The following is a 70,562-nucleotide window of genomic DNA, read 5'->3' on the forward strand; positions in this document are numbered from 1 at the left end:
ATCAACATGGATGGGACTGGAGGAGATTATGCTGAGTGAAATAAATCCAGCACAGAAAGTCAATTATCATATGGTTTCACTTATTGTGGAACATAAGGAATAGCATGGAGGACATTAAGAGAAGGAAGGGAAAAATGAAGTGGGGGGAGGGAATCAGAGGGGGAGATGAACCATGAGAAACTGTGGACTCTGGGAAACAAACTGAGGGTTTCAGAGGGAAGGGGGATCGGTTAGCCCATTGATGGGTATTAAGGAGGGCACGCGTTGTGATGAGCACTGGGTGTTAATATGCAAACAATGAATCATGGAACAGTATACCAAAAACTAAGGATACTGTATAGTGACTAACATAACATAATTTTTAAAAAAACCCATTTATGGAAGGGTTTGATGACAGATAATCATCGCATTTGAATTTTTTTTTTAAAACTCTACTGGTAAATACATGCACAGACATATGTACCCATACAAAATGACCCAAATCATTCAATGAGAGTATTTTTTTCCCAGGCTGAGTTTTTCAAATGCAGAAAACTATTACTCTGGATTCTTGAACTGCAGTTGCTCTCTTTTCTTACACTGTACAACTATTCTTTTGTGAGAAAAGATAAGATTTTTTTGTTCATTAATTTTCAAGTCACAGTATCATGAGTATGTGATCAGGGATGACAAACGAGTGACACATTGACCGCCATGTTCCATTTTGTTTCCCTAAGACAGACATCTCTCATTGATCCCTCCTTCTTTCCCATGGAGTGCCTGTGTGGCTCAGGTTGGTACCCAGCACAGCAGTCCTTAGTACAGTAAGTCTCATCAACTGGGGACTATTGATGCCCTTTAAGTTTAGCAATCATTAAGACTGGTAGTATACTGCCTGATAGTTTCTATGGCCATCAACCATAGCAGAAGATTCCTCCTAAATTTGAAGTGTGGAATATGGCACCAAAAAATTCATTTCTTGATCTCAGCAGAACTGCAGAGGCAGGAAAAACATTAGAAGAAAATAAGAAGACATGAGGCTAACGTTGCACAATTCTCCAGGAGAGCAACGCAACTAATTTTCAGGTTGGAATCTCCATAAAAGAAGAAGTACATATCCAGAATTCCCTCTCCTCACATTCTTGGAGTTTATAATCTCAGTCATTAGTGGAAGTCTATTTTGCATGCTTAGGTATCTAAGAATGTCTGTCTATTGCCTTACTTTGAAGGCGGCACAATTACTGGGTCCCAACTCTTTCTTTCAAAGCCCTCTGAAAACTGCTCCACATAGAGGGGTGAAGAGAGTCTGAAACCAACCAATTTTTATATTCTTTATAAGAAATTGTGTTTTCCTTCCTTGTTGTTTATAACATAAAAGTAAATTATTATTAAAATTCAAATATTTTGCTAGAATGCATTTTAAGTGAAGCCCCTCTCTTAGGGGTCCCAAAGGCCATCTATCACTAGGTTTGAACATTCACCAAAATGATGCACAAAACTCTGCATGTAGTGTCCTCATGATTACGATTTATTACAGCAGAGTCATGGGAGTATGCCACTAGCTTATAAGGGAAAAAGCACAAGCGAGTCTGGAAGAATAGAGGTGCAGGCTTCTTTTTGCTCTCTCCCTCCTGTGAAGGGTCACACACAGCTCACTCTTCCCCTGACAAGGAAAACAGAAGAACATATGTGTGAGGTGTCTGCCCAGGAAAGCCTGTTAAAGACTCCATTCTCAAGATTTTTATGTCTGATCATACAGGCACTCCACTTAGTGTGGACCAAAACTCCAGACTGCCAGAAGGAGAGCAGGCATTCGGCATAAACCACAGTATTTGTGAAAAACAGTTTAGGCACTGTGAGCCACTCCTACCAGGTACACAAAGTTTTCTATCAATGTTGGGAACTACTGACCAGCCAAGTTCCCAGACGCCAGCCAGCAAGGCTCCCTAAGAGTAGCAATTTCAGGTCTGCTTTATGAACGCTATTCTGCACAGCCCTCTTTAAGTTTATTTTTCTTTCAAGTGCGATGAACCCCTTCAAGTTGCATACGAAATAAAGTTTTCTTTCATTATATCTTTAATTATCGCTTTTGTTGGAGTTCTGTGAGTTTCTTCCTTAGGATGTTCTAGAATTCTTTTTTTTTTTTTTAAGATTTATTTATGTATTTTAGAGAAGGGGAGAGAGTGTGCATGCAAGCTTGAGGCAGGGTAGAGGCAGAGGGAGAGGTCTCAAGCACACTGTGCTGAGCTTGGATCCCAACATGGGGCTCGGTCCCATGACTCTGAGGTCATGACCTGAGCCAAAAATCATGAGTCAGATGCTTAACCAGCTGAGCCAATCAGGCAGCCCATTGGTCACTCTGTAATTCTTGGGTTTGGTAAGATAGTGAAGGGGACACAAGCTCTCCTCTTCTTCCTTGTCGTTTCTGTCCAGTTGCCCTTCTCCTCTGCCTTCTCTCTGAGTTTCATGCTCGTCCTCCCTGTTACTCATTCACTTTGGTGTGGTGTCAGCCCTGCTTCTTATGCCCTGAATGAGAGTTGATTGATTGATTTTTTTTCTGCTATTATATTAGAAACATTTAAATTGCAAACCTGAGTGCTTTGTTTCAGATGTATTTTCTTCTTCTTGTGTCTCCCCCTCCGCTCCTCCTCCACAGTGACAGGTCTATCTAGATCCATTATTTCCTTGAGAGAAGATCTGGTGGCTTATGCCTATTGTTGCCTCTGTGATAACGGGGTATCTGTCAAAAGCCCTATCCAGTAGTTGAGTCATAGACTGTGGTTCCTAGTGACTAGCGGGTTTGCACTGATTGAACATCCATTAACTGAAATCCTCCTTCTCCTACCCCACTGGAGAGCTCTCTGACACCAGGAAGAAATGGGGATCGTGGAAAGAACAGTGTGCTGGTGTGCCTACCTCCAAGCTGGTGACTTTCATATCATGTCTGTGAAGACTCCCTTCCTGGCTACTTTGGAACCTCATTCCTTTCCATCCGCATTTCCGAGATCATGAGGAAAGGGTTGCCTGTAGATGCGAAGAACACTGGATCCTGTCTCAGGGTTTTGGATAGGTCAGCCCTGTGGTTCTGGTTTTAGGGACTGATTCTCTGGCTCAAGAGTGGGGGGTCCTGAAATGGCATTTTGAAAAAGAAGATTTTATTTATTTATTTGACAGAGAGCATAAGCTGGGGGAGGGGCAGAGGGAGAAGCAGGCTCACTGCTGAGCAGGAGCTGGATGTGGGTCTCCAACCCAGAACTCTGAGCTCATGACCTGAGCTGAAGGCAGATGCTTAAAGACTGAGCCACCCAAGCATCCCTGAAATGGCATTTTTTAAAAAATCCAGTTTGTTGCCTGGCATTTAGTTGAATATTGATCTTAATTCACAGAACGATGTTTTTACTGTTTCCAGTATCATCTTAGGTATTTTCATGAGTTTGGAAGGGCTCACAAGGGAGCTGTTAACCAAGCATCATTTAAAAACTCAGGTTCTAAGGAACCTTCTAATTAAGGGGCTATCCGGGCTCCCGAAGAATAAAGCACTGTAAGCAGCCATTGGATATTAGGTCTCCTTAAGGAGCTAGAACAGATACATGTGGAAAATAAGCCACAATCCCAGATGGTGTGTTTTGACGGTTGCACTGGGAACACAGGGGGCCAGGACTCCGGCACTCTGGCTTCCAGGTCCCACCTCCAGCATGGGTTTGCTCTGTGACTTCAGACAAGGCAGGGCACCCTTCTGGAGCTCTCTGGACTTGTTTACAGATGAGGGGATTGGTCTAGAACATTTCCAATATGCCTCCACCTTTAATGTTCATCATCTTTTTCAGCTGCTGTGATTCAGTGGGAATTCTGTAGAAAGGAGGGATGGGCTATCCTTGGCTGATGGATCACCTCCAAGGACCAAAGAAGAAGAAAGTACAGACCCCTTCCAGAGTCCAGCCTCCAAGCTGGGAGTGCCCTGCATCCTGCCAGGAGGGTTCAGCTCTAGCCTCTCTTGCCTGTCTCTTCGTCAGACACAAAATGGCCTGTAAATGATAGGAGTGTGCAGTTTACAAAGGTCTTGTCTGTTGGAATCATCTGCCTGTGTGCATGTGTTGTTCGGTGTAGCAGAAAAAGGATGTCAGGCCACATCTGAAAAGTGAGGAGTCTGTTCTCCCTTTTATAACTGATTCATAATATAGCCATAAAGAGTTGGGCGTTGCTTCATTCTGACAATGAGCTGTGAGCCTTTTGTCAGGCTGTGTTTAGACAAGGGATATTGGGCACGAGTGAGTAAGCTCTGATACATCAGGGTGTGCAAAGACCTCAGGACCCATCCTGGAGCCTCCTCTGCTCCAGGTAGGTTTCCTTCCTGTAGTCAGAATTCCATATTCTAGTGTCTGACAGGCAGAGGTGAGTCAGCACCCATGAGAAAGAGCAGGGAGTGGGGAGGAACTGCTATCTGAGGAGGCTGCTCTTAGGGGTGACATTCCCCCTACCCCCACCTTGGGGCAGTGGTATGAAGACCTGGGGCCTCAGGGACTGTTCTTCCCATGAGGACACTGCTGGCTGGATGTCTTCCTGAGCGGGAGGCCTGGCTTCTATCTACCCTTTCTCTTGTGAGAGCTCCCTAGCCCCAGACAGGATAGGAGGGGCAGTTAGCTAATTTAGCAGATTATAAAACACCTCCAAAACCAGATATTCAGGTTAACGTGAAATTCACTTCTAGGGCATAAATAATCTAATTGGCTGTTGACACACAAACAGAATAGATGACCAGAAGCTCTCCCTTGTATTTGGTGTACTTCTTCAAGGACTTAAAGCTCACACTGGTGCCTCTCACTCATACCCATATCTGAGGGAGAGACCAGAGTGGGGAGAATCGTTTTTACAATTCATAGCTGTGAGGTGTTGCAAGAGAGGGAAATGAACACATCCCAAAAGCTCCTTCTCTGTGGTTTTCCCTGACTTTGCTGCCTGAAGGCCTCGGGCCCAACGGAAAGATCGTGGCCTTCTCTTTGGTTCCCCAGCTGGATCACAGCATCTTTCACACTGTCTAGTGTTTGTTCATGGGTCTGTCTCTCCATCAGTCTGTGCTCCTGCAGGTTGAGAATTCTGTCCACTTCTCACCTCGGACAGAACCCACGCAGACCATGTGCTCAGCACTGAGTGGTGAAGCTCTGTAAATAAGTCAGCTCCAGACCTCGCTAAAGAACTGAGAGGACAGCATTCCCCAGAAGACAAGCTGTGTCTGTCCACCCAGACAGCCTGTGTGCATTCAGTTTCTGTAACTGATGCATATTTACTGAGCATCTACCAAGTGCCAGGTGGATCCCGGGGATATAGCTGTGAACAAGACGAATAAGATTCTTGCCCACGAGGGGTTTAACTATAATGAGGAGACAGATAATAAATAGCCAAAAACCCCCAAATAGCAGCAGTGTTAAAGGAAAGAAAATATGATGACAGGAGTGCCAGGGGTCCTTTAAAGTGAGATCTGAGGGTAAAACGAAGAGAGAGTAAAGAGCATTTCAGATGGAGGACACAGCTAGTGCAAAGGCCCTGAGGCAGAACTCAGCTTGGCATGTTAAAGTAACAGGAAGAAGTCCAGATGGTTGAGGAGCACAGCCTGGAAGAGGGGAGTGGGTGGGGTGGGATTAAAGAAGCGATGGGCTGGGCCAGATGGCCCAGATCAGTCTAAATGCATTGTGAATCCACTAGGTGCTTTGAACTGGGTGGAGGAATGTGGCACAAATCTCTTCATGGAAGCATTTTGAGAAGCTCTCGTGATAAAACCAGAGTCTCATCCTTCTGTGGGGATGACCTTTCATGCTCTTGTGCTGCTTTTAAGGAAGGGAGATGACTTTCTGCACTTTTGCTCCAACCTTGCTCGCTTGGGCCCTCTGGTGCATGTCGGGACCTATAGAAGAGAGGGACTGGCTCCCTTGAGGATGGAAAGCACTTCGGGCTTGAAGGCACTGAACAACTCCACACTGGCCAGACCTCTCAGTTGTAAGTGACAGAGACCCCATGCAAATTAGCTGAAGTCAGAAAGGGAATAATCTGATAATGACAGTGGTTGAACTCACCTGAGGGGCTCAGTGTCAGCAGGACTGTCTGTTGCTTGGCTTCTCTTGCTCTGTTTCTTTGTTTTGACTTCATTTTCCCTTAAGCTAGCAGAGCTTCCTCCCAAATGCTCTTTGTCCAAAGTGGAGTCTCTGTCCTGGGCCCTGTGCCTCAGGGGGGCCATGCTTTGGAGTAACTTCTTTGAAATTACCAGAGCTGGAGGAATCAGTCCCATCTGTATGAGCTCTGGTCCTCTTCTCTTCCCTCTAGGGCCTCTGAGCCTCCTCCACCTACATGGATTCTACCAGATGCTCTGAGGAACTTGAGGGCTCACATCCATGGAGTTATCCTGGGGCCCTGTGGACGGGCACCAGTTCCACGATGCTGGCCTGGTGAGTAGGAGCTCACTCTCCCAGAGCAGCATGGTGTTTCTCTCATGGAATCTCACAAGATGGCCCCAGAATGGCACTGACCTGCTGATTTGGGATGACTTTTACTCCTGTGTGACATAGGATGAGTTCAGAGCCCTGGGCTACCCTGGCTCTTGGGCTCCAGCCACATGTCAAGGCTGGAGCAGCAGTCTCTCCTCGTCACTTTTTGGTCGCAATGCACCTGTAGTGCATGCCCAAGGGCAGCATGTTGGCAGCAGGCTCCTTTACCCTGTCCCTGTCCCTTGCTACTGCACAAACCACACCCACAGGTCAGGAGCTCTCCCACATGGCCATGCCTGTCTCCCCAAAGGGTTCTGCGACCACTGCTCCACAACCCCAGTATGCTATCACAACTGACATGCTGACTTGGTGGCCTCCTGCGTTGGTGGTGATCCGTGCCAGACAAGGGACAGGTCTTCTTGTTGCAGATCAGGATAATAAAACATCTCTGGCTTCTGCCCTCAACCACCTGCATCTTTCTAACCCATGTTTTCCTTTAGCTCTCTTCCATTTATGACTGGATATGAAACCTTGATAGGGGGCGCCTGGGTGGCTTAGTCGTTAAGCATTTGCCTTTGGCTCAGGTCATGATTCCAGGGTCCTGGATTAGAGCCTCTCATCAGGCTCCTTGCACGGTGGGGAGTCTGCTTCTCCCTTTCCCACTCTCCTTGCTTGTGTTCCTTCTCTGGCTATGTCTTTCTCTGTCAGATAAATAAAATCTTAAAAAAAAAAAAAAAAAAAAAAAAGGAAAGAAAGAAACCTTGATAAAGCCAGGACCAATGGTCCAGTCTCAAGAAACAGATTATCTAGCCAAATGAATCTCAAAGTTGCTCAAGTTTTTTCATTTTTACTCTGAAAATCCTGAAGGAGATCTGAGTACACGCTTCACGGCAACTCTGTTCATTTACACCTGACAGATCACAGCTGCTCCAACATGAATTTCTTCAAAATTTTTACCCTTGCCAGAGTGCCTGACCTCCCCACAGCCTGTATGGACTTTTTTCTTTACTTCTACTCCGCCTCTTGATCTTTCATTACCTAGATCTCCGCTGTCCAGTGTGGTGGGCCCTGTCCACGTGTGGCTGTTATGCACGTAGAGTATGCTGGTCTGAATGGAGATGGGCACTAGGTGTAAAATACACACGGGATTTCGAAAACTGGATATGAAACTTAAAAAGGAAATTTAGGGGCACCTGGGTGGCTCAGTTGGTTCTTGGTCTCAGCTCAGGTCTTGATCTCAAGGTTGTGAGTTCAAACCCCATGTTGGGCATGGAACCTACTTAAAAAAAAGGGGGGGATTAAAAATGTCCAACTATTGGGGCGCCTGGGTGGCTCAGTGGATTAAGCCGCTGCCTTCGGCTCAGGTCATGATCTCAGTGTCCTGGGATCGAGCCCCGCATTGGGCTCTTTGCTCAGCGGGAGCCTGCTTCTCTCTCTCTCTCTGCCTGACTCTCCGCCTACTTGTGATTTCTCTCTCTGTCAAATAAATAATAAATAAAATCTTTAAAAAAAAAATGTCCAACTATTTTTTTATATTCAATACATGTTGAGATGATAATGTTTTAAATATATCAGGTTAAATAAAATGTGCACTTTTATTTGTTAATTTATTAATGTTACTTGTTTCTTTTTGCTCTTTTGATATGACTACTACGAAATTTAAAAGGACGTATGTAACTCATGTTATATTTCTGGAGCCCCGTGCTGAGTCAGATCAACTGAGACTTTGCAATTTTCTCTTTTTCCTCCTGCTGCTTCCTCATTCCTTCCTGGTTCTTTCTTCCTCGCCCTGATATCTTGATTTGAAAACACAAAATTTCTATCAAGTGGTCTGGGAGAAACGAAGCTCTCCTCAGATGGGGGTATCACAGTGCAAAAGCTCTAGTAGAAATACATCATTCATTTCTGTCTCCTCCCACATATGTTAAACCGTGTTTACATTACAATAGACGTTTCAGGAGATCAGGGACTTCCCTGTCTATTGAAATTGCCATCACAAAATGTACCACATAGAAAACAATATTGAGTATAGGAAAGACACGATTTTTTTTTTCTTTCCTGAAACCCAAGTCCACATTTCACCCTAGAGTTTAAATTATTTCATTCATGACGGAACTCCTTGCTAATGTCTGCTCTTTCCAGCCCTGCCAGGATTCCCTACTTCTTAGTGACACTCTTGTATAAGACAGTTAGCTCTTTTTATTTAAAATTGGCAGGCAACACTTTCCTATTTTGTTTTTCTTCACTTGGATGAATGTCTCATTCCGAGTCCGTCATCACCAATAAATTAAGAGCCATTTCAGTCTTCACTCCGGGCGTCTGTCCTGAGCCATGAAAGCCATGCTGCCCTGACTCATACCTCACATAAAATAGGTCTGAGCATTTAGGAAAATCAAGCCAAAAGTATTGCTTGATCGAACCTTATTATAAGAGATAGAAAGTAGTTATGAACACAATAAGAGGATTTGTCCGAAGCTTTGAAATATTTTTTATTTGATAATCTTTTAAATCCTTTTTTTTTTTAATAGAAGGGCAGTGCTCAACGACAGCTCACGGGAAATGTCTCCAAAGTCTAAGTGTTCACATATGTGAGAACATTGAATGTGGGTTGAACACATGCACTTGAAACAAGTCATGGTTCAAGAACAAGAGAGGATCTTTTACTTGATGATGATTCTCCCTAGGTGAATAAGGGACTCATTTACCCTGTGTGGTTGCAGCCAAAGATTTAAAAGCTAGCTATTTATTGTTATCGGCTTTTGGTTTTATAACTCAGAAACAAACTTGGAAGATGGTTTCCTGGAGTCTCCTCCAAGGACCTGGGAGGGATGCAGGGAGCGGGGGACGGGCAGGAATCCCGCCATATGCTTGTCTTTGCCCGTGAAGAGCACCCACATATAATTTTAGGATTTATTAGTTAGTGTTCACTGTGGTTTTGTCTATTTAATATTTCAGACAACTGCTTGTTCATGTTCACTGAGGAAGAGGAAGTAGCGTGTTGCGTAATAAAACAGAATCTGGAGAATTAACGCTGATATTTGGTAAGCCATTTCCTCTTCTTACTACAAGTGTCTAATTCATGCTTTCCCCAGTAAGTAGCAAAATTGCAGTTCTCATCAGAAATTCTGAAGTCGAAATAGAAGTCTCTGAGGGCCTGGTTGACTCTGAGGTGGCGTTTTTCTCAAGAGTTTTTGGAAGTGAGGGGCTGTTCAGAATTTTGACATTTGTGCTGTTACCTATGATGAGATGAAGGTACAGGCAGGTGCAAACAAAAGCTTCTCAGCGTTTGGCTCAGAGGGCTCAAGGGTTTCACACCCTGAGCTGCAGTTCCCATGTGAGAGTGAAACCTTGTGAGAGTGAGGCCTTGCGGTGGGGCAGAAGTTGTACAGTGTGCTGGAAACATCCGTGGAGATAACAGACACTTAAGCAAAAGTTGGAGAAGGATGAGCCCTTTCTCCTAACTCAGAATGAGGCAGGCTGAACTCCTCAAAGGTCCCTTCCTCCTACCCTAGCCCCTCTGCAGTCTTTTCCTCAGCTAGATGTGATCCAAGGGTGTGTGTCCCCAAGGATCTCAGGACACCTCCCAACAGCTTCTGCAACCTGGTCCAGGCCTAACACTGGAGCAAATCCTTTACATATGTAAGGTAAATTTGCCTTGCTCTCATCTGGGGCCCTGTGGGGTACTGCCTTCCCGTCCTGTACCCAGGTGAGACATGGAGAGATGGACTCACTTTTAACTCTGTTAAATATTCTCCGGTCTTAAGTAGTGTGTACTAAGGAAGGAACACCTCAAATTTCTCTTGAGATCTATGGTTTGGTGCTAAGAAGATAAGAAGGCAGACATTTCTGGCTCTTCAGTAAATTCTGCCAGGTGCCTGCAACCTTGTCAGTACAAATACTGATCTTAGAGGAAAAATGAACTTCGAATGTGACCCACACTGATGCTTATCAGAACCCAGTTAAAAAAAAAAAAAAAAAAAAGGCTTGCAGAGCCCTAGAGAAAGTAGGTACCAAATCATGACCTTGAAAAGACACCTACACCCCCGTGTTCATTACAGCACTATTTATAATAGCCCAGATATGGAAGCAGCCTGATGTGCCTTTGATGGATGAGTGGATAAAGGAAAAGGGGAGGTACACACACACACACACACACACACACACACACAATGGAATATTAGAAAAAGTTATCAGGAAAAAAAAAAAAGGAATTCCTGTCATTTGCCAGAACATGGATGGACCTTGAAGGCGTTATGCAAAGTGAAGTAAGTCAGACAGAGAAAGACAAATACTGTATGATTCATTTATATGTAGAATCCTACAAAGAACAGATTGGTGGTTGCCAGACTTGGGGGTAGGGTAGAGGATATAGGATAGAGGACAAAATGGGTGAAGGGGGTAGAGAGTTACAAATCTCCCATTATAAAGTCCTGAGTGTGTGGACTGAGTGTGACGTACAACATTGTGACAATAGTTAATAATACTGGATTGCAAATTGGAAGGTTGCTAAGAGAGTAGACCTTAAAAGTTCCCATCAGAAGAGAAAAATAAGTGTAACTATGTATGGTGATGGATGTTGACTAGACTTACCAGGGTAATCATTTTGGGAGATGTATCAAATCATTATGTTGTACAAATAAAACTAATGCAAGGTTACATGTCAATTATACCTCCATTAAAAAAAAAAAAAAAGGTGTGTGGGTGCATGGCAAGGGCAGAAGGTGAAAGTGATCCAACACTAAAGGAGCAGCTGCTGGGGCCCCAGTTCCCTGGGGAGGAAGACACAGGTCAGCCCCACTTAAAGGCACATGGAGGCGGTGATGATAGGGGGAGCTCTTTTCCCTGCATCCTGTTTCTGGTTAAATATCTGGTTCATTGCCTGAGCAAATCACTGAATGATTTTCATAGCATGAAGGGAAAACAGAGGAGGAGTCCAAGCCTAAATGCTAATGCAGTCTCTGCATTAAAAAAACATTTATTATGGGTTTGAACTGAGGCCAGGCTCAGGCTGCCAGAGGGAGCTGGAAGGAGAGATTGGAGAGTGCCTCCTTTGAAGTTGGTGGTCAGGTTTCTGCTGGCTGTGGTAGTGAACCTCGCTTATCCCACCAAAGAGTAAGGCTATTATTTAGAAGGGAGGGGGCCCACATTTGAAGTTCTGTATTAACATTACTACAAATGATAGAAAACTGTGGATTTCCAGACAGCTTTTATGTTGCAGAGACCAAAGCAAGTTGCCTAATGTGGGTTTTGCCCACTCCCCTTAGAGGAGTAATTTTAAAGAGCTTTAATTTAATGAAACAAATTTCCACGCCAAGAGTCCCCAGGGTGGGTGGAGACAGTTTGCAGGACTGAAGGGCTCTCAGGCCCTGCCTGAATTTTCCAGGCTGTGGAGTTCTCCTGGGCCTGCCTCTGCCTGAGGGCGCAGCTGTATGTGAGTAGCCCTGGGTGCTGAGCCACAAGCCAGGATGAACAAGAGTAAACAGGCCCCACTTCACCCTCACGGCAGCTCCCAGCCTAAGGGGGTGAGGAAGAACGGGGAACGAGGACATCCAGTGTGAAAATAGGAAGGGCCATGTGAAAGTCAGACCATGATGGGGAGATCACCACCGGGCAGAGGGTTCGGATGAAGAAGGCATAGTTATGATGCACTTCCAAAGAGGGGCAGGATTTGGACAAGAAATAAGTGGAAGACAGCTAGAAACGGAGCACGTGGGAAACTTGGAAGCATGCTTGGGGAAGGAAGAGCGTTTAGAGAGAAGGCTGAGAAGACTTGTCAGGGTCAGGTGGGGAAGGGTCTGGCCTCCGGAGGGAAAGAGCCAGGGGCAGCTACAGTGGCCCAGGTGAGAGGAGCCCAGCCTGGCTGTGCCATGTGGACAGGACTGAGACAGTGGCTCTCAGCAGTGGCTGCACCCGGGAATGGCTCTGGGAGCTTAAAAAGTGTGGCTGGGACGACAGAGCCAGAGTTCTGGCTTAACTGGTCTGAGGTGTGGTGGGTGGCATTGGGTTTTGCGCAAATCTCCCCATTCTAAGATGCTGCCAAGGTAAAGATTGGCTCATTTGCAGCAGATTTGGATTCAGTGGGGCTTGTTCTAGAAGTTTGAGGTGATGCCAGTAATTCTGGTCCATAGACCACTCTTGGAGTAGCAAGAGGGTCTACAGGACTTAGCCATGCAGAGCACCTGTCTGCTGTTTAACCTGGGGAGGAAAAGCAGAGAACATTTGACCTCTTCCCTCTGGTATGTTCTGGGATGCTGGCCCTTGATGAGAGAAGGCAATCTTGTTCACTTGTGGTCACAGCCCTTCAGGGACATGTGGGGACTTTAAAAAATGAATCACAGGGGGATGCCTGGGTGGCTCAGTGAGTTAGGTGTCTGACCCTTGATTTCAGCTCAGATCATGATCTTAGGATGGTGATATTAAGCCCAGTGTCCAGCTTGGCACTGAGCGTGGGGCCTGCTTGGGGTTCTCTCCTTCTCCCTTGTCCCTCCCTGCTCATTCTCTCTCTCTCTCAAAATAAATAAATGAATAAAATAAATAAATAAATAAATAAATAAATGTATATCTAGATAAAACAAAGCACACATAACCTCAGGGCTAGAGGAAGACCTCCCAGGGGTTGTGTGGACAAGCACAGCTTGTACCAGATTCCGTTTGTTCAGCTTCCATAAGTGTGCTCTCCCACAGCAGATCTGCCTGGGATCACCTCCTCCATGCTGACCTGCCTAGGTCCCTCCTCCCTCTCCCTCCTTGTCTCTTCTCTCACATTTGGTAAAGGCAAGATTTCCCTCTCATCGGGCTTGCAGTGGGTGGGGCATTGCAGCCACATACAAAGATCCCCAAGATACCCACCGAAGGGGCCATAGAAAATGCAGGCTCTCAAGATCAAAGCAAGAAGTAGTGACGATATTGCACCTGGCTTCATGGGCATAAAGACTTCTCTGTCTCTGCTAGAGTCAGAACCCATAAGGGAGATGGTTCTCAGGAGGGCCCACAGCAATGTGTTTATTCAGGGGAGCCTAAGTATTTCAGTAAATTAAGCTTCTGACTTTAGGACAGGTCATGGTCTCAGGGTCCTGGATCAAACCCCATGTTGGGCTCCCTGCTCAATAGGGAGTCTGCTTCTCCCTCTCTCTCTGCTCCTTCTTCCCTGCTCATTCCCTCTCTCTCTCAAATAGATAAAATCTTTAAAGAAAATGAAATGATACTTTTCCAACCATAATTAAGTCAGCTTTGGTTAATATTGACAATGAGAAATGACTTTGCAATTAGATCATGTAAAAAATCTAAATAATAGTAATAATAATAGCACACACTTGTTTAGCAGTATGGACCAATCCTTATTCTAAACACCTCATATGCGTCAGCTTATTATAATTCTCCCAACAGCCCTATAATTCAGTACCACTATTATTCCCAATTTATAGAGAGCCCTGACTTAGATGAGGTTAAATAACTACCGCAAGGTCACATGGCTGGTAAGGGGTAGAGTGATAGAAAGCAGGCATTTTCCATAAATTGCATGAACTAAATCTATATTTCCAAACTGGACAAAAATATAATGGGATGTCCATATTCAAAATACAATACTCTAGCATCTTTGGCAGTTATTTAAATGTACAATTAAAATCTTTAAATATCACCTTTAACGTTTGACTCAGTGGCCATGCACATTGGCCCCATCCCACCTTTGTGAGGTTCAGTCCCTCATCTGCAAAAACAGAACAGCCATCTCTGCTCAGCAGGGTTGTTGAGAGAGCCCAAGAAGTGGCCTGGCCTGAAGCCAGTTCTGGATGAATGGCAGATATTATTAACATGGTTGGCATCTGGAAAACCATCTTGGCCTGTGGTGGGAGCTCCCTGAATAGAAGCACCCTTCCGCCTCATTAATGATTCGCAGATTGTATTCCCATGGAATAGAACACCCTGATTGGGGTGGGGGGTAGCCTGATGCAACTAGGTTCCATGCCTCCTCTTATCTTCCCTGCCCCAGCTTCCTCGAAGAAGACATCACAGTGCACCCCCTCCGGCATGCCAGTTCTGAAGGATAAAGCTGCACAATGACATCTCTTTCCTATGATCATTTGACTGGTTTACATACCAGGTCACCACGAAGAGATCCGTGAATCAGTGATCGAAAGCTGGGAATAGGGACATGAGTGAGGCAGGCACTTCCTTGTCTTCACCAAACTTGCAGTCTACGTATCACCAGATAATTGCAACACTGACAAGTGCCATAGTATAGAAGAAATCAGGGTGAATGCCAGCCCAGAAAAGGGTTATCGAAGAAGGGAAGGTTTCCTGGAGGAGATGTCATCCAAACTAAAATCAAATGGACAAGTAGAAGCCAGACGGCAGGAGCAACGTGTCCATCATCGTGGAGGTAAGACAGAGTGTGCTGAGCTTTGAGAACAGGAAAGCTTAGTAAACTTGACCACAGAGCTGAAGATTTCCCAGTCCAAAGCATGATTTCTTGCCTTTTTTGGCCCTCCCAGTTGATGGTATGCTTCTGGAAAACACAAAGAATTCTCTACATCTTTTGTATTTATCCCCAAATTTGCTCATTTCTTGCCTCCTAGGGCTCATCTCATGCATCCCTGGGTCTGGGCAGCACTGCATGGAACCCAGTCTAGCCAGGGCCAGGAAAGGGGCTAACAGAACCCTGTCTGCTGGCCCCTAAGATATGAGTCCCCAGGAATCCATGCTCTAAAATATCTTTTCATGCATTGTTCCAAATCCAAATTATGTAAGCAGCATTTCGCCTGCAAGTGGCATACACACCCAGTAGCCCTGGGGCTGGGGTTTTGGGCCTGTAGAATGGAGGATATGTGTGGCTTGTCTCAGCCTGCCTTTCCATTCCAAGACCTGAGAAGGGCACAGAGTCAGCAGCCAGGACGGGAGAACAGGATTGTCCATTTACGCTCTCGCTCTGTGACCAAAAAGATCCCATCCCCAGCAGACAGACGCAGCCTCTTTTGTGACCCTGGCCACTCTCTCACCCTCGCACTTTCTGGGGCTTTCTGTTCCAGTCTGCAAAATTAACTCCTGCAAGTGACACAAGAAACAAGCTCTGCTCTCTGCAAGGCCAAACCAGCTGAGGTCAGATGTCCTTTGAGGCATGAAAGCCAAGATTTTCTGCGACTTTTCAGAGCATTCCCAGTTGCAAGATTTTCTTGGAAATCCACAAGTAAAGAGCTACTTGTGTTCTAGAATGAATGAAGTGCATTCTTATGGTTGGCTCTGGAGTGCTCACTGATACCATCACACAGGCAAACAGACTCCCTATTTGTGTGCTAGAGAAGGCCACGTTGATGTCCGACTAATTTATATGTTTCCAGTTTGAGCAATTCAGTTTATTTTCCTTGTGATTGTGATGAGCAGGTTGGCTAGCAAATAAAAAATCAATAGAAGGAGACTTCCCCAAAAGTCAGAAGAAGACTGAAGCAGAAGGCCAGAGCCCTCAGCTCTACTGGCCTGGCCTCCAGGCCTGGGACCCCTGGCAGCCTGACTGCTCCATGGACCAAGGTCTGAGGTTGAGGGAGAAGTTCCTCCACACACAGGAACTGGCCACTTGAACCATGCTGGAGCCTGCCACTTCTAGGAGCTCTTCTTTTTGCTCCCGAAAGTAGTCCTGACTGTCCTCTACGAGACCCCGAACGTGTGAGTTTTCCAGGCTGTCTCTCCTGACAATTCTCTTTTGGCCTGGGTTACTCCTTTGGCTGGGTGGGCGTGTGCCCCATCTCAGCCGGTGAGCTCCCTGAAGCTGGGAGCACAGCAGCTCCTGTCTCCTCAGCAGCTCTGGAGGAAGCATTTCATCGATGGTAAACCCAGGGTCCCCTGCTATGGATCGAATGTATGCCATTTCTTTACTGCCAGGATGTGGGACCCAAAATCCAGGTCCTGTCTCTCCCTATGGTCCAGGACTGTTCTTCTAAGTGTGCAGTTTTCCCCGCCACCTTTTTCAGGAGACGCCTTGCACCGAGGTGCTCGTGTTTAGCCTCAGGCAACCCCACTCAACAAGGGCCATGCTTCTAGCCAAGGGAGTCCCTCTGAAACGCAAACACAAACAGGCCATCCTGCCGGGACCAGTAGCCGCCTGCTGTTAGCTGGGGAGGAAGGACTTTCATTCATTCTTGTCACCGAGCTGGCATGGCGCCAAGCCCCACATCTGGAAACAGTTATGAAGAAAGAAAAGGCATGAAAGCCTGGACTTCGTGACCCTGCCGTCTTCCTTTCTGCTGCTTTATTTATTAATTTACTGGTGTGGGGTGATCCACTCAGGTCCCCAGCAGAAAGTTACAGGCACCAAAGTTACAAAGAGGCCACGACAGTCACAATACGCTCTGAAAACGGGCCAAGATCTTATTTATGGGGTCTTGGAAAGACTTTACATCTAAATAAACATGTTTTGAAGTTGCAGAGTGTATTGGACTTTAATCAGCAAGCCAAGCCTTTCTAAGCTCTGCCTCGAGCTTCGTGCTTCTCTCTGACTTGGCCAGACCCAGCCACATCTGTCTCCAGGGCTCACTAGGATTTGTGCTCATAGGATTTGGACACAGAGATAGAGTCTGCTGTTTACACATCACACAGACACACACACTCACACTCATGCTTGTTGCTTCCCCCCACGTACCTCCTTTAAACTGCAAAGGTGGCTGACCTGTCTTTGCATGGCCCTGGCGTACTATGCCCTTAGTGGTGGATGGGACCCTGAAGACAAAATGTTCCCCAGGCTGAGGGGCACATTCCAGAGTGCTGATCGGTTGTGAAGTTTGGAAAATGTCCACGCCGAAGATGGGTTTTTTTGTAAAAAGGACCAAATATCAAGCCTTAAGATATGTAGTAGATTTCTATACAGTGGTGGGGGGTGGTTCTAAATAGAATAATCAAGATGGCCTTTTCCTTGGCCATTAAGAATGGATACGTGAGAAAGCAATTCTTCTAGGCTCCTGTATGTCCCAGGAACTATAGAGCTCTGACGAGAACCAGAAACCTAGACTAGCAATATGTATGTCGCTGGTACTAACCCTGCCTCTGGTTTTTGGTTTGATGAGTTGCAGTCTACCTTTGCTGACTTGGCTTCCCTCCCAACCAAATGATGAATCACCTCTTCTGGGAAGTATCCCAACCGCCCCCCCACCCCCGCCACTGCCCTGCCGTACTCCCTCACCATTGACTAGCCACCACCACCCCCTCACACCCTGTGTGGTTGGGTACTTTCCTTTGGAAATCCTGTCCACGGATCCATGTATTAAGCTGTTATTTCATTGTATATGAGCCTAGCTCCCCCACCAGACTGAGTGCCTCACGAACAGAGAATGACTGAGTCATTTCTGGAACTGCCACATGCAACCTGTTGCTGAACTTGTAGCCTGAGTTCTGTGAGTGGAGAATCAGTCCCAGACCATTTTCTGGAGCAACACCATTGTCCATACACCGGCAGTAGCGTTTTTTGGTAAATGAGGTAGAACAACAGGACTTACTCAAACTGTGGCTCAACTGTGACTTCAGAAATGTGCTCATTAATCTAGACAAATCTTTTGTACAGATGCTGGGGTCATTTTAATTCTTCTGTTGTCCTGGGATTTTGTTGTATTAAATGTTAATTCAAGGGACTGTGCCATTCATCTGAAGAATTCTCAGGCACGGATAATTGGTTGGAGCACTAATTTAAAAAGGTATCAAAGGGAAGTTTGGGGTGTTTTGTTTTGTTTTGTTTTTTTCAGTGAGTCTGGATGAAGTGTTGTCACATGGCGGGTTGTGCCAAGAACCCAAAAAATTACCTCTCACTTCTTATTTTACCCACTTTTACCATACTTTAAGAGAAACAATGACTGCTCAGTATACACAGTCCATCCCCAGTGTGAAATATATTAGGAAAGAAAATGATCCGTCTTGCCAACCAGAGTCAGGCAGAGGTCATTGCCGAAGCACAGAAGGCAGCAAAGAGGAGTCTGGATAAGTAAAGTGCTTGCTGCAGTACGTTTAAGAGTCCACGTGAGCTGAGACCCTAAGTTAGCAGTGGGAACCTAGAGAATACCCCAGGGTAAATTGGGGTGCGGCTGGAGAAGGTCCCATCTGGGTTGCTCCAGGCCATTGGGAGCCCAAAGTCAGTGCTGCAGACAGGTCTAGACCCTGGGGGAAAAGACCGGGATGTGCTTCACCCAAATTCAAGAAAGCAGCCCCCCTCCTGCCCATGCCGGCAGAGTACCATTTTTATTGGTTTAACTCCCTCCCTTCTGGAGACTTCCTCAGAGGAGGACTGTGCCACTGGGTGATTTGGAGGAGCCGAAAGTTGCCACGGCAGAAGCCGGCTGAGAATCCCCCCGCCTGTATCTCGGAAACACTGGCTCACTTAGATTCACCCAGCGGTAAATACAGATGGTCCCTTTTGCAGGTGGGGAGGGGCCTAACGGTAAGCTTGCGGAGGACGGCTGAAGAATTCTTGTGGATCCACTCAAAGGAACGCTGAAGTTCCCGTGAGAGTAAACAGCGGTGCAAGCTGCTCAGGCCCCTGTGTCTCCGTCCCCCGGGCAGGAGGGGAGTGGTCGAGGGTCACTAGTTTCCTCTCCCAAACAGCCTCATTCACCAGAAACCCACAGGGGTTTGCTCAATGAACGTCTGTGCAAGGGAGAGAAAAGAAGGTTCAAGGGCTCTCAAAAAGTGTGCAGCCCACCCTGCCGAACAAGGGGCAGCACACGGCGGTGTAGGCAGGGCCGGTGCCAAGAACTGGGCTGCCTCTGTTCAAAGCTTGACTAGCTCCATCGCTTCTCCCGCAAGTCCCTTCACCTCTCCCAGCCTTGCCTTCCTCGTCGGTAAAACAAGAAAAATTCCCAAACCACAGGATTATTTTAAGGACAAAATGACTTCATGGGTGGAAAGTAATTACAGCAGTACCTGCCCTCGGTGAGCTGCGTCCGTGGGCTCGTGTTCCGTGTGGTGCATGCATGCTCAGACACGCTTTCCTCCTCGGACTGCCTCCCTGCCGCCAGGAAGCTCATGGTCATTCCCAGACACAGCCTCGTCTGGAGGAACCCTGGGCTCCCCCCTACTTTTGCTGTCTTTAGAAGCAGCAATCCAAGCCTCTTTCCAGGGCTCCTCTAATTACAGCGTTTAGGCCATCCCACCCCAGGGAAAGGTCAGGGGCCCCCAGGGTGGAAGGCTGAGGAGGAGATGCTGGGGTAAGGCTGGGGGTGGCGGGGAAGCCAGCAGCAGAGAGGGGCGGCTGGGGCTGACAGGTGTGCTCTGGGCCGCGTCTTCTGGGACGGGCCCTGAGCCCGACTGCTGCGTGAGCAGAGTGGAGGGTCCAGGGAAGTCGGGGTGTGTATCACGGAGCACTCAAGTGGGGGGAAGTTTTGCCCTTTCATACCAGGGTGAAGGTGCTAATCTTGAGAAGGGGCATGTTCCAACGTGTGCAAACCAGCAGGCAGAATGTTGTGTCTCTTATCGCTCAGGCTGTCTGGCCTGTAGAATCACCCTCTGTACCATGAATTCCAATGTCCAGAGTCATTTTTGTTGAGGCAGGGTGGATCAGGGTCAGAGCATTTCTCAGGCACTTTTTTTTAAAAAAAGATTTTATTTATTTAACAGAGAGATAACAAGTAGGCAAAGAGGCAGGCAGAGAGAGAGGGGGAAGCAGGCTCCCCACCGAGCAGAGAGCCCAATGCGGGGCCCGAGCAGAGAGCCCAATGCGGGGCTCGATCCCAGGACGATCCCAGGACGATCCCAGGACGATCCCAGGATGCTGGGATCACAACCTGAGCCAAAGGCAGAGGCTTTAACCCACTGAGCCACCCAGGCGCCCCTTCTTAGGTGCTTTTAACACGCTCTCATAAAGGCCCGGGCTCTAACTTCTTCCCCTTTCTGTCTCTGAAGCTTGCACAGCATGGGGCTGAGGAAGTGGAGGCTTTCTCTGCATTTACCAAGGGTGTGTGTGGGGGGGGGGGCAGTCAGAGAATCAGGATCTGATGTTGGGAGCACCCAGCCCCAGAGAAGCGGAGTCCTTCCTGTGGGGACTGAACACCCACCCCATCTGGGGAAGACGGGGAGGGGAGCCAGGACCACTGTTCTTTTAGCCCCTTGGGTCTCTGCCTGACCCAGAGGGCCACAGAACACTGGCAAATCTTAGTTGTCGGTGGGGGGAGCAGCCACGTGGAGCGGTGTCAGTCCCCGCCTTCCCCAGACCAGTCAACTGCAATGGGTGGGAATTGCACCAGAAGGGGTTCAGGCTGGACTTTCTAAAACATAGACAGCAGTCAATTAATGAATCTGTAAATGCTGACTGTGCTGAGTTATGCTGAAGTTCTAAAAGAAGCGCACGTGTAAACACTTGGGTAACAAGTGTCACGGCAGACCCAAGGGCTAATAGCCAGTCGACATGGGAAGGAAGAGCCTCCCTCAAGTGGGAAGGCCAAGGAAGGAAGACCTGATGATTACACAACAGCTCAGAAAGGTTAAGGAACTGCTGGGGGCACACAGCTTCTCAGTAGCAATGCTGTTCTTAAAGGCAGAAGAGTATACAGGTACAGGAAAGTGGGGGCCAAGAGGAGCCCAGTGCTCTGCCTAGGGAAAGCAGAAGCGGGGCTGTGTGGGCTGCGTGTCCCACAGGAGCCAGGGCTCATGCCAGGACCGTGGGAAAGCAGGCAAAGTCCATCACAAGGAGGAATTCTACAGAGACCTGTAGAGGCCAGGCACAGTTGAAGAAGGGCAATGCATCAAAAGTACCTTTCGGTGTAGAGATGGTGGATGGATCCGTTTTATTCTATGATCTAGCCTTTTCGGTATTTTCCAAACTTTGTATCATCAGCGTGCATTCTTTTTTTAACCAGAAAAAAAAGGGGGGTCCATTAAAATGAAAGGAAAAAATGCCCATTAAAATGAAAGAAAACAGGCAGAGAAGTCTGGATTTTATCTCATAAACATTAGAAGCCATTGGGAGTGTCCTAGGAGAGCAATGTTTTGGGAGAAGGGATGTTTGGGGAAGATAAGACAGGCAGTGTTGGGAAAGACAGATGGCTGGGGTGCTGGCTAGGGGCTGCCGCTGGTGGGAGGCGAGGCAGTGGGGTATTGGAGCGCTAGATGGGAGGAATAGAGACATCTGGGAGAGGTGTGGAAGAAAGGCTTGGAGGATCTGGGGGACATTTGCACATGGAGGGGCAGGATGAGGAGAGAGGCAAAAGTGCCTGCTGGGCTTCCAGCCCCGGGCAGTGCCCTTGGCAAGAGCACAGTAGTGAAGCAGAGCCATGGGGGCTTGCTGGAGTTTGGAATGCATAGCCACTGGGTGGTGTCTGTTCCGTGAGGCCTTTGTCCTCCAAGCAGGAAAACTTGAGGGACACCGAGGAAAGGCATGGGTCTGCTTTGTCTCAAGTTCCCTACTGTGGGCAACAATCCTCGAAAGTATTTGAGGTCAGGTGATTGAAGCAACCTCAAAAGTGCCTGTGGATTATTTTTCCAGGACATTTTTATACGAGCCAAATCAGAGCAACTCTCTTGTGAAAAATCCATTTCCCTGGAAAATGAAGTTGGGTTCTAACCAACAAGTAGCGTTTGGCAAGCCCTGATTAAGAAAGCCAGTGTTTGGAGAAGTTGTGAAAACAGCAAGTCATTTAGGAAAGTAAACACTGGGGGCCTCATGCCATTTGAGGGCTGCAACAGCTCTTCTGCCCCCATCAAATGTAGAGCCTGAAGCCGCAGGTTTGTTTTCAGTGTTGGCTGTGGCAAACCCGTGGACCACCTGGGTGCCCTTTGCAGGCTCTGAAAGGCAAGAAGAATTGCAAGTGACCCTGCAGAACACAATTGTTTTTCCCTGTTCAGTGGTGGAAGACATTGACTATCCAATGGCTGGACGATGCTGGAGGTGGGGGGAGGGGGGTACACCTGCCAGTCACCCAAGCACCTTGACTTTCGTTCACAAAGTCACCTGGGCCTCGGTGCAGCACCAGGCCACATTTTCAATGGGCTCATGTCACTGGTAAACATTTTCAGGTTTCTTTCTTTTGGTCAGTGTCTGTATTTCTTGAAAAGCTTTCCATAAGTTGAACTGTAGTTGAAACTTATCTGAGCTTTACCTGTTTCACCCAAAACCCTGTAGGCCTGTGCTTTTCAGACTTGGCTGTGCACACAAATGACCTGGTGATCTTGTTAAAAGGCAGAGTCGGATGGGGGGCGGGAGAGTGGGAGTGGGAGAGGGGCTCTAAGATCCTCGTGCACCAACAAGATGCACACATTTTCAGTGACAACGTCGTGGAAAACCCTTGACAACCCAAATCTGAATTCCCTAAATGGCACTGCAGTCACCCCTTAATTTTCGAAAACAGGGCTGTTTTGTGCATTTGTTTGTTAGGGGGATGGATAATTGCTGTGTGTAAAGTACTGTTCTAAATGCTGTGTGTTGTACAAAGAATGGAAACTTTCCTCAAAATGCGATTCGCGTACTCTTTTAAGTGAGATATCTCGTGCCAAAACCCATCCTTCCTTCTCCCCAGCAAGTCCAAGGGTACTGAATTTTAAGAGCTGATTCGCTACAAGGTGGCAGGTTAGAAAGGCTGAGTGTCCTCTGGACATTATGTTGACCATCTCGTCTGTCTGCGTTGATGCACGGGCATCACCAGGGACCCTGGGGAGGATGGCAAGAGGTAGGTATGAATTTGGCCAGGGTGCCAACGCCAGCACTCCCACCGGCAGACCCCAAACCAGTTTCTGTCGGTTTTCTTTGTGGCCAACTTGTTGGAAACCACGAATTCATCCCGATGTTTAAGGCCTGTTGTCAAGCACAACAGAGTGATTTTTCAAAAACGAAACCGTTTGGGGGGAATGTTACATGAGCCACAGAATGTGAAAGTAGTCATTTTTATAAAGTGCCTGAAAAAGTCTAGTAATTATTGTTCCAAACAAGCCGCTCTTTCTCTTCGGTTTTTCTGACATGGAAAGAAAAAGAAAATCCTTTCCAAGTGAGCGGTCTCTTAGTGAGCTGTGTGAGCCCTGGCTGGCTCCAGGTCGGCGGGGATGGAGGACCCTTGCTTTTCCCGCCGGCTGCATGTTGTCCGGTAGAACAAAAACACTCCCAGAGCAGCTATCTCTGGTGGGAGAACATGTTTACATTCGCGGGGCTCTGTGTTTCATGGTTTTCTGGAGGGGACAGTGGTGGGCATGAAGGTGAATTTTTTTTCCTACATCTAAACAGTAAATGAAATACCGCTGTAATCTCTTACTGAGCTCATGGAAAAACTCAAGTCATCGAATGTTAGTTTTACAGATGAGGGAAGTTTTACAGAGATTACCTGGCTTGCTCCAAAGCCCATAAATCTTGCTACAGGGAGAGCTGGGCCGGGAAGGCGGGGTCCTGGGGCCCTTATACACAGGAGGCATCTTCCCTACAATCCACATGCTGCCAGGGCTCTGGCCCCCCGGGGGGAGTTTCAAGCCTTAGCTTGGATCTCTTTGAAGGCTTCCTCATGTCCTGGGCCAAGCAGTCTTGTTGAAACAGAGAAATGTTCTTCTTGAAATTAATTAAATGATCATTTTCACATGATTGCTCCTATTCTTGCTAATCAGTGGCTTCTATTATATAGAACTATTACCAGGGAGAACAAGCAACTCCTATTTATTGGCCGTTTTACTTGAGTTATGTAATGTAATCTACGCTGAAGTCCTGTGAGGCAGATTTTATTAGCATGTCTATGAGATAAGTAGCAACTTAAGCTCAGAGGAGTTGAATAACTTGCCCAAGGCCACACAGTTTATAAGTAGGAGGACTGGGATTTGAACTCAGGCCACCTGCCTCCAGCACCTGAACTCCACAGCTCTGCTGTCCCGATGCCATTACTCAGGCAAGGCTGGCTATCTACTCGGGGGACCTGGTGTGGGGACTCCAGTGACAAAGGTGAACCGTCAAGCAAGATCGCCAAAGGCTACTTCCCCGCTTTCCTTCCCAGAAACTTCCTATTGTTACCCCACATTTACAAAGGAATTATTTTCCAGTAGGTCAGGCTCAGATGCTTGTTAATGGAGGCTGCCATGTGTTCAGACCTCAGCCCAGCCAATGCAGCCTTCCCAGCCGGTGATCCGAGCAGCCATCCAGACTGACTCACTGAGTGGGGTCGTTGCCAAAGACACCTCTCTCTTTGTGTGACCCCTGGCTGAGCAGAGAGTCAGCACACAGGATTTCTTGATGTGGAAATCATCAAAATAGCTCTTCCTATCCTGTTCTCTGGATTTTTTCCCAGAAGTTGCAGGGGAAAAAAGGAAATGGTAATAAAACCCACGATGAGGGAAAGAATTCACAGATCAAGTGGAGCTAAACCCTGGAGACTCGAACCCAGAATCTAAGGCAGCAGGAGAGACATTCTCCTCTCTCAGAAGGTTGTTTTCGGGAAAGTTCACTTATTCCTGACTGAGGTATGTGCTTGACAGTGCTCACCAGCGAGCAGACTGAGCCTCATCTGGGTAGAAACAGGCAAAGGAATATTTTCCTCAAAGTGACAGAGCCTTCCCTCCCAGAGCTAGCCAGGACAGTGAGTGTCCCACCCCTTCATTCTGGGGAGATGGGGGTGGGGAGAAAGGCCATCAGGCCAAGACCACCCCATCTCATTCCCTAGTCTTCAATGCAGAAGATACAAACTAGGGTTCCAGGAAACTCTCTACAGCCTTCCGGTCTTTGGTTTCCCGAGTGCCAGTGATAGGCTAGAACCCACTCAGTGATAGGATCCCGCCGGAGCTCTCCGCCCCACCTGGCAATGATGGGGCTCTCTGAAACCCTCCTCTCCTTTGGTCTCCCTGCTGGGTTCCTTCTTTGCCTGCCCCTCAGCCTCTCAAATGCATCGTCCCCAGGGCTTGGACCTGCTTCCTCTTTTCCCCTCTCCTTGCTTTTCCTCCTTCTCTCTTCCAACGGAGGTTCCCCCAGATACCTCGTCTACTCCTTGGCTTTGGCCACCACCTGCTAGTGTGGTGACTCAAGGTGCATCTCCTGTCTTTGCCTCTCCCCAGCACTCCAGCCTTGTGAAGGCAGCTCCTTCCAGGACCTCTCCACCTGGAAATGCAGGTGGCTCAGGGGGCACGATGTGAACACACCCGGGGTCACGCCTCCCAGTGGGGTGCCTCCCCACTGGCACCCCAATACACCTTCCCCGTGTGCTCCTCATACATCCAGTCCTTCCAGCTACAAGCCTTGGTTGCCTCTTCACTTGCCTCACGACTACTCTCTAGTGCCCATGGGGTTTCCAAGTCTAGTCAGTGCTACCCTGAAGTCTCCCTGAAATCTGTCCTCCCACGTCAGGCCCCCAGTAGCTTCTACTGTCCTAAGTAGGAGGTGCCCCTGCCCCCATCCCCTCAACTGTTCTGCTCCATGACTCTCCCTGCACCTCCTACTCTGATTATCCCTCTTTTTCTTTTTCCTTTCCATCAGCATTCTAACATGTCTGAGCCTTTCTTGATTTTGTCTTCCCCTGACCCCGATCCTGACTCTCCCTTTCCCTTCCCAGACAAGATTCTCAAGCGAATTGTCTATGCTCTGTACTCGCATCTCCACCCCACCCGCTCACTGTCAAACCACCCCATCTGGCTTCAGCCATCCTCTTGCCCACAGCCAAGTCCCCAGTGGCTCTCTGTTTGCAACACTGCAGGCTCTTTGGGTCTGTCATGTGGGCAGCAGTACTGCGAACAGCCCCTCCTTGACGGCCCCCTCCCCAGGGACAGCCCCGCGCTCCCCATCTCCTTCCACTCCATCACCGGCTTTGTGGCTGCTCTGCGCCCTCACCGTCACGGCCATCACCCACCTCCTGCTCTCTCTGCCCTCCCCAAGAGTCCATGCTCTCCCACAGCCTCAGCTTCATGTGTGCCCAGGGTGACTCCCACATGTGACTCTCCACCCCCACCCTCCCGGAGAGCCACAGCCTACGTCCTGCTGTCCGTGGGACACTCTACCTCAATCAGTCACAAGCACGTCAGACCTCCCCTCTCCTGGCAAACCTGCAACTCCATCCCTGTCCCTTATTGTACAAACGGCGTCCCCACCCATCGAGATGTGTGTGCCAAGAGCACCTGAGACATCCTGCCTCCTCCCCTACCCCTCCTTACGTACAGCCTCCAGGTCCTGCTGGGTCGGTTACCTCCTCCACACCCCTCGAGTTGGCCCCCCTCTCTGCATACCCATCTCTACCATGGATGGTCCCGCTCTCATGTGCCCCCTTCCTAGTCACCTGACATTCCTGCCTCCAGGGTGGCCCTGCTTTATCTGAGGTTCTCTCAGCCTGTTCCTGACACTGATCATGTCACTTGCCCGTTTTCCCACCACGAGCACTTAGCTTGGGTCTGGGCCCTGCAGCACAGTCTTCCAGCTTCCTCTCTCCTTGACTCTACCTCCCCATTGTTCAGCCAACAGGACAACTTGAGTTCCCTGAACACGTGCCCCCTTTTGCTGACCAGCTCCTTCTCACCCTCAGGTCTAAGACCAGATGTCACTTCCACAGGGCCAGGTGCTTCCTTGGGGCTCCCAAGGCTCCAGCTGCCATTCTCCATGGCACATTGTTGGCTCATGGATCTCCCAACTGTGAGCTTTTTCAGAAAGAGCCCAGATGTCAATCACCAGGCCTTCATTGTCTCCCCAGGGCCAACAGCGCTGGGGGTGGGGGGAGCAACTAGTGGGTGATTAATAGGTGCTTGGGTGAATACTGACGGCCCCTCCCCTGTGACTATTTGCAGAGGTGCTCTGAGCTCCTCCAGGGCAGAAATCTAGTCCCTTCCATCTCTTTGCAAAGTCCTTCAGGCCCAGAGTACTGAAGAGAGGTTTAAGGAAAGCGAATGAGTGTGCACCAAGATGAGCGGACCCCCCAACACCCTATTCTGGGGGTTCTGAGGGTTCCGAGGGTAGCTTAGTTTTTTGGTTTCTGTCAATCCAAGTGCTACTCCTTTCCTGTCTTTCAGTTAGCTAGCCAGGGTGAGGCCAGTTCCAGAAACATTCCAGAAACACAGACAAGTGTGAAGGGAGTGCGGAGGGCATCACCAGTGCCCTGCTCCCCTAGAGTTTTGCAGCCAGAGGTCAGGGAGGGATCTCAGGGATGGGGCTCTGCGGGCCTGGAGGAGAGGGAGGTGTGAGGAGCCGGCCTGCCGCCCCTGCGCCAGCACCACCCAACCACGCCCGCCGGAGGGGCCTTGGCCCCTGGGGTGGGCGCCGCGCGGGGAGCGCGGGGGGGCCGGAACTGCGGGAGCCGCTCATGGGTGCCGCGCTGCCGGGGGCGGCGGGCGGCGGGCGGGAGGCGGGGGCGGCGGGCGCCCGGCTTCCCCGCCCCTCGTGGCCGCTCCCTCCAGCTCGCCGCCTACTTAACCTGGCCCTAGGCAGCGGCGCTCTCACTTCCCCGATGTCCGCGTCCTCCCGCTCCATGGCGCTCCTCGTGCAGCTGCTGCCCCTCGCCCTGGCGCTGGCCCTGGGCCCCGCCGCCACCCTGGCGGGCCCGGCCAAGTCGCCGTACCAGCTGGTGCTGCAGCACAGCCGGCTCCGGGGCCGCCAGCACGGGTAAGCCGGCCGCAGCGCTCGGGGTGGCCGCGGGACGGGCCGGGGGCGCGCGGGACAAAGCACAAACGGAAAGCAGGAGGCGCGCCGGCACCCGGAGGGACAGGCCCTGCACGGGGTGTACAGAGCGGGGTGGGGGACCTGGAGTGCATGCCCGCAGGAGAGGCTACTTGCAGAGGAGGGGACGGGCGAGCTGACCAGCAACACTCCCCATCGGACCGAGAGGGCTGGACAGATAGACGGCCAGGGCTTTCAGCCTCCTCTCCCCGGAAGGGGGTGGGGAGGGGGGGAGTTGGCAGTTCTGCCCAGAATAACGGTGGAAAGGTAGCCACAGGGCAGAGAGGAAGCCCACCCAGCCGGGTGCAGATTCCAGTGAGGCCAGGTCCTTCCAGAGAGCGTCTCCACACGTGGCACAGGGCCATGCAAGCTGGCAGTGTCCAAAGCCCGGAAGCTCCTGCTCACCTGGCCAGGCTCCGCGCCCACCACAAGGCACGGCAGTGGCAGTGTGGCATCTCCTCCCCTCACACACGTGGTACAGACTGGGAAACTGAGTCCGGAGAGGATGCTTCACTTTCCTGCAGTCCTGCACTAGACCCTGAAGCCAAGATTGGAATCTGCCTTGAAACAATAGCTGGGATTATAAGTGTGGGACGTTATCATTGTGGACAGTCCTTTGAGACACTGCGGATGTGTTGGCTTTAGGAGGCAAACCCAGGCAGAGGGTCCGACCTGGTAAAGATCCCGGCGCAGACCCAGACAGGGATGGCTAGTATTTCTACATCCCAAACTAAACCATTGTGCCTCACACTTAACCAGGCTTGGCTATAGCTTCCAGCCGACCTGAAAAGAGTTACAGCCAACTCTTTTTTCACAATGAGGTAAAACTCTATGTGGGTAAAGGACATGGTAGCCCACATGTCCCTGGGCCCCAGTAGGAGCTCAGGTGCCATTGGGTCTGGATTTGAACTCAGTAGGGCCCAGACTGCCACATGACCGGGCAGATGTGTACTCAAGTCAAAACTCACTGTTAAGGGTGACTAGAGTTGACTTCAGAGGCCTTACAAAGCCGTGGCTCCCCACCCTGAGGAGGACCCCAGGGGTGCGTACAGGCTGCCCCCTTCAGGGGTAGTCATCCTTGTATCCCGTGCCTGTGGCCTTATATATGGGCTTACTTGGCCCATCAGGTTCACAGGACTGTGGGGAGGGGGATTTCTGCAGGGTGAGCCGCAGCCTCAGTGCCCTCCTGGAAAGAGCAGAGCACCAGGGAGTGTCCAGGGGTCTTTAGGGCAAGGGGAGAATCACCTTGGGCTTGGGCTGTGTGTGCAGAAGGCTGAGGGTCAGTTCAGAAAGTTAAGGGGTCTCTGAGGCTTAAAATCCAAATGGGTGTCCCTGGCATTCTCACTGTCTATGCCCAACTCACCTCTGTCTTCCTGCCTTTCTTGCTAAAGAAGCGTGTTCTGATTGGGTGCCACAGTGTGCCTGGGAAGTTTCTGTTCCCTCTGTATCTTAGCCACTAAGTCAGGAGAGGATCCGGATAGCAGTCTTGCCCCCCCAGAATGGTGTCTCTGTGCACACCAACATGAAGCTTCCCCAAGGGCATTGGCATCCTTCCACCAAGAATCACTTCTGCAGAAATCTTCCTTGCCTTGGGAGCCCAGAAGAGACACTCACCACCTGGAAAATACTGCATTATTTTATTTATTTATTTATTTATTTATTTATTTATTTATTTATGCAAAGCAAGTGCTCCTTAATATGAATTTTGGATATTAGACCAGCTTCCTCTGCACCCCTCCTCCCCGTGCCTCTGCAGGCTGATCCTGTTGTTTTGGTTCTTGGGGTGTCTCGGGAAAGGCCTGCAGAGATCTGTGATTGGCAGTATGGTCTGAGAAGTCACACCTGTACCCCCTCCGCTGTAAAGTGTGGGCCTTTAGCCGATGAACTGTAACAAAATGGTTGTAAGCACAGTTGCATTTACTGTGACCATCGTGCCCCCAGAAGTACCACGGGACTGTGTGGCCTTGCACATGGGTGTGGCGCCCTGTGCAAAACGCATGACCTTGTTCAAGCCCCAACCCTCCATTTGCAGTGAGAAGTGGTGAAAAGGGAAGAAAAATCTCTGCTGTTTTAAGGCCACGCAGTGTTCTCCAAGACCTGACGCACAGCTGGCAAGTGTGCCTCACCCATGCACGGCGCTCTATCCCCCCCACCCCGCTTGCTTGCATCTTCACCACCACATGGGAGATCTGTAGTTTGTGTTCCCATTTTACAGATGGAGAAACTGCAGCTTAGTGGGAGGGAGGGACTTAGTTCCCGTGCAGAGAGCTACTGGGAGCGTAGAGACTGTGACATGGTCGCCTGACTCCCGGCTGCACCCATGTTGCTATAGAGAGGGACAAAAATACTGACAGAGAAATAAAAATGCGTTCGCACTTCTACCAGCCTCCCCAACTGGGCTGGATTTCCTGGAGCACTTGATTCTCAAATCCAACTGGAACAGCAGAGCTGTGGTGCTGAAGGCTGAAGGCCCAGAAATGGCGAGGTCATTTCGATTAGACTTCAGCCTTGATTTCCTGTGTATACAGCCCCCCCCCCCCCCCCCGCTGTGAGAGCGCGACCCCCCCCCCCCTTGCCCCCAGCCTCCGCTCCTATCTCAAAGGGCTGCAGCGGTGGAAACTCACTCCGCAGAGGAATGTTGGAACCACATCCACAAGAGACTCACTGAAGATTCGCCAACCGCCTACGGAAAGTTGCAGGGAATTCATCGACAGTAATTGTTTCCTGCTCGGTCACATAGAAGAGCTTCTGAGATTGTACAGCAATAAACAGTACCTAGGGCTGGAGTGTGGCCAGTGGGGACTCTCCCGGGGTTATGTGGGGACGGCTGTAACCTGTGAATCTCAGGCAGCAGACAGAGGGGCAAAGGGGCTTCCGGTAGAATCCTCAGGAGGGACCCAGCTAGGGCTAAGGGGACGTGGGCTTACCTCCCTGCTGGCCTGGGGTTTGCTCCCCACCCTTAACTTCCCCTGTCCTGCCCCCTACGTCGACTCACTGCTATGTAGTGGGCCTACTTGGGCCACTCACCTGTGTCCCCTGAGCCACAAACTGGACAAGAGGTGACATCCACATGGGAGAAGACAGACAGCAGAGAAGCAAAGTGTCAGTGTGCCCTCCTACACAATAACCCAACTCTGAGCATTTGAGAACTGCCCATGTTCCCGCAGCCAGCAGGCCAGGGATGGCAGGTGCAGCTCTCACTGAAGGAGCCATGTCTTCCTGGCAGCAAGTATGGTTACGGAGTGCATTTTTAAAGTAACAGAGGAACTGAGATGTAAAAGTCACACCTGAATTTCTCAGGACGCAGAGGTTTTCTGGAAGCCTCTGACTCTTTGCTTTGCTTTCCTCTGACTTGTGCTTTGGCCAATGAGCCTGACCCGAGGCAGGAAGACACCCCCCCCCCGCCCCCACAGATGTCACCACATAGCCACAACTGACTCCTTTCGCCACGGGCTCCTAATGACAATCCCGCCACCACATGCCCTGGGCATGGCCCAGATCATGACTTGGTCCATGGATTAAAAAAACATAAAAACAAACCCCCATGGCTATGGGAAGGAAGGCTTCTCAACAGAACTGTGGACATTGCCATCAGCTTCTCCAGAGTTCCCGTGGACTCCTCTAAGTGGGTGGTCCCAGGAGCAGTATTTTCAACAAGGTCCTTCTGAAGTCTCTCTTCACCCTGACGCAGGGCTAGGCCCCAACTGGGACATAAAAGAAAGAACAAGACAGGGAACCCTGTTCTTTGGAGGGCAGGGAGATACATCCTCTCTGATCAGTGTTGGATTCTGTTTGGTAGCAAGCATCAAACAAGGGCCGTATTCCAGGTCAGATGTGCACAGAAGAGTGTCCCCTGGGGCCCTGGAGGAAGGTTTTCTGGGGACAGCGGACTCAGGATGGGGCCTGAGTATGAATAACAGAGAGAGTCAAGTGGAAGAGCATCTCCTAAGAAGGTCCTGACCACAGTCAGTTTGGTTGTGTTCAGAGCTAAGCCTCTGGCCTAGGGACGCAGAGTACGTCTGTGTGGCACTGCCTGGGAGGTGCCAGGTCCAGACCTTGGCCTCCCCTCATGACCGTGAGGCTGGCCATGTCCCGGGAGGCCGGGTTAGAGCCTGTGGACATTTTGGCTCCAGGGTTGGGGGTACAGCGAAAGGTTGGGAGCTTTCTCTCAAAGCTGCTTTGCTTAGCAGACATACACCTTTGCTCGTTGTCTCCATCTGGCGCATGTGTCCTAAACATTCTGAGATGCTTTTATCTATGCATACCAAATATCTGTGTAGAAGAAGGACCCTTACATGAAACCATGTCAGCGTGTGAGATGCACTTAGACAGTATTTAATATGGTAGGAAACTTGCAGGGGGCCTAGACATTGCTAGAGAGGGTGTCTACCCCTGAGCTATCCCCCCCCCAAAAAAACACCCTAAAATGACTGTATACCTTCTTCATGTCTAGAACATTCTGATGACCCAGGAGGGCCCACACTGGGGGTGGGGGAGGACATGGTGGTAGGGGGGCATGCTGCCCAGTTTGCTAACACTGCTGCTTCCATCTCAGCCCCAACGTGTGTGCTGTGCAGAAGCTCATTGGCACCAACAAGAAGTACTTCACCAACTGCAAGCAGTGGTACCAGAGGAAAATCTGTGGCAAATCCACGTGAGTGTCTGTGGCCGCTCGAGACCGTGTAGCCGCGCTGCGAGGAGGGCAGCCAGGGGGGCCCTGGGCCTGGGCCGGCCTTCTGGAAGGTTAGGCCGCAGCAGGAGTCATGAGGGTGCCTGTGCAGACGTGTCAGGTTGCTGTGTGCTTGGGAGTGGCCTTTTCAGTAAGCTGGCCGGCGGGGGGGGGTTATATTTTTAAGGTTCCTGACAAGACTTGGATACAGTTTTCAGGACTGATGTGGGATTATAAGAAGCATGAGATACAGGGGGTTGCGCTTGTGTGAGTGTGCGTGCTTCTCCTTCCTACGTGGGACCAAGTGAGCGGAGGTGCCCCCGGCCTGAACCTCTAGAAAGGAAAGCCCGTTGGCAAACTTACACACCGCTCCCGCTCTGCAGTCCTAAGGTAAACACGCCCAAAAGACGGTGTGCCTAGAAATAGGCATGTTAGGAGACAGCAAAGCCTCAGCTCAGCCTCCTGGGTTCCAGGGCTGGCTCTGCCCCTTAGCTGGGCAGGTTGCTTCACAGCTGTAGCCTCGTGTGCCCGATGAGAAAGGACTTCCTTATGGGATCCAGGATAGCCTCAAGTCCTGAATGCAGTGACACAGCCACAAGCTGAAGGAGAGGCTTTGCATGTAGTAAGTGCTTACTTAGTAAGGGCTTCCTGCTGCTCTCATAGATCTGTGCCCTGTGGACCCAAGGGACAGTGCCTGTGGCATGGGGACCAGCGTGCCTCCCACAGGCCTTGCTGGTGCCAGCATCCGGGGAGGTGTCATTGACCCCAGGGGCCCTGCAACCTGGTGGAAAAAGAATGGCGTGCATGTTCGAACAGAATTCCTGGGTGACCTAGTTCTGTTTGGGCACCAAGAATCAACCAATCTCAAAGCTGGCTCTCAGTTGCAGACAGGAAAAGTGCTCTGCCACTTGGGAGGGCTTGACCTTCCTCTTGTCTGCAGAACAGGAGGGCTAAGAGCCTCCTAGTAACTGTCTGGAACTCCTTCCCTTGTTAGGGATTTGTAAATGTATTGCCTGGGACATGGGTTTTGAGGAGACATCTCTTCCCACTCCATAACCTGCTGAGGGAAGGGAAAATGCTCTTTCCTTAAAACGGACGTAGAAAATAAATAGTCCAACTTCTGACCCTGATTGTCTTCGGATCTGGGTACAAATCAAGAGGAACTGGGGATCATGGCAGAGCTGGAGAGAGACCAGCAACCCCCTGGAGCTCGTGTAGGGCGGGTCCATGACTGCTGGCCCACTTGACCATGCCCAACCTCAAAGGTAAGGGCTGAGTGAGCTAAGAGGACACACTTCTGGGTTCTGGGAATCAACACCCAGCAGTTATTCTTGCTGCTGTGGACAAAAAGAGATTATGCGAATTCTACACCATACATTCTTCTTTGGTGCCCCCAACTAAACACACATAAAAAGACTTTAGTGCTGCTTAATTTTTCCCCCTGTGTGTATATCATCTACTCAGTTAATTAATTACTTAACTAAACATAGAGCGAGGCTACATGTAATTGCTTCTCAGAAAGTGACCAAATACATGTACCAAGCAAACAGCTCTTCTCCATCTCAGAGTCCTAGGTTTCAAGAATTGCCCATTTTTGTTGGTCCTGATTTCCCTAGAAATGAGACCTACTTCTGACATCAAGCTGGCCCTGGGGTGGCACGGGCTGTGGTATTTTGGGTGGCCTTGTGTGGAAGCATTTGCCTGCCCTGTTAACAGTAACTTGTTAATGTTTCTCGGCACTTGTCTGGCTGACACCACTGTTGGTGATGAGCCATTTTGGCTTCTTGGCTCTTGGCATCTACATCTTTCTCCACCTGGGTGCCAGGAGGGGGCACAGGCCGCTCAGCGGTATTGACCCATTCTTCCCTCTGGGCAGGCTTGGCTTTGAGAGAGTGCTGCTGTCTCACCAGTAAGCGCAGGGGGAGCCTGGGAGAGAAAGTGAAGAGGCATTGGGCAGTGGGTGTGAAAGAGCAGGGTCAGGTAGCCTCCAGAGCCTTATCAGGGCCTCTGAGCTGGTCTGACAAAGCCACCAGGGCTTGGTGTGGCACCTTCAACTCGTCCAGGTGGCCATTGCTTTGGGCGACTTCCAAAAGAGGAAATGAGGCTAGGAAAGCATGAGTTGATGAAAACTTCATGATCCAGGACAAGAGGGTCCCTTCCTGGAACATCACACGCAGTATCGGGAAGGTGGAGCTCACTTGGAAGGGGGCCAGAGGACTCGGGGTGGGGGAAAGGGGAACTCATCCTCATTGTCGGGGAGCTGAAATGGAACAGCCTTGCCCTTCACTCATGGACGGGGCCTGAGGCCCGTGAGCGAGCTGCCATCTGTCCCCCAGAGATTCAGTGCCACAGGTGGTCAGGAAGGGAGTGGGGGGAGGGCTGGAGTTGACATCACCCTCGTGAAAATGGGTCCCAAGGTGCATTTATTGGGGTGAAGGGGTGAAGACCAGACTGGGAAACGGGGAGCATAGTTGCGGTTGGAGCAAATAGGATCGTCTCTGCATGGGGTCCACTGGGCAGTGAGAATTTTCTCAGCAAGACTCTAGGAAAGAAGCTGGAGCAGAGGTGTGTGCTGGGGTACAAGAAAGCAAAGTGTCCCAGGGCGGGAGGCAACATAGGTTGCCTAAGGGCCCAGGTCTGGAAGAAGAATTTAAATTTGAAAGAAGACAAGTGGCACCAAGCCCAGGGCCATGAGGGGAAGACTTGGCAGTGTCCAGTCCCACAGAGAATCCAGGTGCCTGGAGCTATGTCTCTGCTTCAGTGAGGCCCTGGATTCCCAACTCCATGGAGGAAGGGAGGGGGCTGGCCACAGGACCCTAGCTTGTCCTCTGACAGTGGCTTTTCTGCATTTCCAAAGAGAGAAGAACCTGAGTCTTTGGTGCTCCTTGTCAAGCCTGCCATATGGATTTTATTACAGGAAGCGGTTACCAGCGGGCCCCTATTTAGCGACTCGAGTGAATTTTATTAGTTGGAAATTCACATTGGCTTTTCTTCCAGATCCCAAAGAGCTTCAGGGTGATACGATAGCTAATCAAGCAAAAGAGGGCCTGGCCGGAGCCAGCGTCCCATTCTGTGATTCCAGGCCCCAGTCTGATCGGTAACCATAAAAACTTTCTGTGCAGCAGCTTGAGCCGAGGTGCAGGAAACTGTGGTCAGGAAGCCTTGCTGCCTCCCGACAGGCCTCCTTTGTGTGAGCCCCACGAGAGGGAGGCCTGCTTCACCGCCAAGTCGTGTTGGAGTTGACATCACAGGGAGGTAATAGTCATCGCTGGGGCTCAGACATCAGACACGTGGCAGAGGCACAGCCAGCTGGGGAACGAGCAGGTAGGGGCGGTAGCTGTCCATTCCAGAAGTCTTGAAATGGTTTCATGAGCAGCAACACATTCACGAGCTCAGTAGCCATTCTGCGAAGCTAAGATGAGCTGGCAGGAGGACGCACCCCTTCCTCTAGGAGCCGGTCTTGCTCTGCCCAAGGGCTTCGATATTCATACTTCTCCAGCTCCACATTAAAGCGTGGAGATTCAACTTCTGGCAGAGGTCACTGGGGTATGGCTGAGCCTGTCCCTCAGCCAGCCAAGCCCTTGCCAGAGGGTCTCATGCTGGCAGGGCACCCAGGGACATCTGTTCTGAAGCAGAAGAAGAGCCCTCCTTTTCCTCCCTGTCTTGTCCCCCACAGCCTTGTTCCCACGAGCATGGTGAGGAGCCAGCCGGGGATGCCAGGCTCTCCCCACACCGGGAGCAGCACTTCCTTCCTTCTTTCCTATTCCTTGTGCAGCCATCAGGGACCCTCTGGATAATGTGCTTCAGAATAACAGATTTGACATCCACCTAACACCACCTTAGTGGTGTTCTGGCGCAGGATTGCCTGAAGGTTCTGTCCCACTCTGTAACCTCCAAGGTGGCAGCTTAGCTGACATTCGTTCTGTTGTTTCCGTGCATCCATGCAGCATCTGGGGTCCTGCCCTGGGGTAGGCAGAATGACAACTCCCTGAGATGTCCACATCTCATCCCTGAACCTGGAACTAGGAAAATGAGCCTTTGCTGATATGATTAGGTTAAAGATCTTGGGAGGGGAAGATTATCCTGGGTTATCTGGTATGTGGTCGTAAGGGTCCTGTAGGAGGGAGGTGGGTAGGTCAGAGTCAGAGAAGGAGATGAAGTTAGAGTAATGTGACTGCAGGCCGGGAAGTGCACGCAGCCTCCAGAAGCTGGAAAAGACAAGGAATACATTCTCCCCTAGAGCCTTTCATGAATGAAATGAAATAAGGAATACAGCCTTTCATTTCAGCCTCATTAAGGCCGCTTTGTGATTTGTAATCTGGAATTGTAAGATGATAAATTTGTGTTGTTTTAAGCCACTAAATCTGGGATTATTTGTTACCAGAACAATGGGAAACCAATGTAGGCCCTGTCTGTTGCATTCTGTAGGTTGCATTTTATGGGGAATTTGTTTATCACACCGTCATAAACAGTGGTCTCATGCAGGATATTGATTTCAATGAAGTTATTAATCTAACTACAGTTTTTAAGTTTATACCTGCAGTGTTTTTTTTTTTAAAAAGCTCAAGAACTGAGCCCTTAGTAAATATCAAGCATCTGTGAAGTACTTTTCATATGTGAACCCATTAAATTCCCATAGTCACCCTATGAGAGCAGTATTATTATTAGCCCATTTTACAGAAGGGGAGACTGAGACTCCGAAAGGCTAAGGAATGTGCTCAAAGTCATCTGCTGGGAAGTGGGGCAGGCCTGATGTCTCCAGGGAAAGTAAACAGTAGCAGCTATTGTTAGTCTCATGGGGAGATCCACAAGCGAGCAGCCCTGTAGGGCCTGAGTGACCTGTCCCACATCGCTCTCTACAGCCCTAAAATCTCTGCCTGAAGGTCCCAGAGACAAGGTCTCCTGAGGGGCAACAGAGGCCCTTTAGCTTAGACTCACCAGCCACCTTCTGGTTGCTCACCCCCAGTCTGGTGATCGTTGTGCTCCCTGCTACAAGGGGACTCCTGGTCAGATAAAAGGGCATGGGAACTCAGGAGACACAGTAAGTGTCCAGGCGCCCCCACAATGTGTGCACCCACTCCATACACACAGATTGTCACCAAACATGTGAGTACATTTTTTAAAGTCTCTGTCTTCTCATGAACCAAGCTGGACCCTGGTTAATGATGGGGCCTTTGGTGCTGGCCATGAGGTCAAAGCAAGCACCCTCACCCACCTTTTTAAAAGATTTTATTCATTTATTTGAAAGAGAGAGAGTGAGAGAGATAGAGCACAAGAGGGGGTAGTCAGAGGGAGAAGCAGACTCCTGGCTGAACAGGGAGCCTGATGTGGCGCTCGACCCTGGGACTCTGGGATCATGACCTAAGCAGAAGGCAGCCACTTAACCGACTGAACCACCCAGGTACCCAACTGAGCCCTTTCTCATCAGAGAGGTCAAGATTTGGACTTTCTGCTGGAAGCTCAAAAAAGCTCAGCTTAGTTTCCAAGGCCAGGAGAGCAGAAAAGGAACCAGGCGAGGTCAGCAGTCCATGGGGGATGGCTTTGTGTCTAGACGATATGGAGCTGTGTTTGCTCTGCGACTCTGCTTGGAAATCATGACCCGCTGAGTGGTTTACCTTCTGTCACGAGAAACTGGCACTCAGACTGCATTCCTTGCTCCACCTACTTCCAGAGTCTGGTTCGTCCCTAGACATTTACAGCCATGACAACCGGCCGGAACTGTGAAGTGTGGTTGGAGAGAGTGATTGTTTTAATTTATTATATTAACTTCTTGGAAAATCATTTTGAGGAAAGAACTAGCAATGCTTCTGTCTGTATCTGATCGTGAGTAACGCTCTGGAGGCCATTGGCAGAGAGCCTCCTAGCCACCTCTATCTTTAGACCCTGGATTGACACTGTCTCTCCTTCCTCCTTTAAAGGCCCTTCTAGATTGGTCACCTTCCCTCACCTTCTTCCTCAAATGGTTCTTCTGATTGGGAAAACCAGAAAAAGAATAGTCATGTCTCATTGTCCTAGAGATAGTCTTTTTCTGAGGTTTTTTACTTACTGACTGTGTTGGGTCAAGAAGAAGCCCAGAGCCTCTCATCAGAGCAGCTTTCCCTGGTGGAATGCGATTCAGAGAGCAATAGATCGGTCCTCTCTGCACGGGGAGGCCAAGGAACTGGGGAGACAGAGATGAAGGCTCCTGTGTTTTCCCTTCTTCCTGCCTTCATCCTAGAGAAGGCTGTGATGGCCCCCAGCTCCATCTCTTCACAGCACCCATGTTTTCCTCAGCCAAAGCCAAGGGGAATAGCACACTGGGCTGTGAGCAGGCACCGCTCATCCAGAAAGGTTTGGTCAAGATCATCTCAATGGGCTTGTCTTCTCAGTCTGTAATTTCCAGTTGCCTCTGCCTCTCTGCCATGCAGACAGGTTCTGAGCAGGCCTGGTTTTGTGGGGACAGTAGGGAAACCACTGGCCAAGGAAGCATCTCAGCCCAGAAGGCTACCAGGCTGGGGGTGAGAGGCATGGCTGATGTCCTCGTACCTGGGGAGTGCCAAGGATGCCAGACTGTGGCAGGAGGAGGGCAGAAGAGAGAGAGAGGCAAGTGGGGTGGGGGATGAGGAGAAAGCTTCCTGGCAGAGCCACACTTCATTAACTAGGGAAAAGCCCTCGGCTGGTGGACCAACCTCTGTGGGCTGCCCTGTGCCATCCACATCCAGCCGCTGTGGGACACGGGTGCAAAGCCCACATGGAAAGGGGGCTGACGAGGTGGAGGGCTCTGTCCTCCACACCGAAGAGAGCACCTGTGTCCTCTCAGTGTCAGGTTACTCTGCTTGCCCCCTGTATGCTGCTAAGAGCAATGGAAAAGGGATGAGACCTGATGAAATTGGGGGGGGGGGGGTCCTAAGTCTGCCCCTACCCAGTTGTGATCTTAAGAAACCCTTCTGCCCCTGAGAGCCCTTGCAGTTTTCTAACCTAAGTATCTTTCTTCACGCTGAGACTTGTCTGCTTAGATCTCTTCCTCCTCCAGCCCTTCAACCCCTCTTCTCCCCACTACCCCACGACCAGTTACTCCCACCCCACGCACAGACACATGGAGCCGCAGAAATTATAAAGTTCACACTCGGTGAGTTGGCTTTCTCTGTCCTCAGTGAAATTCTGGTGAGGCCGCCTGAGCTGTGGAGCTCTCTTCAGGTTGTTTCGTTTTGTTTTGATTTGAGATAGAACTCAAAAGCTGACACCCCGGAAGAAGAAATGTTGGCGAGCCCAGCTGGGAGTTCCAAGGCATAGAGTATGCAGCACCCCTATGCACGGGAGAACCCTGAGATGAGGAGGGCTTTGAGGAGAAGACCCATCCTCCAACTGTGCTTCTCCAGTTCCATGAAGTGTCAGCCAGGCACTTTTAGAAATATGCTAAGCTTTGGCAGACTTGACCTTAATTCCACCTCTGCAGCGCCAGGCCCAGAGCCCTGGTATTTATCAGAGAAGCCCTGGGATCCCACGCATGGGTGTCCGCTGGATCTATGGGCCTGAGGCTTGGAGCTCTCCCTAGGATTAGCTGGGAGAAGCCAGCAGAAACTGTCCTTTGAAAGACAGTTTCTCTGCCCCCTAGAAAGAATCCTAGTGACTAGAATCATGAGTGTGAGTTTGGAATGAACCTTGGAGACCATCTAGTTTAACCTCACCCCCTTTCACAGATAAGGCAACAGAGACCCTGAGAGAAAAGTGTACCTTTGAGGTCACTCTACTAGTTACCAATGGGTCACAAGTCAAGTTCCCTAATTCTCATTGTTTCCATGACACTATGTTGCCTTTGAAGGTTGCCTGTCGGTCAAATCTGACTTTCATGGCAGAAGATGACTTTAGTCTCCAAAAATAAAATTGTGGGTCAGTCAAGGGAAGTCCTGAGTCTGTTTAGCCCTTCTAAGTAGAGCCCTTATGGGTATGGAGATGAAAGGTTAGAAAGGACCAGGACGGGGGAAAGCTGGAGAAAAGGAGGATGAGGTGGGCGGAGGGAAGCAAGGGGCAGGGCAGAGAGGGAGGCGCATGACTTGTCACTCCGCAGCGATTTCCTGGAGGACCCATTTCCGGCAAAATGCTTCCAATAGCTCCCCAGCAGCCTGAGACTCCTAGCCAGTCAGTGTCTGAAACTCCCCCCGGATAACAAATGAAGTCGGCTGTGTCTTCTCATGACTCGCCAGGGCTCCCCTGAGATGAGTCCAAGTCATTTAATAAGAGCAGAATGTGCTGGGTGCATTGAGAGCACCCTGCCTGGCCCCAAAGCCCTGTTTCTTCCCCCTCTGCCTGCCTGTCTTCTGGCAAGGTCATTAAACATCCTGGGAGAGCCCTGTGGTAGGCAGTTCTGTGGGCAAACCTGCTGCAGTTCAAGCCCGAGTTGTCTCCTGTCCCAAAAAGGGTGAATCCCTGTACAGGAAGGGAAGGGACAGGACGTGGCCACTTGGCCCTGGTTCAAAGGCTGTCAAAGAAGGCTGTGTTCACCCTGCCCGTGCGGGGCTAGCCTTACTCAGAACCCGGGGAGTCTATAAGAAGCAAGTCTTTCTTAGCTGTAAGCCTTTTGATCACTTACTTCCTTGCCATACGATTTGAAAGTCGGGCTTTTGGGCTTCCAGAATAGTGGGCTCACTGAAGCTGTGTGTTTCAGACCTCCAGAGGATGGCAGATGTTCCATAATGGACTGGCCTGAGTTGGGCTAAGAGAAAGTTTTAAGATTTTCTGCCGAATGATTTCAAAGTTTAACACTATAGAGTGCCAGTCTCATTTTCATCCAGATACCAAAGCATTAAGCAAAACGGGCAGTCGCAGGTGCTTCCTGGGAGGACGATGAGATGGTTGAGGGCTGCGAGGTTTAATGGGGCACACTCTGCTATGTCATCCTTTGTACATTTTCAATTTGAAACCATAGCATTGTTGTTACTAAGATTCTGTTTTCAATTTAAAGAATGAAAGAAAAAAAAAAAAAAAAACCCCAAAGGAGCTTTGTCTTAATTTTAAAAGTTTTAAGGTTTGATTGTGAAGACAGAAAAGCTTGATGATGATCTCTATGCTGTCCTTCTTGGTTATTAAATCAGAAGTCTAGATGAGCACGGGAGATTTAGTCCAATGACTTTTGCGGGATACACGCATAGGTTTTCCAGAGGGGGCACGGAGACCCAGGGAGGAGACAGGGCTGGCAGCAGAGGCCCCAGCTGGTTAGTGGCAGCGTCAGCCAGAGCAGGCCCAGGGAAGCACCCCCCTTGCTCCCCACTGCCTCTCAAGAACGCCGACCATGGGGTTCACCGTGAGTGAAGCTGGAGTCAAATTCCTGGTGGGGGTGTTTTCTAATCCCCCTACGGAACGTGCTGCCGCAGTCCCAGCAGGATTGCTGTACGGATGGCAACCTTGGGAACATTCTGCAAAGCTGAGGACGAGTGACAAGCTCCTTGCTCCTAAACACCATGATGCACCAATACAGCTGATTGAATGGTCTCCTCTGAGAGCAGGGTGTTTTACCACCCTTTCCCTTCCTCTGTCTGTGGAGGCACCACTTCCCCAGGACAGCGAAGAGGAGGGAAGCCCTGTGTCGCCCTCACGTGTGTTGTCTGTCTCACTGCAGAGTCATCAGCTATGAGTGCTGTCCTGGATACGAGAAGGTGCCAGGAGAGAAGGGCTGTCCCGCAGGTGAGTAAGCCAGGCCTGCGGCATTGGTGCTGGGAGGGGGAGGAAGCAGGGAGGAAGGAGCCCCCACATAGCAGGCAGCAGAGTCCATCCACAGGGGGGTACAGGTGACAGGGCTGCAGGGACACCCTCCCTGCATGTTCTCTGGCTCGGGGCGCCACACGAGAGCCAGAGGATGGAAGCTGGGAGCAGGGAGCTTCCTGCACTGCTCCTTTCTGTGCAAGCTGACCTTCTTACGTGGCTGGTGGCAGACTCCAATTTCAACCTGCCCATGCTCGCCTCGGAGCAGAAGCAGCTGGGCCTGGGCTCTGGCCTTGTTGTCTTGGGCTGGGAGGGATTCTAACCACACCCAGCATTTCTGATCCGCTCAGCTGGAGAGCGGGGCTGGGGCACCGAGCCACCCCCTCCTCCCTCTGTTGGAACTTGAGCCTTTGGAGTCCATTGGGAGGAGGGTGGCCAACCAGGCAGGCTTTCCCAGAACCAGCACAGAGAACCACGCCTGGCCAGAGGAGCCAAAGACCGAGGCACCTAAGAATTTTATCAGAGGATTTCCTTTAAGCATACCCCCCCCCCCGTCCCGCCCCCGCAGGGACTCTGCGGAGGAGGAGTTTAAACTTTGAAATTTGGTAATTATTCCTTGAGAATGTGGGACAGACTTGAAAGGACAGTTTGGTTGGTGCCAAGGTCATAAGGGGGTGGAAGGGCAGGTGGGAATTATGTGGTGGGGAGAGGAGAATGGCCTGTGGGAGGGGAAGGCCTTCTATGCTTCGGGCCACTTCTGGGTTTTTAGGAAATAACATTTTATTGCTTGGAAATAGACAAAGAACCTGGAAGATTTGTAATGTTCTTTCATTCCAGTAGAGGCCATTAGGAAACCAGTTTCAACTAGATAAATCTAAAAGCCCAGTTTGTAACTAGAATATCTATTTTGGGTGTATATTCCTGCTGGTATTATGTAAACATCTATGAACGGGACGCCTGGGTGGCTCAGTTGGTTAAGCAACTGACTCTTGATTTCAGCTCAGGTCATGATCTCTGGGTCCTTGAGAGCAAGCATGGGGCTCTGAGCTCAGTGGGGAGTCTGACTGGGATCCTCTGTCCCTCTGCCCCACCCCTGACTTGTGCTCTCTCTTTCAAATTTTTATATGGCTGTGAACAGGGGCTCCTGGGTGGCTCAGTGGGTTAAAGCCTCTGCTTTTGGCTCAGGTCATGATCCCAGGGTCCTGGGATTGAGCCCTGCATCGGGCTCTCTGCTCAGCGGCAGTCGTACTTCCTCCTCTCTCTCTGCCTGCCTCTCTGCCTAATTGTGATCTCTGTCTGCCAAATAAATAAATAAATAATCTTATATGTCTATGAACAGAAGCTTCATTTTCCTGTGGCTAAAATGATGAAAAATGACCAATTAGTAGAGTCTCAGCAGGGAGGCATTTGACCCCTTTAAAGAGTTGCTTTAAGGAGTATGTGACAGGGGTGCCTGGGTGGCTCAGTTGGTTGGGAGTCTGCCTTTGGCTCAGGTCATGGACTCGGGGTCCTGGGATCAAGCCCCACTTCAGGTTCCCTGCTTGGCGAGGAGCCTGTTTCTCCCTCTGCTGCTCCTACTGCTTATGTTTCTCTGTCAAATAAATAAATAAAATCTTTAAAAAAAAAAAAAAAGGCAGCTTGTCACTCATAAAGTGACAGGCTTTCAGCTGGCCCGTGGTGGCCATCCTTGGGCTTTCCCACACACCTGTCCTGCAGAGGTCTCATGCGCTCTGCACACCAGGGAAGGTGTGGTCTGGTTGGGGCAGGCTCCACAGGTCCGTCCCACCTCTGTGCTCTGCCCCTGCAGCCCTACCTCTCTCGAACCTTTATGAGACCCTGGGCGTCGTTGGATCCACCACGACTCAGCTGTACACGGACCGCACGGAGAAGCTGAGGCCCGAGATGGAAGGGCCCGGCAGTTTCACCATCTTCGCCCCCAGCAACGAGGCCTGGGCTTCCTTGCCAGCTGTGAGATGACCACCTTACTTCCCAGAGGGGTGGCTGGTGGGCCGGAAGTGAGACACTGTATAGCGGTTTTCCACTGTTGCACGAAGCTTCTTCCTTGAGGCCTCAGATGAAGTCAGGGAACTTGAGTTAAACTATACCTCACTAGATGGCTTCCTGTGCCCACCTATCCAACTGTCTAGATGTTGTGTTCACTGAGGAGGGGTCCTTGGTTTCCACAGTAACTTTCCCAGGGTAGCAGGAAGCCACCTCTTGCTCCGGTGGTCAACCACCCCCTAACTGCCGCTCTGGCCTTCCTTCCAGGAAGTACTGGACTCCCTGGTGAGCAACGTCAACATCGAGCTGCTCAATGCCCTTCGCTACCACATGGTCAACAGACGGGTCCTGACAGATGAGCTGAAACACGGCATGGCCCTCACCTCCATGTACCAGAATTCAGGCATCCAGATCCACCATTATCCCAACGGGGTAGGGAGTCCCCAGGGACCCAGCATTGCCCTGTATCCACCCTGAGCCCAGGCCCAGTCTGCACGTGGGGCTGGCTCTGGGGTGAGGTATGCTGGAGGTCATCCCCACCTCCTGCACCTACTTCTTCCTGGGCCCTCCGGTTCCATGGCTGTGGAACCCACATGCTGCCCTGTTTTCCCCTGCTGAGGCTTCGGGCCCACCCCTCAGTAGGTGAACTGGTCATCCTCATTTCTTCTCTGCACAGATCGTGACCGTGAACTGTGCTCGGCTGCTGAAAGCCGACCACCACGCCACCAACGGTGTAGTGCACCTTATCGACAAGGTCATCTCCACCGTCACCAACAACATCCAGCAGATCATCGAGATCGAAGACACCTTTGAGACCCTTCGGGTGAGGGACTGCCGTGGGAGAGGACCCCGCCTGGGGACACAGGACCTCTCAAAAGGGCCTTCTTCCACAGGAGAAGCAGAGGGTGTCTCTTCATGGGCATTTAGGAGACATACAGTCTGTTCTTCTAAGAGCCCATGAACGCAAATGGTCCACTCATTACTGAGTTTGACCACGAGGGAGCATCTTAATCCACTGCTGGGAAACTCCCTCTGCCCATCCTCTCCTCTGTAAGGCTGTCCTTTTGTGACTCCCCCCAAAAGTCCCGTAGTCTGTAGCACCGCAGGTCCCTTTGAGCCCTCTGCTACCTGGGCCTGCACTTCTGGGCTCCAGCAGTAAGAGGGCCCTCCCCCACTCCCCAGGGGCACTTTCCATATGCAGGACTAGAATAATGCTAGGCTTCATGACCTTCTGGTCCGTGTGTCTCCAGGGGACCCCTGTCCCAGCCACCCTCAGGTTTCCTTGGATCCCAGACCAGCAGAGAGGTCAAGGGAGTTTGGGTTTGACCTCTGGCCTGGCTTCTACCCACTCTGCAGCCACAGAACACCATTCCTTCAGCCCTGCCCAGCATGAGTTTGCCTTCGGACTGGAGCGGCAAGCTGGCATTGCTCTTGGCAGTGGCTGCTCAGAGGAAGTGAACACAGGCTGCCCCGTCAGGGTTTTTGCCCTGATTCAAGGAGAACTTCCTGACCACAAAGGATACCAAGGGGGGGTTGCGGAGGCTCCTCCCCTGGAGATCTCCAACACACAGAGACAAACACCCTGGGGCTGGCCCAGCAGGGATGTGGCCTCAGGAAGTGGCTCTGCAGGGAACCCTGCTATCTCAGCTCTCCTTCTGGGTCACTTCAAGGTCAGGGGTCTGCGAGGAAATGATACGTCCCCACAAAGTTGGTGGCACCTCTTGATTAACCATGTATAACCCCCCACTGAGTAACATCCTCTTACTGTAGGTTTGACAAATGTTCCCTCTCTTCTCCCTCCCCTTGGGGCCTCCCTACACCCATCTTTCCTTCCACTAACACATACTTCAATACCCGCTCTTGGCCTGGCGGTGTTCTACCTGCCGGGGGTATACAGGTGAATGAGACAGACAAATTTCTGTCCTCCGTGGCACTTTCGTTCTTCCTGAGAGACAGACCAGATGCACACGAGGTAGCCATGGACAGGGCTAGGCATTGGGGAGTCGGGGAGTGGTGAGCCGAGGGACCCCGTTGGCACTGGGTGGTCAGGGAGGGTGTCTCTGGAAGAGGTGAATTCAGATATGAGGACTGGAGGATGAGAATGGCCAGTTACGTGAAAGGCAGGGGTCGGAGCACAGCGGGCAGAGCAGAAGGCAAGGGCAAAGGCTCCGGGGCAAGCATAGTAAGAAGGAGGCGGGCAGGGCCAGAACGAAGAAATGTACACAACGAGAGTATGTGGCATGGAAGCAGCAGAGCAGCAGGGGCCAGAGCCTGCAGGGCTGCAGACGGGGCCAAGGGGTGTATCCCCAACCCCGGGGCAGCGGGAGGCCCCTTCTGCTTTTAGAAGATCCTAGGACTCCTCTGTGGAAACAGGTGATGTTATCCTTCCACTCCTGGAGCTCACAGAAGGAGCATTGCCCAGAGCTATTTAAGTATTACGCAAGGAGGACACAAGCTGAAAATTCGTACAACGGACTCTTCTTGGTCTGAGGGCAGCGGCGGGATCGGGGGGAGGATGGTCATGGGGGCAACGCCAAGTTGGCTACCTAGAAAAGCGATAACTATAATCAAGTCCCAGTGAAGGGATAGGAGTCAGAGAAGCCAAGAAAGGAGGAAGGGCAGAGGGAATGGCCAGGCCAAAGCCTGGGGTGGGAAGGCCGCAGGCAGAGGAAGTCATTGAGAAATGGCCAAAGTGGTGGGAGCTCAGTCCTGACAAGGTCCCCGGAGGACACCAAGAGAGGTGAGCTTTGGCGTCTTGTCATTTCTTCTAGGAGTCTGAAGCGCTTCACAGGAGGCCTGGTGAGGCGGCACCTGCCTCTTGTCTACAGAGCCTCCCAGAGCCTTCAGGCAACTCTCCTTCCTCTCCCTGCCCCGCAGGCTGCTGTGGCCGCATCTGGGCTCAACACCGTGCTGGAAGGGGATGGCCAGTTCACGCTCCTGGCCCCTACCAACGAGGCCTTCGAGAAGATCCCTGCTGAAACCTTGAACAGGATCCTGGGTGACCCAGAAGCCCTGAGAGGTGAGCACCCCTGAGTGCCGTTGGAACGGCCAGACTGAGCCCGAGGCCTGCTCTTGCACAAGATGTACAGTCTGCGCACCATCCTGTCCCATTGCTCCCATCGGGCCCTGTCTCTGCAGAGGCCAGAGCAGAGCCCTGGTCAGAGGGACAAGAAGAGAACCCAGCAGCCTTTGTCCGGCAGCAGTTGTGCTGAGGAACAAGGCAGGGCTGGAGGTCCAAAGCAGGCCCTGGCCAGACTCAGAAAGAGCTAAAGATGCTCAAAACCAGAGCAAGTCTGCCAAGCGGGCAGCAGCTTGGAAGTGTGGGGAGGAGATGGCCGGTCCTGGCGTCCTTAGAATGGGGCCATCGTGTTGACCCTTGAACTCTTCCTGTCTGGCCAGGGACCTCGTGGATAATCCAAAATGAAATTAATAACCAGTTAGAGTTGACTTGACTTCAGAGCTGGATCCTTCCACGCCTCCTCAGTGAGCTGCTTGGTTAGGGGTACGTTGATTTATTGCTGGAGGAGAAGGAAGGACCCAGCACATGTGAGAGGGGAGGGGAATGAAGGCCGGGCTCGGCCACTGACCCCTGCATCTCCTGCAGAGAGGAGCAGCCCCCTGGTCCTCTGTGTACCCAAACACACTTATTACTCCCAAATACAATCTAGGGATGACTTCGTTTCCTTGGAGTCTATTCAACTCACCTTCAAACTGTGCGATTTAAAATACCTACTATATTTCAGAGGCCCGATGAGTGCAAAATGTTCTCCCTTCAGCCACGCAGGGCTGGCAAGGGCACTTTTCTGAAAGCACAGATGGGGATCCGTTGTGTCCAGATGTCACAGTGCCTCCGTGCCTGGCCTGTGGCATGAACCCAGGTCCCCAAAGGAAACGTGGTACAGGCTTGTCTGCAAGGAAGTTTAAGCCTGGTTGGGATTAAAAACAGGTCGTGGGATCTGAAGCGGTGAGCGCTATGACACAGACGCCCCCGTGGTGGTGGGCATGAGGGCGGGGGTGGGGCACGTGCTGCCAGAGGGGTCCCGAGGCTTCCCAAAGGAGCTGGGACGTGGGCGCATCTCCGCATACTGAACTTTCTATTTGGAGCTGTGTTCTCCCTTAAACTGCTTTTGTACAGAACACGTTTTCATCTTTGAAGATATCAGAACTCTTGCTGTAAGAAAAGGCAGCCGTAATTTATTCCTTTTGCACACAGCCTTTTCCTGCTCAGTAACCCGTTTGCTGTGAGACCAGGCCCTCGGTATAGGGGCGTCACTGGCTGGCTCAAAGGCAGAGGGACAGGAGTCCAGCCTCACAGGCTCGGCTGTTTCTGGTGGCTTGGCAGAGAGGCAAGAAGCAGCCTTGGGCTGGCGTGCCTTGTTTGAAGACTGGCTTCCAGCCTTGGCCCTGCTCTCCCTCCCCGTGGCCCTAGCAGGTCACCCTTACCCCACCCAGCCTTTACCTTCCTTCCCTTAGAAGCTAAATCCCCGAGACCTCGTTTCCATGGCAGCCTGCCTGTCCTTTCCCTTCCCGCCAGCTGAATGGCTTTCAAGGCCCCTGACACTCCTGTGGGAGCCCCGTGCCTCGTGCCTCTGTAGGCCTTCTGAGCTTCCTCCTGTCCGTGACGGTGCGGTTTGGGTTCCCACGCTCAGCACAGATTGAAACTTGCCTCTGCGGTGAGACTGTAAGGGAAAGGGCCCTGGTGACCTGGGGGAGTGGCCGTCCGGGAATCTGCCCCGCCTGGTGGGGGTCACGTCCCCCCGCTGCTCCTTGCAGCTTCCTCAGGACCCCCAGCCTCTGCCCTGTCCCTGAGAGCCACTCGGACAAGGAAATAAACTCTACTTATGACTTCCGGGTAGAGTGAGGGGAGTGCCAAAGACCGTGTCTGACGGAGCACCATCCCTGAGCCTGAAGACAGATCCTGGCAGCTAGTGGGCCCTTGGGTAAAATGAACAAAAACAGGTAAAATGCGCAGATAATCTAGAACTCTCATTTGCTACAGTTTCCATCTTTCCCTATCAAATTTCAGGTTTTTCTAAAGGTCAGTAGATAAAAAGTCTGAGGGTAAACTCATTTTGAGGGTCAGACACTAATAGAATTCAGTCTCAAGTTCAGGTGCTAATAAGGGAGTCGCGAATGTCTGTTGGGTGTTGACTGTGTTGTCGGGCACTGGGCTGGGTGCGGTACTTTCCGGGCTTCAGGTCCTCCTTACACCATCCCCAGGAGATGAATGCTAGGCTTATCTCGACCTGAGGAGGAAGTTGAGGCTCCCAGGGGCTCCGTGACTTGCCCAGGGCCCCACAGCGGGTAAGTGGCCAAGCTGGGATTCAGACTCAGGCAGTCTGCCTGCTGACTCGGGACAGCAGCAGGAGGAGAGGAGGCCGTAGGGGGCGCAGTCCCCAGCCTCATCTCCAGGTCCGTGTCAGAGAGAACAGAATCCTCACAGTCATGGTGGCTGTGAGCTGGCCTCTGAGATTAGCCTAGAGCCAGCACGGCCCTTAATCTGTGTCTGTTTTGGTCCCCAGACCTGCTGAACAACCACATCCTGAAGTCGGCCATGTGTGCAGAAGCCATCGTTGCAGGGATGTCCATGGAGACCCTGGAGGGCACCACCCTGGAGGTGGGCTGCAGCGGGGACATGCTCACCATCAATGGGAAGGCCATCATCTCCAATAAAGACACGCTGGCCACCAATGGTGTGATCCACTATATTGATGAGCTGCTCATCCCGGACTCAGGTGAGCCAGGCCTCCAAGGCCATGATCCTGCCAGGCCTGCTGGCCCCTCTGCCATCTGCAGTTGGGGTCCTTGGGGGAATTCGGAGATCGTGGGGGTCATTTCCTTGCAAGCACCCAGCTCACAGCCCCTCAGGGGAGAGGGCCTGTGCAGCTGGCAGGTCATGGCCAGACTGTGAAGAATCTTGAGCCACGAGCCTAGGAGTCCAGGCGTCACTTTGGAGGCATCAGAGAGCTGTTGAGGGGAGCCGGGAAGGGATTGACTCAATCCCAGAAGCCGTTCAGGAGATCAGCCTGCTCTGGTTGGGCGCAGAGGGCCATTTGCTGGCCTCTGAGCACCCGCCATCTCACTGAGCCTGGGAGAAATGACAGAGTGGACTTTGGCTTGGGCTTTGTGCAGCAGGCTAGCCCCGTTCTAGAATTCCAGGGAGGTCGGTTGCCCAGAAGTGAAGCAATTTCACAGAAGAAAACCAAACCAGAAGTGAGCTTTCTGTGGGTGTGGTCACTGGCATCATGGGACCCTCAGAAGCCACCACACAGACCACGCTGTCTTGCCGCAGGCCTTAGACGGCACCCTGGCTGAAGGCAACGACAGAGACTGGCCTCTGCCTCCCGCTCCTCACCTCCCTGCCCTGCCCAGGGAGACCTAGGGGACCACGGGCCTGATGACACGAGCCCGCTGTGCCGCTGCGGGGCTGAGAGGGCTGTTGACTCACGAGGTGACATTCCTGCTGGCGTGCGTCATGCTGTGGGGTGGACGGAGGATAAATGAAAACAGCACTTGTAACTTTTGAACCTGCGTTCTCTTTCCTTGCAGCCAAGACGCTGTTTGAGTTGGCTGCGGAGTCTGATGTTTCCACAGCCGTTGACCTTTTCAGACAGGCTGGCCTTGGCACTCATCTCTCCGGAAAGGAGCAGTTGACCCTCCTGGCCCCCATGAATTCTGTATTCAAAGGTAACGTGGTGAGGGCAGTCCCAGGAGCGGGTCACCTCCACAGCACCCTCCTAGAGGGACAGCACCCCGCCAGCGTTAGTGCTTCCACTGGCTCACCCGAAACCTCAGGGGCTCTGCTGTATCATCTGGCAGAGCAGAGAATGCATTTGGGGGTCTGGTCTTCAAATCAATCCAATCCAAGAGTTTGCAGCTGGCCAGAGAGTGCCTTTTTATTCGCAGAATCAACCGCTCATGTGATCGGCAGAAGGTCAGAGCGAGGATACAGCTGAGCCTTGGCCGAGGGGAAGGCGGAAGACGGGGCCAAGGGGTGTCTGTGCCTCCCCCTCCCTCCACGGGCAAAACTCCAGACACCCTCAATTATCTAGACCCTCTTGTGTTTGGTTGATTTTCAGAAGATGCCAGATGTTAAGGAATATTGGCAGCCTCCCTGGATTTCTCAATCTCCCATTTTCAAGTGCAAGGAGGGTTGGGCTTCCCACTGCATTTGTCTCTCATTCTCTTCCTTTCTGGAGCATGCCTCTGGACCGAACCCACCTTCTCTTGCAGATGGAACCCCTAACATCGATGCACATACAAGGAATTTGCTTCTGAATCACATGGTTAAAGACCAGCTAGCTTCCAAGTATCTGTATCATGGACAGACCCTGGACACTCTGGGTGGCAAAAAACTGAGAGTTTTTGTTTATCGCAATGTAAGTTCTGGCTCCTGAATCATGCTCTTTCTTTGCCTCAGCTCTAAGAAATGGAAGCTGTATTAAAGAAAAAAAATTGTATATATGTGGGTATGTAGCATATAGCTGACTAGGTAGGCAGTGGTCCACATCGAGCTCAGTGTGATCAACAGGGGCAGAGGGATGGAGATTTTGAATCCTTAGCTTATGTGAAGAGAAGCCTTCTGAACTGAAACACAGCTCTCCCTGATCCCAAAGTTTCTCTTTTCCCTTCTCCTGTCTGTTTTCTATCTTCAAACTCAACGGTTACTGTGGACTCTCAGCCAGAAAGCACAGTACAACACAGGTGTATTCCTTGGGACCTGCCAGTACCAGTGACTAAAGACGGTTGTCATCTGTTAAAGTCAACAATTCAGTAGAGTTGATCTATTGATCTCATCATTGCCGATGGACCTCACGTGTACTGGGACAGTCTCATCGTGGGGCCTCTCTGTAACTCCAGTGGGGCCCAGTAGCCCTTTCTCCTTAAGGAACACTATTTTTATTTTTCCTTTCCTGGAGAAAACACGACATTTTATCCTCCCCGTAATGACCCGCTCTAGCACACATTCACTGCTCTGTGCGGTTGAAGACACAGCGTGTGCCTGGAGCACATCAGGAGGCCTCATTAGGGTGGATGACCTATGTCTGCCCCTCTTTGGTATACAGAGCCTGTGTATCGAGAACAGCTGCATTGCTGCCCACGACAAGAGGGGGAGATATGGGACGCTCTTCACCATGGACCGAATGCTCACCCCCCCGATGGGGACTGTCATGGACATCCTAAAGGGGGACAATCGCTTCAGGTAACCCGCCTCATGCCATGGAAGACTTCTGCCAAGGGTCAGGACGCTGGGTCTCAGCTATCTGTCAAGCTCCCTACTGCCTCGGGGGGTTCCATGAACACTGGCGGTGTCCTGGTGACCTTCCAGCCTGGGGATCTGGGAAGGGCGAGGCTCACACTGGAAGCTTATGTTGAGAAGAAGGGTTATTTCTGGGACTGTAATCCCCACATCATTGGGAACAGAGAGGGGGCTGCATTTTCATATGAAGGGCAAGAAAGATACCACACTCTCATATTGAGAGCACCCCGTTTTGAGTGTGGGATGAGTCTCAGTCGGCACAATATCTCCTTGGGACCACTGAAGACTCCTTGCTGCTCCTTCTCAAGCTCCCTGTGTCACTTCGTTCTCTTGCCCCCTTTCTCCATTTCTGACCTGCTTGCTTACCCCTGGGTGCTGTGACACCGGAGCCAGGAGGCCCCCACCCCCTGCACTCCCCTGAATCACATCCCTAGGACCTGGTGGCTTGGCCTCTTCCTTCCTGCTCCCCCCACCCCCAGCCTCTGACCTCTGACTGTTTGATGGAGCTGAACATTTATGGAGAAAATATGCAGAATGGAGTCTTCCCTCCTTGTGCATGATGAGCAAGGGGTGAAAACCAGCAAGGGGGGTGTAAATTCTAGTTCTGGGGTCTGCCTCCCAGCAGTGGGGAGATATTTGGGAAAGTGGGTATCCCCTCCCTATCACAGGCAGGTGACATTTTCTCTGTGTGTCTCCCTAGCATGCTAGTGGCCGCCATCCAGTCTGCTGGGCTGACGGAGGTGCTCAACAGGGAAGGGGTCTACACAGTCTTTGCTCCTACAAATGAGGCCTTCCAAGCCATGCCACCAGAAGAGCTGAACAAACTCTTGGGTAAAGACCAAGCGAAGTATATTTTGCATAGTTTCTGACGTGACTGGAATCGTCAGGGGACCAGCAGGAAACGGGGGGCTCATTACCAAGGGTTTGACTGAAAGGAACTTAATGGAGAGACTGCAGAAGTGTGGGCAGGAGTAAGGGACCAGCAAAGGATGAGGACACCCAGGGAAAAGTGTTTCCCACCGCAGGCCCGGGGCTGGGGAAGGCCAGGGGGAGGAGGGAACGGGGAACCGGAGCTCAGGGGAGGGGCACAGGACAGCAACCAGAGCCCACATGCAGCTGCGGGCAGAGCCAAGACAAGGGGGCCAGGAGTTCTTCAGCCTCCCTCTCCTCCCACAGGCCCATTGCGTGGGCCTCCTGTCAGCCATGAGAAGGTGGCAAGGGACCCTGGATGGCGTGCGTCACAGCGGTCAGTCTCCCTGGGTACCATGCAAGGCAGAGAAGAGTAGAGAGACACTGAGTGGGTAACAACGAGCCCCGTCACTGAGACCTGTCTTCCCCGTGAGAACCTGTGAGGACAGCCATAATGAAGCCATTTACCTGTGTGAAATGTCCCTCAGGGCCAACGCTTTACCAGAGAAGCTCTTCCTGGCCCTGAGAAATTTAGCTGAGGATGTTTGAGAGATAACCCCAGTGCTTAAGGGCTTAGATTCCTGGATCACCTAAAAGCAGTTTTAATTCCTGGCTCTGGCATTCACCAGGTGAGTTAGGTCTAGTAAGTCCTTCAACCTCTCAGAGCTTCCGTTTTCCCATTAGAAAAATGAGGGTGCCTTGCTGTGTGGAGTGTGGCGTCAATGAGGTGTTTGCCGGCAGTGCTGGGCACACGTCCTCCCCCGGTGATGGCTGCGATGACAGGGTTCGGGGTGCGGGTGTCGTGTGGAGCTCTGGTGCTCGCCTGTGGGCACACTTGGGCCCTCCCACAAAGGTGAGCCTGAGGAGAAGGAGGAGGGACGCTAGAGAAGAGGAGGAGGAGGAAGGTCCTGGGCCACCCTCTGGGCATGCCTCATCTACACCTTCCTTCCAGCCCCAGGGCAGGAAGGAACGTTCTATTCAGAAAGTTCAGGCTGCAGGCAGCTGCGGGCCGAATTTGTGTCCTGTTTAATAGTCTTGATTGCAAACGAATGCCTGTGTCTTTGATGCTGACGTATATTCCTGAGAAAAGGAGAGAAGTTCATTCTGAACATAAACTTTCCAGCCTCTCCTGGCCCAGCAGGAGTGGAATGTTCCCCAGATGGCCGTGAGCCTGCTCGCTTCCCTCTCATTTTCAGTTGTGCAGGAGGAGGCTTGGACAAAACTTCCCACATGTGCCCTCTGCCAGGCCTGCAGGCAGGAAAAGACCCCCAGTGCTCCTGGGGAATAGGGGGCCAGCCAGGCGCAAGAGGTCAATCCAGGTATTAGATGTCTTGGAAGAAGGAGGCCCCCTGCCCTGGGGGCTGGCATGGTTCATCAGTTCCAGGCGGGATTTCTATAGAATGGGAATTCCCATCTGCCAAGTTGTGGGGTGTTTGGAAACCACATGATACCTGGTGGCTCCATTCCGCGGCACTAATGTGGATTTGTCTGTACCTAAGTGAACTCTCCAAAATGCTTTCAAAACTTCCTCCGCTCTTAGTTTCAAGATGCTAGAAATAGGCATCCAGAAGCCCTGGGGGACATCTAGCCACTTGGCTGGGAATGTGAGTATCAGGGCAGCCGTGATGGAAATGAGAGGACAGCTGGCAACTCGAAGAATTGCCTCCCACACTTAATTTGGAAAATGCCTGTGCACCTTTATGAGCAATCGGATGGTCTCCCCAGTTGGTGGAGAAGCTGATGTGGGCTGGAAGGAATGCCGAGACGTGAAGGGAGGGATGCTGCGGAGGGAATGCCCCCCTTAGCCCTGACCTCATCGGCTCCACGCCCCCCCCCCCCAGACGGCAGCTGTTGAGTCTTTTAAGTTCTCCCTGCAGGAAACGGCTGCCCCAGAATATGCATTTGAGGGCAGAATGTGTAAATATTTCACTACTGTGTTATAACCGTCAGGAGCCACGCTGATGATGAAATGTCCCAGATGCCGGTGCTGGAAAGGTTCCTGACTTTCCAAGCAAATATTTAGCTCATGGAAAAATGAGTCATACTCACAGAGGAGTATGGATTAACTCCTTCTCGGCAGCACAGAGAGCTCTTGCTTAACCCAGCCGTTCCCTCCTTCCCCACTACAGAGGCAGATTCATGGCTACAGATGTGTGCCTCTATCCCCAGAGCCTCCGGCAGGCAGCCCATCAATGGGCTGAGCACACCCACCGTGTGCTCCTCACCTGGTCGCAGAGTTCTACATCGCGGCCATCACCACTTGCCTCCCCTCCCGGCCCTTCTAGACGGCGGAGCTGGTTACCAGGCTTACAAGGAACTCTGCTCTCCCTTCTTTCCCACAAACCTGCAGGCAATGCCAAGGAGCTGGCCAACATCCTGAAATACCACATTGGCGACGAGATCCTGGTCAGCGGGGGCATCGGGGCCCTGGTGCGGCTGAAGTCTCTCCAGGGGGACAAGCTAGAAGTCAGCTCGGTGAGTGTGCCTGAGAACTAGGCGGCCAGCTGTGAACGCTGGGACCCCAGGGCACCTCCCAACCCCTGGGCCAGGGTCACACATAAACACACACACAAATACATACACACACACACACACACACACACATAGAGTCTCGAAGGTGAACCTTGGATCTCTGAGGACATCCTGCCCAAAAACAGAAAAGAGAAAAGGGTCTTCGGGGAAATCAGGCGAGATGGTGCTTAGACACAAATAGAAACGTCTAGGTTTGCTGGGGAATCACGCGTCTGACTGGCATAGGGGAGAGGCCGGTAGGTCTTTCTTCCCTTAAGAAGATGATGGGCAATTTCTCATGCATCTTGAGGGATCAATCCCCAGTCCCCTTCTCACCCCATCCCTTCAAATCTGGGGCTCACCAAGCCCCACCATGACCCAGACTGTCCCTAGCGGCTTTTTCTTCAGATGCGCGGTCGCGAGCTACCCCTGGCTCTGCACCTTGATGACACGTGTTCCACTTTGAAGCTGCCTGAGGGGACATCCTCACTGGAGAGAGAGAACAGATGGGCAGCCAAGCTCAGTGAAGCTGCCTGTGGCCTGCCTGGCTGTACCAGCCAAGGTCACTGGACTTCCCTGTGGAGCCACCCATCTTCCAGAATATGGCTAGCCCAGCCTTGGTGCCGGGCCCCTCTCTCCTGACCTTCAGCCATCCCTTTGCTTACCACTTTCCCTCTGGAGCCTGAGGATACAAGGAGGGAGACAGAACATGAGGACTTGTTGACTCCTAGTTTGGGGTCCCATCACAGCCTTCCATTCCCCCTTCCCCTTTGGGTCTGACCGTGAGTTGTTCAGGAAGGACTGAGGTAGACACCTGGGTGCATTTCCTGTAAGAAAGGTTGGCCACTGAGGACAAGTGGAAGGAGCCCTACACCGACGCTGGAGGCCTGGCTTCTGTTTCCCGCTGTCCCACCTACTTGGCTTAAAGGAGATCCCAGGGGGGTCTTGGTTTCTTTTTCTGCTAAGTGGGGTGGTAACACCCCCCTCTTCAGCCCACAGTGCTGAGAGGACAACGTGACAGCGTGGGGCGCTCTTCTGTAGATGACACTGCACTGAGCCACATGCCGATATTAGAACGCGGCCACTGAGCTAAAGGCGTGTGGCTGGTAGAGGCCGTTCCATTCCCCAGTGTATCCCTCACGTCTAACACATGATCTGGCCTCTGGGAGCACTCAGGAAATTCACACTGAGTGAGCAAGATCCATGCGGTCTGTGTCGTCTCTTTTTCTCCCAGAAAAACAACATCGTGAATGTCAATAAGGAGCCAGTTGCAGAAGCTGACATCATGGCCACCAACGGCGTGGTCTACGCCATCTCCAGCGTCCTGCAGCCTCCAGGTAAGGTCCTAATCTAGCCCATGCCCCTCAGCCTGCAGCTGACCCTTCTGCACGCATGGCAGCTGGTGCTTGACAGGAAAACGAAAGATAAGAGCACGGGACATGCCACCCAGGGCCTCCATGGATGGTATCGCTGCAGCTGATTGAAAAGTGAATTAGGGAGTGTGGGTTTCCACTGTGCTGTGCTAGAAACTAGAGGACACGTTTCTTTTTGCTGAATTGCCGGTCTTAGCCCCACTTAGACACAGCCCACTTATTTGTCACCCATGGATGTGGTGAACGTGACTCCCAGCCCACATGTCTTAGGCCATCGTGCCTGATGGGAATTCTCTTTACCTCCAGCAAGATTGAACTTGGGTCCAGCCTCCGTCTGCACTGTACACTCACCTTTCTTTGCGTTCTTTCCCCATGGGCCACATTCCACTGTGAACTAGAGAAAGTTATGAAGGAAAAAATCCATGGGAGAACGTGAACCAGCAAGCCCAACAGTGCCCCTCAGTCCTGCTTGCTGTCAGTGCTGTGCTAAGAGCTTTGCTCTCACCAGTGTTGCATCTTCTTTTGTCTCCAGCCATCAAACCTCAGGAGCGAGGGGATGAACTTGCAGACTCTGCACTTGAAATCTTCAAACAGGCATCAGCATATTCCAGGGTGAGATGCCTCTAGGTTTGCCTGTGGTTGGAGCAGCCATGGGTCCTCTGCTTGGGCCCATTCAGGGGGCTCTCCGGGTTCCTGTCTTCCTTCCTTGTGCTTTCCCAGGACTCTGTGAAACTTCTCCCCACTTCCATACAGGCATCCTTAGCACTAGCCTGAGTGGAGTTCTGAGGAAAGAGCCCAGACAGCCCCTATTTCCTTTGTGAGCAAAAGCTGGGGCCTTTAAACTGAGGTCTCTCACCCTCATTCCATGGGTAAGCCATGGCTGGTGAGGACAGATAAAGCTCTGGAATTCATCTGTCCAAGGAAGGCCACCCATCCCGAATTCACCTTACCGGGCCTTGCCTGGCCTGAGCCTGGACCTCTAAATCCCCTTCTGTTTTTCATGGCATGGCCTGTCTTGGGGAAAGCTGGGGCTCTCTGAGCCAGTGGTGTGGGATCTGGATACAGGGCAGGTGTTGGGGGAACCTCCCTTCCTTGCCTCAGCTCTGCTTCCTCCTTAGAACCTCTCCGATTTTTCCTGCGCTTCTCTTTCTGCTCCCCAGCTTATCTGGGGCCTAGAAGCCCCACTCAGTCTCCTCTGCTACTTTGCATGAGGTGGAGCCCTTCAGGAACCTGGGCACCTTATAGAAAGTTTGCCTTTCGAGAGAAGCTGCTGGAGGTGCTGTTACCCAGAGTCCTGGAGCTGGAATGTGTCCTTTACTTTTGGACAGAGGTTTTCTTTGTGACCCTTGAGAAGGGGACTTGGCCTTGAGCTCCTACTCTTGAGGGCCACCCACTATGCTGCCCCAGCTCCCCAAACTCTAGGCTGCACTCTCGGTGGAAGCCTGGCTTTGGGGTCTCCCAGAAATATCTATCCCAGACTCTACTTGGTTGGGGCTTACACTGTGTTTGGGGCTGCCAAGACCACCTGAGGGCCCTCTAGGACCCAGTAGCTACACACTCCCCTTCCTCTTCCTCACCCCCAGCATTTTTTCTGAGTAGGGGTAGCCATGGGGCCACGAGCCGGGGCAGGTACAACTTTCACTAGAAACCTGACACTTGGTGTTTTCTTTCAGGCCGCCCGGACCTCTGTGAAACTAGGTAAGTCTGGCCTGGGTTTAAAGTCCTCTGTACAGGTGCTTGGGCCTTCCCCCCTGAGCAGGCACAAACCTGCCATCCGCTGTATATAGATGAGAATGTCATGGTGCAATAAAACAAGTGTGGTCTTTGGGGTCAGACACAGAACACCCAGTTCCCATCTCTGTGAGATGGAGATACTAAGAGCACCAGCCTTTGAAGGTTGCTGTGAGTTTTTGGCTTTGGGAACCTGGGAATATTGCATGTGCCGTTAGCAGGAGCACATGGTGGTTGAGGTCAAAGCTGGTAGATGGCAGAAGTCCCAGTTCCCATTACATCATGGACCGAGACATCACGATCTTTGTTCCATTGTGGAGTAAGACAGGACGTCTCCCAAACCAAAAAGCAGGGGGGCAGGGGAGGGTAGCAGGCGGAGGACCTAATGGCCCTGCACGTGGCTCTGTCCTAGACAGATACGCATCCTTTCCACTTAGGAAACTTCTCTCTTCCAGCCCCCGTGTATCAGCGGTTATTAGAGAGGATGAAACATTAGCGCGGAGGACGTGGGAAGAACGCACATCGGCAGCTCACCGCCACTTTCTCTGAGTTTACCAAAGAGACTGAATGTTTCTGAAACCAAATATCACACTTCAGTGTACCTGGGCTGCACCAGAATGAGATCTGAGCCCTGGGTGGGTGGAGGGAGGAGGGAAAGAGATGTCTTTTTTTTTTTTTTTCCCCAAACATGGCTTGTTAACCCACTGCTTGTGGAGACCTGGATGTCCCTGCCCGATAGTCGCTTTTGAAAAGGACCTGTCCTGAATGTGGACTTTCCCGCCTGTGCCAAGTGCTCTGAAAAAGGGGGCTGAAGTTTTGTGGCGCTCACAGAACACAGATCAGGCAGTCCAGCATCATGGGGGGGGGGGGGGGGAGTCCTGGCACAGTTTTTGTAAAGCTCTTTTACAACTGGAGAAATGGCATCGTTATAAGCTATGAGTTGAATCGCTCTGTCAGACATGTCTTGTGCCTGCACGCGGCTTGGACGCTTCTTGGTGGCCCTGTCCAGGTAGGAAAGGGAGGGGAGAGAGAGAGAGAGCATGCAGAGCCCAGGATTTCCCAGGTGTGGCAGAGCCATCGTGTGTTTGTAATAATAAAACTAAAGAAACGTATTCCTGTGTGGACGGGAAGCGCGGGCCGGCCTGGGTATTCACCAGGTCAGGGGGCTGTCTGCTTCTTGGGGCTGTGCTGGTCCTTTCTGTGGAGATTGCACCCAGGAGCAGCGTGACAAGGAGCCCCGAGGGGATGGTCTGTGGGACATGCTCCGTCTTTGTCGAACTCATTTTCCTTTCAGCCTCTATGGGCCCTGGGGGCTCGAGTCCTCTGTGTTGTGTTCCCTTGCCTCTTCTTGTTGGCCGGAAGTCCCCATCTCCCATTCAGCCTTGTGACCCCTGCCTTGGTGTTGGACTTTTGAATGCTTGGCACTACGCTGTGGAGAGGTTCCTGCATGGTCCCATTATACAGATGAGGAGGCCGAGGCTCAGGAAAGGGACAGGCCCTGGGAGCACAGCAGATAGCTGAGCCGGGACCGGCACCCAAGCGTTCTGCCTCCCGGGGACCACCATTTGGCATGGGAGTCTGTCCAGGTTTTCCAGGCCCAATAACCCCTGTGCCAACCCTCACACAAATCCTTTGGTCTTCTCCATTTTGAAATATCCTCAGCACTGACAGCCTAGTGCAGCCAGAGCATCACCACCCTGCCTGTGTGGCCTTAAACTGTCAGGGCCTGTTCCCAGAATGGTCCCAGGGGGCTGACCAGAGCATCTCCATCTGAGGTCCATCCTGCAGAAGAAACAAGACAATTCCCACAAGATGCCTAGGACAGCATTAGGTATCCTGATTTCTATCCCGCTATCTGGTGTTGCTCAGGATCCATGCAGCTGAGAGCCCTTTTTTGGTGTCTGCCAAAGAGAGCCCCCTTACCTGGGGACAGGTCATTTTACCGCCAGGACCTAGAGACCGACACAGAACTCAGCACCATGGTTGGGGACAGCGGTGGCGGCCCAGATGGAGCCCGTCCCGCTGAGTCTGGGGCAGACAGACACTACCTGTCATACCTACAGCCACTCATCCACCACTCCACAGCGCTCCTCGGTCCCTCCACAAATATCTGTGTGAGGCCTCAGTCTCGTGAAGCGTCCGTGCTCATGGGGAAGGATGCTGCACATTGGATAATGGTACTGTGGCCTGCGCTTCCGTGACAAATGAGGAAGAATCTGCAGAAGTAGGGATGGAGGAAGAGATGCTGGGAGCTCTTGGAAGTGAGGGGGGGATGAGAGCCGGTGTAGGAGCTCTCCTGGAGGTGAAGGGCTCAGGGAGGGGTGTCCTGAGAGGTGACAGTTAGCCTTCTGTAGCTCCCCGTCCTGCTCCACGGCTCTGCCCTGCTCACCCAGCCCCAGGGGCCGTGCTGGCTGGGCTGCCAGTGACGGCTAGTTCTTGCTGGATATGCTGCCTCCATACTTGATTTAAGCACCCGAAATGCACAGCCCGGACTGACCAAGAAAACACCAGAATCCTAAGAAGCGGTTAGGATCACTTTTAAAGATCCCTTCATTTAAAATAAAAACCAACACAAGTTCCTTAAAAATGCCCAGACCCCTCCCTCTGTGCCTGTGATCGCTGCCCGGCCTCCATCCCAGCCTCCCTGACAAGGACACTCCACTTTTTCAGCTGGAGTGTCCTTCCTACATACTGAGCACCACACACAGCTGGTCCTGCCTTCCCTTCCCAGCCAAAAAAGATAAAGCTCTCTTTTTTGGGTCCTGATACCCCTCACCCCCACCTATGTTGTTCTTGGAGACCCCAGGCTAAGGATTAGGGGCTCCTATCTGGGAACGGATGCCCAGGGCTGGATGTTTGGGGGGACTGCTGGAGGGAGGTGTGCACCTGCCCCGTGTTCCTCTCCGACAGAAGGCCAGAGGGCAGCCCAACCAGGAGGTTGCTTAGTGCTGGGCTGACCCCTGCCCCTTGGGCCCCAGTGAGGAAAAGGAAGGAGTGGGAGGAAGGCCAAGCATTTTGCTAGTTCCCTTCTCTCTCTGCTGTCACTAGGCAGCTGGCAGGCCTTCGGGGTAGAGAGCACCGGAAAGACCCTGAGCACAAGGGCCCTGGCAGGGGAAATTTCCCTCTCTGCTTGAAGCCATAATTCAGTGTCATGGTCTGAGAGGAGCTGCCCGGAATACTGTGCTCAGAAAACTTTCCAAAGCCAGGAGAGAAGGCCATGGAATGAGGGATGGGCCCAGCGCCCTCTCCCGAGAAGTCAAATGAGGCCACTTCTGGCCATGCCTGCCTGGCAAAGAAAGAAATATCTTCTCCGTGGGATCCTGTGACCAAATCTGGAACCAAGGTGGTTCAGGGAAGTGCACACACTCCCAAGTGCTTACACACTCACATGTACACACTCTCACACGGTCACACATTCACACTCACACCCCTCCCCCCACACACACCCATCTGTAGGCCTGAAGGGGCTAAAGGACCCCAGACAGAGCCTCAGGCACAACTAACCTCTTGGCGGGGAGAGGACTCTGGGACCTGGGGGAGGGGACCTTGTTGCTCCCCAGGAACCTTCGGGCTGTGGTCTCAGGCCTATGGGAGACGGCCACACAGACCATCCAGAGCAGGAGGCTGTCTCATCCGGAAGCTCTTATCGATGAGAGAGACAATGGAGTGAGCACCCTGAAGAACGCGGGGGGCCGGGGAGGGGGCTCTGGGTGGAAAGAACAGTATGTCCTGATCACATTTTCATTGTGGTAAAATATACACAGCAGGGAATTTACCTTTTTAATCATTTTTTAAAAGATTGTTCATTTATTTGAGAGAGAGAGAGAAAGAGAGCAAGCACACATGAGTGGGGGGAGGGGCAGAGGGGAGACTCTCAAGCAGACTCTGTGCTGAGTGGGGAGCCCGATGGAGGGCTGGATCCCATGACCCACAAGATCACAACCTGAGTGGAAACCAAGAGCCAGACACACAACTGACTGAGCCACGCAGGTTCTTCTTTCCAACCATTTTAATAAAAATGAGTAGTTCTGTGGCATCAAGTACATTCCCATTGTAGTGCGATCATCTCCAGGATTCTTTTCATCTCATTGGGTGAAACTGAAACCCACTAAACACGAGCTCTGCATTCTCCTTCCCCCTGCTCACCCCCTCCCCCGGGCCTTGGTCATCTCTGTTTGACCTTCTGTCCCTATGAATTTGACCACTCTAGGTACCTCATATAAATGGAATCGTACAGTACTTGTTCTTGGGTGACTGGTTTTTTTGCCTTAGGCCACTTTCTGGGTTCGTCCATGTGATGGCATGTGTGCGAATGTCCTTCTTTTTCAAGGCTGAGGAATCTTCCATTGCTCATACGCCACATTCATCCATTGATGGAGGATGGGTTACTCCCACTCGCAGGCTATTGTGGATAACACCACTATGAACATGGGTGTACAAATATTTGAGTCCATTTTCAATTATTTGGGGTATATACCCCCAAAAAGAATTGCTGGATCGTATGGTAATCCCATCTTTAATTTTTTGAGGAAATGGGGCTCCTGGGTGTCTCGGTCAGTTGAGCACCTGACTCTGGGATTTGGGCTCAGGTCGTGATCTCAGGGTCCTGGGACGGAGCCCCAGTGTTGGTGTCTGTGCTCAGCAGGGAGAAGCCTCCTTGTCCCTCTCCTCCTGCCCCTTCTCCCACCCCCAGGCACATGCATGCACGTGCTCTCTCTTTCTTTCTCAAATAAATAAAATCTTTAAAGTTTTGAGCAATTGCTATACCGCTTCCACAGTGGTTGTGCTATTTTACTTCCCACAAACAGTGCACAAGGGTTCAGTTTCTCCATGTCATTCTTGCCTTGCTGTTTTCTGTTTTTATAATACCCATTCTAATGGATGTGGTTTTGATTTCATTTCATTCCCTAATTAGGAGCAATTTTGAGCATCTTTTCATGTGGTTATCAGCCCTTTGTATTTCTTTGGAGAAATATCTATTCAAGTCTTTGCCCAATTTTGAATTAGGTTATTGGCTTCTTGAATGTTACTGAAATTCTTTATATATTCTGGATATTAATCTTTCATGAAATATATGATTTGCAAATATTTTCTCCCTTTCTGTGGGTTGCCTTTCAACTTTTTTTTTTTTAAAGATTTTATTTATTTATTTGACAGACAGAGATCACAAGTAGGCAGAGAGGCAGGCAGAGAGAGAAGAGAAAGCAGGCTCCCTGCTGAGCAGAGAGCCCGATGCGGGGCTCGATCCCAGGACCCTGGGATCATGACCTGAGCCGAAGGCAGAGGCTTTAACCCATTGAGCCACCCAGGCGCCACGCCTTTTAACTTTGTTGATAGTGCCCATTGATGAGAAAAAATGTTTAATTTTTATTAAGTCCAATTTGTCTGTCTTTCCTTTGTTCCCTATACTTTTGGTGCCATATGCTAGAGATTATTGTTGAATCCATTGTCGTAAAGCTTTTCCCCTATGTTTTCTCCCAGAAGTGTTTACGTTTAGATCCTTCACCCATTTTGAGTTAGTTTCTGTGTATGGTATAAGGGTCTGTGTTCATTTCATGCAAACATCCAGTTTTCACAGTCATATTTGTTGGAAAGACTGTCGCCTTCCTGTTGAATGGTCTTGCCACTATTATTGCAAATCATTTGGCCACATATGCAAGGTTTTATGCCTGTGCTCTGTTTCATTGGTCTATAGGTCTGTTTTCAATGAGTCAAGCCACACCGTCTTGATTGTTGTAGCTTTGTCGTGAGTTTTGAAATCAAGAATGTGAGTTGTCTGGTTTTTTTCAGTATTTTTTTTTTTTTTTGATATGCAGAGTCCCTTGAGATTTCATATGAGTTTCAGGATGGATTTTTATATTTCTGCAAAAAGACCTCATTGGGATATCACTGAAACTGTAGATCACTTTGTGGTACAGTATAGACATCTTTGCAATACTAAGACTTTGAACCCATGAACACAGGATGTCTTTGGTTTATTTTTGTCCTCTTTAACTTCTTTCAACAGTGTTTTACTCTTTTCTACACATAAATCCTTCGTAGAACCTTGGTTAAATTAATTCCTGAGTGTTTAATTTGTTGATGATACTGTAAACGACATTGTTTTCTTGATTTCCCAGTTTGTGTTTAGAAGATTGCTTTGGCTTCAGGGTGGAGGGAAGGAGTGGAAGCTGGGAAACCAGTCAGGAGGCCGTCAGAGCTATGCAGGCAAGAGATGACGGAGGACCAGGGTGGTCTCACTAGAGGCGGAAGGACATGGAGGGATGAGGTCTATCCTGGAGGTAGGACAGACAGGATTTGGGATTAGATGTGGAAGAAAAGGAGAATTCAAAGATGCTGATGTTTTCTATCTCAAACAGCTGGCTAAAAGCTGGTGTCCATTTTTCTAAAATGCAGAAGAGTGAAGGAGAGGCTATCAGAAGGAGAAAGCTAATGACTCTACTTTGGATATTTGGAGTTGGGGAAGCCTTTTAAACATCGGAGTGGGATGTCAAAGAGGCTCCTCGATATCCAAGCCCGGAGCTCAGGGAAGAGGTCAGGACTGAGTTGAGGCGTTTGGAGTCATTGCATGTAAAGAATTATTCACACACAGTGCCTAGGTGAGATCACCTAGCAAGAGTGCACAGATAAAGAAGAGAGCCTTGGGATTCTCTGGCATCCGGAGGCCTGGCAGAAGAAGAGAAAGCTGCAAAAGACCGAAGAACTTGTGTGTGGAGCTGTGGATGCCAAGGAAGGAGAGCCTTCCAAGAGGCATGGCATGTCAGCCGTGTTAAGTTACTGGTGTGCCCACTGGATTGGGCCACGTGCATGTCATCAGTGGTCTCAGCAAGCACATGGTCAGTGCAGACAAGAGGACTGCATCTGGAGTGAGAGGGAACAAAGACAAAATGGATACATTTTGTGGTTTGAGTGTGAATAGAGACAATTTTCAGGGAATGAGAACCCTGTAGGTGAAAGAAAATCTAAAAATCGTTTACCCTTTTAGTTTCATCCTTCACGCCTGGTTCAGAAGGCCCTTCCACCATCCCTTGTGCACCCATTATCATAGTCTTAATAACTTATTCGGAGTCATTCTCTACTTCCTTTTTGGCTTCCCCTGTGAAGGTGTGAGCTGTTCTCTGTCACACCACTGTGTCCCAGCATCCAGCACAGGGTCTGGCCCACAGTAAGTGTTCAAAAGGAGTTACCCCAGAGCCTGGTTTCCAGACTGGCAATAACCCCTTGATTGAACAAGGTGGCCTTGGGTCCCTGTTGCCCACTGAAAAGGAAAAGGGAACTTTCCAGACACTTGGAGCATCTTTCCAGAAGGCTGTTAGGCATGTGGATTGGAGGAAGCCTGGCTCCAGCGCTCTCCTCAGAGCTCTCCCAGCAAAGCAGAGGGTGGCCTTCTCTGGTCTGCTTCAGTCCACGCTGGCTAAGATCCTTCGCCCCCTCCCCTGCCCTTATTGGAGAGGGGGCACCTGTGGGCCAGCAGGCCCCAGGAGAAGGAAAACATCTGCTTCAGAGAACAGACAAATGTCTGGTTAATCACACCACAGAGCAAGTGACTTATCCTGAGCAGGTGACCTGGCCCTCTAACTCCCCTGGGGAGGAAATATCACACTTAGGTAGTTTCCCCCATTTCTAGGCTCCTCCTCCTCTAGTTGTATTGAAGGAAGAAGGTCTGAGGTTTGGGAGTAGCAGAGACAGAGGGGAAAGATTTTTGATTAAATATCCTCATTTGGGCGGAAATGAGTTTTTGAGTGAACAGATGGAAAAACCACTCTCTCCCCTGTCAGTAGGGCCTCTAAGTCCCTATGGCTTCCTGGCAACAGCCCATAAGTAATTCGAGCTCAAGGAAGCCATCTGCAAGCAGGGACCTTTCCCCGGTGACAGCTTTCAGTCTGGTTCCAAGAAGTGGAGGGTGAGGGAGACAGCCCCGGTGGTGGCTGGTCACACCATGGTTGGGGAGGGGAACAACACGGGGCTAGGGTGTACACTCACACACGCGTGCAGGCACACACATACCTGTATCCTCAGTTCTTCCAACATATAAGCACAGTTCCTCAGAACATGCCAGAGAGCAATGCAACAACAGTCTCTGAGCTGCCAAGATGCAGCCTCAAATCCCAGCCCTCCTCTGACAGGAAACACCACCATTCAGGTCCTATTAACGTCCTGCCTAGAGCAGGGTTTCCTGATGTTCCTTGAGCCAGGAGCTCCCAGAAAAGCTGGGACCCTGTCCTTGGGACCAAGTCCCTACAGTACAGGGTTTTGAGGACCACTCCCTCTGGAGCCCCACTCTACGTACCTTTCATACAGACCCGAATTCCCTAACACAACAAGTTTCCGGGGCACAGTAAGATCTCCGCCTTTTAAACATCCCACTTGGAGACACTGTCAATAAATACACGTTCATAAACATAAAATGAGTGGGCAGTTCACAGCCCCCCGGTTTCTGAGCCTCTAACTGTGCACAGAGGCAGCCGCTCACGGCACAGTGACACCAAGAGAGGGGAGAGAGCATGCTGCCACCGGGTCAAGAGGCCCTCTGATGGGCTCACGGGTGAGAAGCTCTGCAAACTTCAGGAGGGTGGGGAGATCTTCACCCCGAACTCAAAACCTTTCCAACATGACAGAATCCACACTGATGTGAGCCCTTGAGCCCCTGAATGACATGGAAACACCTTTATCTCTGGTCAGTTGTGACAGTTCCACCAGGAGGAATAACCCCCATGGAAAGTAAGTCTTTGAAGGTAATTCTCAATAGCCTATGTCTTTTTGGAAATCACAGAATTTACACCAGTAAATCATGAAAAATAAAAGCCCTTTGGCTATCTTTCTAACTCCATTTTTAGCTTTAGGAAACTGTTATTTGTGAATCTTTATTTCCTAATGCACCCGTCATTTTCTTGTTAATGTTTAAATTCAATTTGGCTTTGAGTTACTCTAAGGCGAGAATTCAGGGTCTTTGTGAATAATGTCACCTCCCAATTTTTATCCCAGCACCAGGGATTCAACAGTTACTTCCTCTCCTGTTATATTGGTTTGCCTTCTCGGAGATACATTTGATTTTTATTCGTATCAACTTGTGTCTCGGGGCCATATTTTCTCATTTTCTGTTCCTTTGATTTGCATATCTGTGCTCACACCCATACCACACCCCTTAATTTGGTGTTAATTTAATGTCTTTTAATGTCTCCGATTTCTTTGCTTTTGAAGATAACTTTTTTCTTTTTGCAAAATTAACACTTTCTCCTTGTAAATGTTTTAGAAAATAGAAGCAGAAAGAAAAAGTAAAGATCGCCTATAACTCTACCAACCAGGGACAACCTTTGTCAAATGATCAGAGCACATTCTTTCAGATTTGGTTTTTGAGGTAAATGTGAGCATACGTGATGTATCATAACTTCCCTTTATTCTGCTAACATAAATTATTAATAAGCTTCAAAACAAAAGCAGAACAGGTGCTGTGGTAGACGGAATTTTGGAGGGGGGCTTCTGTGACCTTGGCTCTCTAGTTGTTACTCCCTCTTTGGCAAAAGATGATCCAGGTGGATCCAATCTAATCACACAGCTTTTTTAAAAGCAGAATTTTCTCCAGCTGGTGGCAGAAGCGGAAGTCAGGCAGACAGTTGATGTTTGAGAGGGGCTGGACACAGGGTTGTTCTTTGAAGTTCTAGCCAGTCAAGTGGGAAGCAAAGCAGGTAATATTTAGGAGCGAACCCATCCCCGGCTGAGAGCCAGCAAGGAAATGGGGGCCTTGAACCTACAACCCCCAAAAGCTAGGCTCTACCACCCACCTAAAAGCTTGGAAATGGATTCTTCCCAGAGACTCCAGGCAAGAGCCCACTGACAGCATGTCAGCCTAGGAGAGCCTGAGCAGGGAATGCAGTCAAGCCCACCCAGAATATTCATGAAACTGGGAAGCAATTGGTGTTGTTTTAAGCCAGTAGGTTTGTGGTAACTCCTTACTTGGCCCTAGACATTAATATAAGCCTTTAAACTAACAAACGACTAAAAAGAAAAACACATTTATCATCTTTCTGACTCTATTTTCAATATTACCAGAACCACTTTGGGGACTGAGCCTATGAATTTAGTTATATTTTTTCCACTCAGCATCTGCAATGGTCTCTCGATTGCCCTGCTTTCAAGGAAAGCCTGCGTCAAGATGGGGTCTCCAGGGTGGGGATTCAGGGCCAGGCTTCGAGACCCCTCTGTGCACCTGTTCCAGGAAGCAGGGGGATTCCCGGCCCTCAAATCTCTCCCAGACTCACCAAACACCTGCCTTGAGCAGGAGGTGTTCCCAGGCACACAGTCCTGGTGCCTGTGTGGCAGCTCAGCCCATGGCCGTCCACACCCACAGTGCCTCTGTATTTCACTGACAAATTAGGATGCATATCAACTGAGCACCTGATTATTCACAGGGCCTTCTGGAAACATGCCCAGCTTTGCATTCTCACACACTTAAAAGCCTGCAAGTTTCTGTCCTATAGCATCTATGGGTGGCCATAGGGCTGCCTGGTGGAAGAGGAATTGAATCACCAAGACCCTGGAATTCCACCAACCCACCCTCTGGCGCCAATCATAATAATCAGAGACCTCTCTCACCGAAGGCCTACTATACAAAGCCTTATGCTGTGTAGGTTATACTCACATTCCCTTTTATTACCTTAGTGTCTTAGTTTACAGAAGAAGAAACTGAGGGTCAGACAAGTAGCATGATTTATTCAAGGAAGTGTCGTTAATGATTAAGTCAGGGGGGAGGGGCCTCAGCTCAGTTGGTTAAGCCTCTTCCTTCTGCTAGGTTCAGGATCCCAGGGTCCTGAGATGGAGTCCTGCATTGGGCTCTCTTCTCAACTGAGAGTCTGCTTCTGCCTCTTCCTCTACTTCTCTCCCTGCTTGTACGTGTTCTCTTGCTCTCTCTCTCTTTGCTCTCCCTCTCTCTCAAAATCTTAAGAAAACAAATAGATGAAGTCAGTGTTCTGACTCTGACTCTGGACTCTGGTAGCTACTACCTATAGGGTAGCCAAGGGGGATGTATGCACTTAGAAACAACCCACAGAGCAGTGGCTGTTTGTTTTAAGATTTATTTATATATTTATATATATTTATTTAGAGAGTGTGTGTTGAGGAGGGGGTCATAGGGAGAGAATCTCCATCCCAAGACCCCGGGATCACAACCTGAGCCAAAGGCAGAGGCTTAACCCACTGAGCCATCCAGGCGCCCCAGGAGCAGTGGTTCTTAATCCTGCTGCAAGGTAGGAGCTGAAGCAACTTTCTAAAATCTGTAGGCCTGGACCTCAACAGCCATTCAGACATTAATTGGTTTTAAGGGAATTGGCAGTTCAAAACCCCTCCGGGGGATTTTAATGTGCAGAGTAGAGGTTCTCCAGCACTGTCACGCTAAAGACTCCTCCCCACCCCCAGCCTT

General features: G+C 50.8%; 1 protein-coding gene across 1 annotated transcript; it reads left to right on the forward strand.

The window, feature by feature from the left end:
• The first annotated feature begins 27,736 nt into the window (after positions 1-27,736).
• Positions 27,737-60,258, forward strand: TGFBI (transforming growth factor beta induced). Its single transcript, XM_059417620.1, has 17 exons — positions 27,737-27,960; positions 32,570-32,668; positions 42,279-42,343; positions 44,169-44,329; positions 44,630-44,794; positions 45,039-45,185; positions 47,240-47,381; positions 49,885-50,097; positions 50,912-51,049; positions 51,596-51,741; positions 52,429-52,565; positions 53,323-53,453; positions 55,882-56,006; positions 57,277-57,379; positions 57,948-58,027; positions 59,089-59,113; positions 59,602-60,258. The coding sequence occupies exons 1-17, from the start codon at positions 27,806-27,808 to the stop codon at positions 59,640-59,642; spliced, it is 2,073 nt and encodes a 690-aa protein (XP_059273603.1). The 5' UTR covers positions 27,737-27,805; the 3' UTR covers positions 59,643-60,258.
• Positions 60,259-70,562: the final 10,304 nt, after the last annotated feature.

Source organism: Mustela nigripes, chromosome 12, assembly GCF_022355385.1.
Source record: "Mustela nigripes isolate SB6536 chromosome 12, MUSNIG.SB6536, whole genome shotgun sequence".
Classification (NCBI taxonomy): domain Eukaryota; kingdom Metazoa; phylum Chordata; class Mammalia; order Carnivora; family Mustelidae; genus Mustela; species Mustela nigripes.

Bases quoted from the DNA above. Each gene is read 5' to 3' on its own strand.
- TGFBI (XM_059417620.1), top strand. From the start codon at position 27,806: ATGTCCGCGTCCTCCCGCTCCATGGCGCTCCTCGTGCAGCTGCTGCCC. The intron at 32,669-42,278 runs GTGAGTGTCTGT...GTCTCACTGCAG, and splicing joins AAAATCTGTGGCAAATCCAC to AGTCATCAGCTATGAGTGCT. The intron at 51,742-52,428 runs GTAAGTTCTGGC...TTTGGTATACAG, and splicing joins GAGTTTTTGTTTATCGCAAT to AGCCTGTGTATCGAGAACAG.